Raw genomic sequence first — 72089 nt, forward strand, 5'->3', positions numbered from 1 at the left:
CAGCCCTGCAGCTGTGGTGCTGCTTCTGCGAGCGCTGCCAGGAGCTCTGCGCCAGCTCTACAGACAAATCGCTTGCAGTCGGTGACAGAAGAGCCACCGCCTCCCCCCAGGCCCTGTGCAGTCCGAGTCAGATTCAGCTCATGGATATACGGCTGGTGCTGGTCCCCAGCCGCTGCTTCACACCACCGCGGCTCGGTAATCTCTGCAGTGAAGCAATTAGATGGGATAGCTACTCTATCGTTTTAGCAAAGAAAAACATTTTGAATAGTGAAACTGAGAAAGTGCAGACATGTGGATGGTTTATAAGCTGCGTTTCAATGGTTATCTGACTGGGTTTCTTGCTCTCAGGATAGCATTCTGTTCTCAGTTTGGACTAAAGCGATTTCACAGGCTCTGAATGATAGGACAAAGTGTCGTTTGTTTTCTCTGCCTCCCACTCAGCCTTTGCCTCAGAGGTATAATCACAGAAAGACAGAGGACCTGAGCATCTCTGCAGTTGCAGATTGACAATGTTGAAACATAGTCTTGGCCCTTTCAAATGCCATCTGTCTAATGAGAGCAAGGTCTTTTTTCCCCTCACAAGAACTCAATAGATTTTATTGTGCAAGGAGGGARAAATATAAAAATATGTAGGACTTAATTCAGGGAAAGTGGACATGACAGAAGAATATAGTAAGATGAATGTGGAGCTCCTATACACTCTTCAGTAAAACAAGAATAAGAGAATAAGCAGTGAAGCTGAAATGAAATAAAGTTTAAAGCTAATAAAAAGAAACACTTTTTTTCCACAACACGTACAATTAACCTGCCAAGTCAATATCACAATACATCATTAAGGCCAAGCACTTAGTATTCAGAAAAAGATCAGACAAATGTAGCCCAGTTCTCTTTTCTATCTAAGGTGAACTTGGACGCCGAGGCAGACACAGTGGTAACACACTGCTCCCTGATTTAGAGATGCCAGGCTCCAAAGCGAGTTAGAAATGTGCCTGAGCAGGTATAATTTAAATCAATAGTGCACTRTCTCTCTGATGGCAGCCACAAACTGCTTCAGGTCAGGAAGAAACTTCTCCTACAGCAAATCATTCAATGAGCGGGTGCAAGGAGCCTTGCAGGGTGTCCTCCTAGACATGGCACTGAGGGAAGTCTCAGAAGATTTGGGATCTCTGTCCAGTTCTGCTTCGTGGAAGCTGGGTGACATCCAAAATGTCACTTCAGCTCTCTGTCCTATGTTTTTTCCATCTGTGACTAGAGGTAAAAATACTGATCTCTGCAACAAAGTGCCTTGAGATCTACTTGTGAAATGTGAGGGGTGTTCTTGCATCTTCCGTGATGGGCTGTGGTGCCGACCACTTTCAGAAAGAGTCTATGGATGAACAGGCCTTCTCTCCTTGAGTATGGCAATTGCCACATATGCACAAAAAAACAGGTGTTTGACTTTTGTCCTTTGTAAGCCATAAGGCTTCGACTTTTTAATGTTCTTTTAATTTCCTTTTTTAACCCACTCAAAACTAGCAAGTTATTCAATGCCATAAAATTCAGTTCCAACTCAAAACTTCTCCACATATTCAGGTACACTCGTACTCAGGGATGCAGGATTCAGTTTCAAAAAAAACCCTAGTCCTCATTCTATCAGATATCAGACATTACTACAAAATCCTCAGGCAATTAAACAATACATTAAAAACCTATGTAATATTGAGTTGAGAGGCCAAATATCTGATCCTGCTTTAATATTATCCAAATAATTCATTGTAGTGATGTGCTAAGTCTTTTTAATGACATGTAGAAATAACTTATGCCCATGAAACGTGTCTCCAGAAGGACTTAGATAGATCAAATATTTCAACAATTTATCACTGAAAGATTTATTTTTCTGTAAGGCTAAACACATTTCTATGTTATGATATCAGAGGATTAAAGAAGGTCTTTCATACTGATCTAAATTAAGCTAAGTAGAAAAAAAACCCTGAGGAATTATTTTTTGTAATCTGTCTTACATTTATGTGTTCTTTGTTAAATATTTCCTGAAACTCAACTCTGTCAATGAAGGAAGTGTTCCTATGTCAGGTTTGCTGATGGGTTATTTRCTATCTATGTTTCCAACAGGAATTTAGCACCCTTTTGAGGGGAAGATGCAATTCTTCAAAAGTAAGAAAGACTTGCCTCAACTGTCCACAGTGGCATGGACTTCTCAAGTGAACAGTGACAGACGGCAGTAGGACTACCTGCCTGCTTGTTTGCAAGGACAAAGCTGAGTGCCTCTCCCTTCTACCCTCTATTTTCTCTATATTTTTCAATCTACTTTCTGCCATTCTAGTAACCACTTCAACAAGTAATACATAAAGCCTCAATGAACTGAAACAATGCTCAAGCTTTGTCAGGTTATTTGGTACTATACTAATCTATTTTATTTGTCTTTCAAGGTCCATGCATTTAATGGAACTTGCTTCAGATCACTGTTTTAATTTTTTCCCCATAAAGTCAGCTGTGCCACATTACAGTTTTCACAGCCAGCAGCCCTCAGAGCAGTAGTGTTTTGTGTGCGAACACCAGGATGTAGGAWAGGACAGAACATATATCAGGAAAAAACCTGTAGCGTAGCAGAGTTGTTCTCAGTGAGAATGAATTTTCTGGATACACAGGTCACTTATCTCACCACAGACTTCCCAAGACACTTTATTCTTGTGCACAATTCTTCTATATATCTAAATTAAAAGACCATCTGCATGGAAAAAAAATTGAGTATACTATATAAAGTATATAATTCTGCATTCATCTTACTTAAATTGAAACAGGTTTTTAAAAAGCCCACCATAAGCTATCTCWTTACCAGCATACCCACCAGCCTCTCTGCCGTCCTTAAACTTGCTTCTCTTCCAAGCATGGTTAGAACAACTGTAACAAGGCGCTGACTGCTCATCTGAAGCTAAAGATGACAGGCAGCAGTGGGAGAGGACAAATAATCTGTGCTCAAAGACTTCACATTCACAGTGTAATAAATTGGACACTACCTATGGCTGACTCAGCACAGAAAACACTGTTACTCTAAATCTTGCAATCTTGAGACAGACAAATCACGTTGAGCCTAATCTAAAGTCAATGAAATGATTTCACCTGACCTTACTGGGCGAGTCTACTGACCTCATGGGGAGTTTTGCACAAGCAACAAACTTTGGCTTCTATACTGACATTCTATTGCAGTAAATTGGCCAAATATTTTTGCTATTCTTCTCCCAGTGCTATCTGTTTTCCCAGTGCAATTATTAAGAACAGTTTTACTGTTTAAGAGAAGCACCCAAAAGCCTCCACAGGTTGACAACATCCAGTTATTTGTATCACACAGAGAAGTAGAACTGAGCTAAAAAATAAAAATATTTGACTAAGAGATGTAAAACAAAATGTCTCCAATATTAGAATTAAACAAGGATATATCCTGAAAAACAGTGGCCTTGATTTTTAAACACAATATAACACATTTGGGGCCTGATTACAGAAGGCAACGCAGAGTGCAGAGAAATGAGATTTCCAAAACCAAACGTTACATTCAATATACTTTTCCATGGTTTAAAAAGAAGAGAAACTTTAGTTACATCACATGCTCTTTGATTTTATGACAAACACAACTAATGCCYTGAAGGTAAAGAAGAGCATTAGAGCATAGTATAGAAATATGGTCAGCACAGAAAGCTTAGCATAGGGAAAAGGCAAAAGAGCAATAACAATTTCCTTTCCTACAGAATAATTCAAAACAAGTAGCAGAGCTGCTTTAAACTGGGCAAAAATATGATAAAATTAAACATCTGAGGTGAAATAATAGAAAGAAATTATACACAGGTGTGAACAATTAGCATATCACAGCTTCAGAGGGCAGTACAGACACTGTTAACCCTTCCAACACCTCTGCGCTGTTATTCCAATTCAAGACAAAAATGACCATTATATGCTTACTGGACTTTCTGCATAGCAGGTGAAATACCTCATTATTGTCTGTTAATTGTTTTAAGATCCTTGTTGTATGAAATGGCCAGATATAATTGTTAGTCCAGATACAGAAACAGGAACAAAGAGATGTCATTAAAGACAACCAAGGTAATCTAAGTTGGATTACTACAGCATCAGTAATTCTTGAGCTATTTTCCATCATCTAYGTTGACCATTCTCTTAGGGAACTGTATTATCAATGACCATGAAAAGCCCATTAAAACATACATAAACAGACAAACTCTAGCATTATATGAGCTAGGCCACAGATCCTACAGCAAATCTACTGTAAGTGGTGTTTTCAACAACTATRAGAAAATATTCACATGGGAAAAGAGTTTTGCTAGGCAGAGATTTGGGGAGCTCCTTCATGTTACAGTATATTTTCATTTACTTGCACCTTTAAACCAACAACAGGAGAACTCTTCCCTTTCTAGCTAGATGGTGGATATCCTAATAGCTTCTGCTGKTTTTTTGGTTTGTTTTATACTGTCTCTCCATTAGATTATAGACTCTTCCAGGAAGGGAATGCATCTTCCAGTGACTTGTGAAATGACTCTTCTCACAATATATTCCATAAATACTGCTTTTGTCCACACTGTGCCAGAGCCTTGGGAGACACCAGAATCCTGGTTCACAAAGGGCCACACCACATGTTTTTAGGTAGGAAGCGAATTTAGGTGATTATGCAATATTTTGCCCTGCCTAGGCTGAACAGCCATGCCTAGAAAGTATGGTATGACTTGAACATAACTCACTCCCTAGTAGAGTCATTTTTCTGCCGTTTGACATGGACAGGTTAGCTGTTTTGTTTCAATAATCTTTCAGTGAGACAGAAGGGGAGTCAGAGAAGAGGGGTGCCAGAACATCATCCGACCATGTCGAAAATGTGGCTATAGTTTTTCGTTTTTGAGTACAGAGATATCTATTTGGAGGGTTTCACAATTGAGATTAAAAAGAACAAATTGAATTGTGCTGCTCTATTCCATTCCACATTGAACTTTATCTCCACATTTTCCTTTCAAGTGATTAGTTACTGCCACACATAGCAGGTAGGCTGAAATCCGTTTTCATCCCTGCTTAGCGTCTCCCTACAAGGCTTCCTTCCAAGATGATTGAAGACAAGAGTTCAGAAACAACAGACGTTGGCAGCCTGCCAGTCACTTGCACCCACACAGATGCAAAGTTAAAAATATATCAATTCACGCCTCATACAAGTGGGTAGGTAGGATAGAGAGGGCTGATAGAACAGATTGAGAGGGAGAAGTGTATATTCACAAAGGGCAGTACACATGTATCTGTCAAGCAAAAGGCCGCAAAGAAAGAACAGGAGCTTCTGGTAAGGCTGCGCTGTGGACAAAATGCCTTAGTTAAAATATGCATTTGCTGGGGTTATTTACACTTAGAAATTTATACCTGGGACTGGGATCTTCATACCTCCTTCCCTTCCTCTACTAAAGGCACAGCACCTACTACCAGAGAGCACTGTGGGCATACTAGCAAGGATATGACAAAAATACTGCTGGTAGGAGAAGCCTTGGTTTCCAATGGATCTTCCAGGGTTAGATTGGACTAAAGGATCAGTGTGACAGGTCTGTTATCTGTGGTCACCTGCATCTCTGCTGGGCTTAACTGAGTAGATTTTTGTCTTTTCTTTCACTGTAGCTGAGCTGTCTCAAAGGTGGCGTGTTGCCCTTACACAATTCAAGTTGAATCCAAGTCACAGACAATCTGTCCCAAAGGYACAAGTAAAAACCACCAAGGACCATACCTTAATTTCAGAGAGGTTTGGGGAAGAGGGGTGCRTGTGTGTGTGTGTGTTTGTTTTTAGTTTTGTGGTTAATTTTTACTCCAGATCCCTTTCTGTCAGTGCTGCCTGGGACTTAAGTTCTCCATGAGCACTTGGGAGTAAATTTCTCCATGAACACTTGGCTCCTGTCCGAAGAATGCTCCTTCTCGAGAACTACTGACAACTTGGGCTCAGTTGGGCTCATGCTATAAGGAAGAGATCTCCCCATCACTCTCTTAAGCCATGTCTTAAGTCTCATTTTAAAATGCTTTTATTCCAAGCAAACACAGGGAGCTACCCTTTTTCACAGTTTAAAGTCATGTAATGTCAAGRTTCTCATCTAAGCTAATAGCAATGCTCAGAATTGTGTAGTAAACCCATTAYCAAAGATAGGCCATGGAAACTAATTGTGTAATTAACTGTGTCAGACCCATGCTGCCTTCCTGAATGTATCCTATTAAATCCCCCTGAATCTTCTACTAAATCACCCTGAGTCTTCTCAGGTTACTCTCAGCTACTATGATTTGCTAACCCTGGGGCTTCTCAGCAGATCCCAGGTTAGTGAAGCTGAGGGCGTGCAAGCTGAGTGCTCGCAGGGTACGAGCTGTACAAACAGCCACAGGAAGCCTGGGTTGAATTTTGCGTTGTCTTAAGATCTGTTTTTGTAATAGCAAAGCCAAGCCCCAGAGAAAGTGTGAGTTTTGAGGCAGGCAACTGCAAGGACTGGACAGGGCCAAGGTTAACAAAAGGATATGTCTATAATGTTAATAAATTAGTTTCTGGTTTCTGGCAGGAAGGGGGTAAGTTACAAAGTGATGAACTTCTCCACAAATGTGATTTCTATTAACATTAAAGCAGTCATGGGCATATACTGAGGGGAAAAGTGGTCTCCAGAGTTTGCTACTTTAACCATCAGTTATGAGGCCCAATTGCTGGAAGAAAATAAATGATATAGCAGCAGCAACTCCAAAGGCATACAGAGGACAGCAGAAGAAAAATATTAAATAAGAACAGTCACTATGGAAACAGTTGGATTTTTAGTATTTTAATACCTGGATGATTCAGAAAAGTGGCCATAAGACATGGAGCCTTTTGCATTTAGAAGGGATGTCAGTTCAAATCTTGCTGCAACTAACAGCAATTCAGAGTTATTCCTAATAATGGCCTATGTAAAATGATTTCACAGCTCCAGCTCATTTTCCAAGAATTAGTGTCTAGCTAGATGGTATCTCTACCATGCAAATACCTTAGTTAAAAGGCTCAGCAGAAGGGCTGAAAACCTGATCCATCAGRGAGGCAGCAGCTTTCTCCCTGCTTTCACAGCAATTCTTCCCCAACAAGACTGGGACTTGAGGAAATTGTTTTTCTGCTGCTGCTGCAAAGAAAATGCCCATGCTGTGAACATCAAGAAGATTTCAGTCTCCAGGCCTTACAGCTATGTTTTTGACCACCAAATTAAAAATTAAAGAAAAGCATACATTGTGTTTCAGCAAGGAGGAAGAATGAAATGAATAAATTTCAGAAGAGAAAAAAGATCTGAAACTAAGTCTAACATATTTCTTAGTTCACATAGTTTAAATACACTGGTATCTCTGTAAAAGACAAAGACAYTGCTGTAGAAATGATTTAAACTCCTTTTCATTCACAGTTCTGGTAATTTTGTCAAAGAGCTAAACTGCACAAGATTTATTTAGTTTTTAATAGTGGAGATGTACAATGAAGGACTAATTGAATAGTTATCTAGGAAAATGTCTTTTTGATGTATTTTCAGTCCCACAAAAGTGAAATTCTTTCTAATGTTCTTTTAAGGTGCCCTACTTGCTTGTACAGAGAATGAGAGGAAACCTAACACTCCTTCCTCTGTTTTTTTCCCTTTAATGCCTACACACAAGACACAATGCAAATCCGGACTGCCGCCTTGGTAGTCTCGCTACCAACTGCTACTGGATCCTGTAGAACATAAAGCAGATGGAGCATATTACCAACAACTTGCCTTGCCAGCTAGTCAGTCAATTGAAACCATCCATGATCTACACTTACAAGATGACAGCCATATTTTCTAGAAGGAGAAAGTTAAACTGGGCAGCATCAAAGCTTATTGGTACACACAGYGCAGAAAAGCATAGGTGAGAGAAAACCAAAGATAACCCAGCCAGCTTCCTGTTCTGCACAAGTAGGAGTCACTGAAAGGTGCTCTGTGTGCTGTTATAAAAAGTCACTGCTGACAACAAGCAGTAAAACAGTTCCGCTTCAGCCATCTAAATTACCAGATTACTTAACAACGATGTGAATATTTTCAGGGCAATAGCCCTGATTTCTTCACCGTACTCGTGAGGTATTATGGCTTTAATGATGGCTTGAAACCAATTCAAGCAAATGACAAAAAGTAGGAACTGTACCGTACAGTATGATAACCTCAGCCCTGGAATGATCAGTCACTTTCCAAGAACTGTATCACAAACAGAAGTTCTTGTGGAGAGAGAGGTGCACTGAGACAGAAGCTGTGAACGTAGGATGGCCCATATATCCGAGTTATGGACAAGGCTACCAGAGCAAGGCCCATAGGAATGGGATGAACCTCCCAGGTCCTTCACTGCTAGCAAAGCTGCAGCACTAGGAGGAAAGGTCTAAATTCTCTCTTGCTTATAGTCAGTGGAAGATGTTGCATTAGCAGAAGTTAAGGTTTGGTTTATGAGTTTATGAGTAGGACCTCAGCAAGCAGAACTGGTCCCTCTTTGGAAGTCTGTTGCATGGAGAACCAGAAGAAGCAACACACTAACCATCACACAGCATTAGCCAAAAAGGTAAAAGAGAGCTCCAGCACCAAATTCACTCACAATTATGAACTAGCACAGATAATTTGGTCCTTGTCTAGTCTTGGCCATAAACATTTATTTTCAATAGATAGAATATAGAGCCACATTTCGTTTAATGATACTGCTGGATCTGATACATAAAAGCTCTACCAGTTGCAGCAACTGTCCCAGTTTTACAAGACACACAGCAGTACTTGCTGACAATGGGAAGGCAGGTTCACATCCTTATGTCTTGATTAAATAACAGTCATGTTATTTTGCTCTGYTGCTCACCATGCATCAGAGACATCTGTTATTACAAAGAAAACTTATGTTTACGCAAAGGCCCAAAAATGACTTGAAGGGGAAAAGGGGTATGTGTGCAAGATTTCTAATCTCATTGTATTTAATTTATTGAAAGGCAAAACTCCCTTTTCAGTTAAATAAATTTCATTTAAAAGCACATGCACAAACACAAAATAGTGTTTCAATTTTTAAAAATGCATGTAATGAACTGAAGACTGACTAATGCTGGTATTTTAAAATTATGCTTGTAAATAACAAAAAAGATCCATCAGCAGCAAAACATATTTGCAAAAAAATGCAAAAAAAAAGAAAAAAAAAGAAAATTAGCATTTTCAAATTGTTCATTAGCCCAGACACGTAACAAATATTTCTCTGCCTTGGCCTCCATTTTCTTTTTAGGCTCAAAGCAAGTTTTACAAATGGGTTGTGTTCAACAAAATGCATCACTTTTGTAAAACCCTGACATGATTCAAATGCCAGCTTTCCTCCTTAAAGTTCTTTTAATCTGCTCTCCAGGTCTTTATTTATGCTCTCCCTTGGCTCTTAGCACAAAGCAAAACTTCCTGTCATGTCCTGTCTGGGACACAAAATACAAAATTCATCCTTCTCACAAACCATGCATTAACTTAGCCATTAAAAATATTTATGAAAAAGTTCTRTGAATTCCTTGCCTTTGTGCATCAGTCAAATTTCAAACCCACTGCATTTCTGTGGGTGTACAAGCAATTTAAATTTCAGCAATTTTCTTTTAGTCAGTATTATCTTTTACTTCTAAGTGGGAAACTCAACTACAAATGATGATGGGCAAATTTCAAAGGCTTTAGAGCTTGAGTTTGGTTTGGATGTTAGTTCATATGCTGTTAAGCACTGCTGCAGAGGGAACGTTGTCCATTGCACAAGGCCATTTTTTTCTAAGCCATTGATAACTGTAGAAATACAAGACCTGCTGCAGTGTCTCTGCCCTTGTGGAAGGGCTCAAGGTCTGTGGAAGCCCCTGGTGGTTTGAAGCCCAGCCAGTCTACACTAGCCTGGAGAATGACATCTGGCTGCYGCAGACCATTACAGAAAACTGTGGTTCTCATTTTGGACTTTGATACACACTTCAAGAGGCTAGAGTGACGGGGTCCCTCCCCGCCATTTGATTCACTAGGCCACAGTACTGACTCATCTGAAAGTGGGTTTATCTACAGGGTGACACCCACATTACCTGATTAAGAATGCCACGGGCCAGCAGAAGATTATCATGATTCAATGAGGAATAAATGTAATCAGGAAACACACTGCTGTAAAACCTTAAGGGATCTGACATAAGCTCCAGCTTTGTGGTGTTGCGAGTATGATGATCTTAACAAGTTTGCAAATACTCCTTTAAATAAATTGAAATGGACACAGGTACTCACAACTAGCCACTAATGAAAATATAATAGAATGACCATACAAACTACTAGATAATGAAATTAAGYTTTAATATTAAAATGAGAAGAATGCCTTAGCAAATAATTAATTTTTTTTTATGATGCCTCTGGTGAAGCACAGCTCTTTCTCAGATGCTACCTGAGGCGGTCATGGTAAGCGATCTGAGGCTGGTCCACCACTTACAGTTAACCCTATGCCAAAGGAATTCCCTTTTGTAGCTAAATTTTCAGCTTCAGTATAATATCATGTCACCAGTCCCAACTCACCAGGTATACTTTCTGGATGGGGCAGATACATCCCAYTACTACATGATGGTCTGCAAAGAAAGATCTTGAACCCCTGTGTACCATACTCCAATAAGGCATCAGTAAGATATATTGGCTCATTTAATTCATATGATCCAGACTTTGGTTTCTTTCAAAAGATAAAAATTAAAATAAATGAGCTGACTGACTGAGAAGGCGAGCACGTGAGCAAGTGTACCCACTAGAAAAAAAATCATTAAGTTTATTCTAACTATTACAAATGGTGAGATACTGAAACAGCCCACATAAATCCCCTTCAGATGAACAAATCTGGAATGCATGCAAGAGAATTAAAAGCTTTTTATTCCTCTTTCTTTCAGGAAATGCCACAATCCTGTTGTTAAAGAGCTTCAATGCTTAGGAGAAAACTCTCCTCAGGGTTTAGAGAAGGAAAATTAAAAAAAAAAATCCTTTCAGTTAATTCACAGATTGCCAGTCTGCATACAAGTTGCAGAATACAAGGGCACCTTACTGTCCTGTTCACCAGACCTGGCATGTCTCAGCCTTCTGATGAATTTTGATTTCTTTTATAAATTATCAAGAAGAAATCCATTAACCAAAATAAGAACAGAAAGAATCTGAAATGCCTCTACTCTCTTAAAGTGTCTTAGTGAAAGCTTTTAAGATGCTTGACACAGCTGTATACACAAACTCTTCTTCATTTAGGAAAAAAGTGGTGGAACAAACTACAGGGATAGAATTATGGTCCTGAAGAAATAAGTTGTAAAGGGAGATAAGCAGAAAGAGCAAGACTCACATTTTGGTGACAGACAGTGACTTTTAACAGCTTGAATCTTGACATAAGCACCTCAGCTAAATGTTTGCCACTGATGATGCTTCAAAGGAATTACCTGTCTTCACCAGACTAATGATCAGAGTTGGAGAGAAAGGAAGATAAAACTTGCTTTTAGAGAAGTCCCCTTTATTGACATATTGTTGATATAGTATCAGCTGAAGACTGAAAATATGTGTGAGGTCTGAATGCTGTCCTAGCTTAAGTGGAAATCTGACTACACAAAGACAGTAGTCCAAAGCTTTCCATCATGGTGTAACACACTGGGAATGTTTTCCAGGTTGGCATGCTGTGAGTTTCTTTAGTTTTMTTGTGGCAAACATTTCAGGGAGAAAACTTACAGTTTTACACTTTGTGTAGGGGTTACTGTGCCTGGACAACTAGGATTAGATTTAGACCTAACATAAAAACGTCAACTAAAGTCACTGCAAGTAGGAGCCCTTACACTAGTACCGAATTGCCTTCTGGATAAACAGGGAGCAGGGGAGCCTATAATACGTTGGGATCTCATTTACTGTCACTGCCAAAGCTTAAGTGCCCAACCTGTCCTGTGCCTGATGTCAGGAGTGGGCTAGGTGGGTCACACTGAACATTCTGTTCAGCAAACCAAAGACAAGTGGTCTTCTGGCAGCCTCCCGGGGCAGCTTTATAATCGCTTAYAGTTGCTTTCTTCATATTGCTGTTTTACTTGATGCCATAATTATTTTCTCATTTTTAAAATCACTATTAATTTTAATTAAGCTCATCTACACTCATTAATTTGGCTAATCTATCTTCACTTTTAAACAYGCGTGCATGCACACACACACAGATCTTCATTCTGATGCAGTTCTGGTGTGGAAAGCACCTTGTTCTATGCAGAGAGTCAGAAACACCCACATATGTAATGAAGTTAAAGGGCTTATAATTGCAGCTGATTGGGGATTTTTTAATTAATCTTTTCCTATCTGAATAAGCCAATTAGTTGAGATTGAAACTTTTCAGAGACGTGCATCCTGTTTAATAAAATTTTCATCAGAAATTTTCTCTGGTGAAAACTAGAGAATAATCAGTAGCTAATGCAAATCAAAAATTAGAAGTTAAATCTCATCTACAACACAGGAGATAAAGAACATGCTGCACTTCATTATGAGAGAGCTGAATCCACAGTTCCCAGTCTAGTGAGTCCCAAACCATGAAGCTGCTTGAGTGATCTCATTTTCATTAGATGCTCTAGATTTCATTCTCCACCAGGGTATATATTTCAAATCTCTGAAATTTTCATGCAGCTGAAGGCTTGTTCTGAGTTGTCCCTTCCATTTTCTCTCATAGCTGTAGTTTTATGAAGGGCTAAAAAAGAAAGGAGATAAAATGCAAAAAATRTATTTTTTCCACTGAGAGTTCCTTAGCTCACAGATTATAAGTGATGCTTCAGTGTTCAATGGGGCCATAAATTTTGCAAGGAAGTTCTAACCTTGCCTGTGTCCTGCGTATAAAAACAAACATTCTTGTTTAACTAGCAGCATGATCAATACCAATTAACCACTTCACAAGCTGCTGAATCAGGGAAAATTGTTCATGGACTACATCAACCCACTGTTTACTCTTCCACTTTGCTACTTTAGCTTCTTCCCTGAAGCCACATCAATTATTTTATGCTTGTGCCATCCCTGCCTGACTTCTTCTATTTACAGTATTCTGCACAGGGACAAGGAGTTGCCAAGGTTGACCATATTCACGGTATGTTATCATCCAATTCCTAACAGTTGCTAGTACCAGATGTTTCAGAAGATGATAAAAGACCCTACAGGAAGCAGATGTGAGACAATCTGCTCTGCCTAACTCATATGCAGAACTGTATCCAGTCCACAAAGCTCATTTATGTCCTCAAAGCTTGAAAAAATGAGACTTATTTTCAGTATTGGCATTTATATATATGAAGCCTAGCCAGTCATAACCTATGAGTAAATCCTCCCATTTTTTCCCTTTTCTCCTAGCTATTTCAGATGTCCACTCCAGACCTGGGGTTTGCTTTATCTACAAACATCTTTCTAGATATTCAGAAGAATATGTAAGGGTCAAAAAAGGTTTAAGAAGTTTTAAAGTGTTCCATTTACCTATGTACCTACCTTTAGCAAAGATAAGGGGTTACCAAAAATGGAAGTGATTGCTTTATTTAGTAAAGCAAGATGGAGACAAATCAGCATGACTGTTAGATTATTACAGGGGTAATATCTGAAGTCTTGGACTAACAGGTCATCTTCAGGCCTTATATTCTGTGTGAATCATCAGTGAAGCTGCATGAAATAGATATTTTCATAACTGTTACGGTTTAATATCATCCATGCTTCACTTACTATGGCCTCTACTCACCATGGACCTAAAATAATTCTCTAGAAATTGCTGCAATTAGAATTCAACATCACCTATTCTCTTAGGGTAGGGAGGAAATATGTGAATTGCATCTGAATAGCCTGAGGACTATAGGACTCTCATATTCATGTATTCAATTTTATGAACATCTCCAGAGGATAATAAGGCAAAATAGAATTTACTTATTTTTACAGCATGTTCTGGGTCTTCTATATTTTCAAGCTCATCATAGGCTGTTTTTTCTTTTTTTCCTACCATCATTTGGAACAGATCCAAGATTGCTTGAAGGTGAGTTCCAGCACAAACATTTGGTTGAGAGACAATTTAGATGTCTTTTGGTGATATAGAAAATGCCCTTGTATCTGTGCATCTCTTGAATTATGTTAGAGATGTTGGTACAATAGTATCCCCAAGGTTTAAAATGATTACCCACTTACACAGACTCACAAACACAGAAAAAGAAGAATACGGCAGTCAGCCTTTTCTGGCCCCAAAATCCATCTCTGTGTTACAGATTTACATTTATGTGCAGAGACCCTCAGAACTGGCCAAGAAGGGAGGAATGAGCAGTGGGTGCATCAGGAACMTGGGGGGAAATGTCAGCATTTCAACCTAAGAGCATATTCTGTTGTCATGGCAACATGATGTAAAGTATTTTCTTAAAGAAAAAGATTACAATTTAAATGGAAGAGAAAAACATGGTTAATAGAGCAAATTTAGATGATGTGTTTTATAAGGTTATGACATGCATTAAAATACAACATCTCTTACCCTAAACAGATTTAAAAAATCATATACAGAGAGTATCCTCACTTCACAGAGTTGACATTCTTTAAAAACTCACCTGTTATTAGTAATGAAGTTTAGAAACTAGGCTTTTTTACATTAGAATTAATTTCACATAGTTTCTACTAGATATTCAGAAAGCATGATGATTTTGTTCCCTCACTCTATAAACCATTAATACAAATTATCTTGATATTTTATACAACACCAAGAATCTGTTAAGTGCTATAGAAACACTTAATGCGCCACTGGCCTCCAACCCTGTAACCGCCGTGGTCAAAGGACAGAGAACAGGAGTATCATTATCCCATTTCAAAGCAGGAGCACAGGCACAGGGCATGTGAAGCCAGAGGCCCGGAAAATCCCATGAAAAGCTTCAAACAGTGTTGGGAATTACACCAAGATTTTCTGTAGCACAGTTCGGTAGGATGCAAGGCTATCCTCATCTGTTCAAGCAAAGAAAGAGATCTGTGACTATCTTCCTTCAAACGTACTGGGCTTAGTTTTTACTGAGGCTTACAATTATGAAAGCTTTTAGCATTTAGTCTTGCCTAAAATGTTAATATTTTTGTCACTGTTTGAAAGTGTGACCCATGCCTTGGGGTATGCACTGGAACAGAATAACATTGACAGAAATACTGAGGCAGCCCTTSTTCACTGGCCATTAAAATGACTAGATTACATCTCCCACAGTGGCACGAAGGAATGTATTTTTATGTCAGTTTAAGTGACCTTGTGTCACTTAGATGGAACAGGACAATTCCTCCCCACCCGATGTACAGTAAAGACAGACCTTAAAAAAAAAGAGAGAGAGAGAGAGAGAAAAGCAGCAAAAATCTTGAAAAATGGCTCAAGCTGCCTTTCGTACCCCCCACATCAATATAGTCAACTATACACACAAAGCTAAAATGTTTGATTTAAGAACTAATGAATTAGAAAACTTGGATTTGAAATTTTATTTGACAGCACYCAAACAGGATGGTTCTCCAAGAATAAATAGAGAAATATGCCCCTAACCTGCCTGCTGCCTCTACAGAAAAAAGATCTCAGCAACTGTAGATTCATCTTGCCTCCAGCCGAGCACTGGAAGTCTGTGCCCTGCCATTTGGTAAGAGGATGATTTATTCTGGTAGCTGCTGGGAGGCAGCACAGAACAGAGCCCCGTTAAGGCAGACGCTGCTCAGGCGCAGAGGAAAAGCCCAGGCCTGCCCCTAGGAGCCTGCAGTCCGAACAGGCGGCGAGGACGAGCCAGAGGAAGGCAACGCCGCAGCACAAAAGCAGGCTCTTGGCTTGGAAACGTTATGCTAGTCCAGCCATGTTCTTCCTGTTGTTTTTATTATTTACACCCTTTCTGCTGGATGTCATTAAAAGGGAACCTTGAGAGGCAGCAACACCAAGGAAAGACGGGGAAAACTGAAGGGAAAGTAAGGTTCACATTGGAAAAACGCAGAGAACAGTTTGAGACCACTGCTGCTTGCCAAGCTCTGGGACATGCTGAGTACAGCCTGCTTGCAATGACTTTACCTTAGCATCTGAGGGAGCTCAGGATCTTACAGGATCAAACCTCAATGTTTTATACAAGCTGCAGCATTTATATCTGAATCTGAACTCCCCTAGAGGAGGAAGAGGGCTGAATTCGGCTCTATTTAAAATGGGCAAGGGCGATTTACTGGAAATGTTCATTCTGAGTACATACYACAGCAATTTTGATATAAAAGATTACTTGTCTTGTTAAAAGCTTACAAGCTATTTGTCATCTTAATGCTCTGTTCCCTACAACGTCAGGTTCGAGAAAGCTGTGAGCTTCCACATAATGAAAAAATTCAGTTTGTGCTAATAAGAGTATTTCAGATAGAGAATAACAGCTTTGCAGGCCCTTCTAGAAGATGATTGTGGTCTCCCAGCTTGGTCCAAAGGTATGTTAGTGAGCTCTGTATTACACAAGAAATGAAAAAAGTGCGAGACTGGGACTCAGGCAAGTCACCTTTCTGGCTCCACCGAACCATACCCTTGCTGTGGCATGACCAACTGCTGTTCACACCGTGGCCTGAGAAGAAACACAGAGCTTAGGAGGTCTTCCTAAATGGACAGCATAGAAAATTTGCAGTGGGGCTGCCTGTCTGTCATATGTGGCCACCAAAACTTCTTCTAGAGCCGTCAATTTGGAAACTTTCATGTGTGATGCGTTCAGTTAAGGGCCAGAACAGCACCAAATGATTAGTTCCACTGTCATTAATGAGCCTTCTCTAACAGTTTTTAACAGGAAGAATGTTCTGTGCCACGCGTCTGCACCATAATAGGGAAAACCAAAGCTCATTTCTTACTTTCTACTGGTCACCCGTATGCCCTTAACTTGGTTGCAATTTTGTTCTTCAATTCTTTTGGCACTACAAAGGGCAGTATTTCCTTTCTCCTACCCTTTCTCTACCTTATAGTCTGAGGATTAAAAACACTGTCACATGGAAATGTTGCGTAATACATGTTTGTACAGCACGAGCACCAAGGGACTCCTGGGGTCAGGTGTTGTCTCTTAAAAGCTACTGGAAAACAATAACAACCATATGAAACATATCTCCACATACTACTGAGGTTAACAAAGTGATTTGAAGAAATCCCAGCAAATTCTTAGTTGTTGATCCACTCCCTGTGTGAATTCGGAATCTCAGCCAGTTCCTAGGATGAGCAAAAGGAGTCTGAACACTTCTTTCTCTTCTGAGTATTGCAGAGACAACAGAATTGAGGGAACATTGTTGGGTTCTACCACTGTTTGTGACCCAGAGACAAGATTGCAGAGCAAAAACCTGCTCCTGCATCTGGTATATACACTAATAACCCTTCCGAAAGAGTAGTTCATTAGCTGAATTGATTCCCGTGCCATTATTGCAATGGTCTTATTGCAGGTCACCCTCTCTAGATCACACTGAATACAGCTTGGCTTTCAGATGCAAGTCTGGGGTTAGATTAAACTGGCAGTTAGAAAAACACATCTTTGTCCTTGTAAATTCAGCCAATTTAATCAGGATTTGCCAAGAAACAACCCCATGATACCATTTTAGAAAGGGAAATAAAAAAGAAAACACAGATTCCCTGTTCTATTTGCTAGAGATTTGAACTTTTACAAGCAGAACTATGAGACAAAGACAGAACATATAATAGACTCGAAAGTATCTTATCTCTATGGTCACACCTGTGGCTTTGTTGACACATGGCTACATTACAAGAGATTATCAAGGTTCAAGCTAATCTTCACATCTTTGTAGCATCAAGTGAATGTTAAAGTCAGCATAGCAGGCACAGAAGATCTTATTTGCTCTGTTAACTGCATCAGTAACATCTTTTCAACATCTCTCTGAAACACAGCTTGTGAGAAGGAAGAATGCCCATCGGAATAACAAGTAAAGCAGCACAGGGATACTTTGCTAGAAATACAGAGAGAAAACTTGAGTTATGCCAGTGAGACCAATGGAAATGCAGAGGAAGGCATGAATAAGAACTCTGGGATTTGACCCTAAATCAGCTTACACAGCTTTCAACAAATTGAGTTTCTACAATCTGGTGGAAGCTCTAATTATGTTGTCATAAAAATCTCAGCATTGTTGAAATCTTATTTCTGAAGGTTCCCAAAGAGGCATCTATAAAGGATTTTCTTTTTCATTTTGTTCTGATAACAGACAATGTATGAGGTGTCAGATTAGAGAGAGTAATGCGGGACATGCTGCCTCCATCACCTCTGTGACAGCGAAACCAATAAACARTCAGGTGGCTTATATGAAGTCATATTAAGGGCCAAAGTCTCAAGCTCTGGCTCTTTATTTAGACAAAGGTCCCACAGAGGAGGACAATTAAAGGACATATTTCCTACAGTGGTATAAAAAACTCCTCTCTCCAAAGACGAAACATGGCTTTAAATGCTTTTGTTCATGAGATGATATGAACAGAGTGTATAAAGGCAACTGTCACAGAGAAACATCAGAATTTCTTCCATTTTGTGCACCAGACATGCACAAAACTTCAGGGAGACAGTAAAAAACTTCTGGGAGAGGGGGAAAATTTTCACCAGTTTACTGAGAACAGATGTTCTGTAGAAATAGTTGAGCTTTAGCAAATWTTTGCCAAAGCACAGGGAATTTTCTATCAGAAACCTACCAATTTCCTGCCAGCTCACTTGATGCCTTTTGGCAAATCTGGCCTTCACAGATCTAACGCTAGGGAGAGTCCACGAGCACAGACTGTACCTGAATATGGACTTCAGATTCTCAGTCCGCGGTTTCAAGGCAACCGGGTGTGTTGAGGTTTCCAGGCAAGAACTCGGGGTCCTGCAAGGAGGCCCAGAAGGCAAAATGGGAAAGCCCCTGGGAGTTGGGGCAGTTGGTGGCTCTGCTTCATTTATGAAACAATTAAAAAATATAAAAGTTACATTTCCATTTCAAACATCATAAAGTGCTTGACTTTCCAATGAAATGGAAATTCTGGCTTGAACAGATCTGTTGAAATCCTGATGGCATAACAACTCAGGTCTGTAACATTTAAACTGCAGGGAAATCTTTGTTGGTAGTATTATCCACTGGGGCATCAAAAGGGAGCATATTTAGAGCAGCCCAGGGGAGAAGTATGAAAACATACAGAAGAGGTAACATAGTTTCTCATAGGGGCTGCACAAGCCTTCAGAAAGGTGGCAGTACAGACATCATCTTCAGTAAGGAAAGCATTCTCTTCCAAGACTTGCCTTAGCATACAAAAAATATTAATATTCAAATGAAATCTCTTTTATGATTTTCTCACATCACTTTTTTTTTTGTTGTTTTAAACATGCATTTTTGGCCTGATCTACCCAAGAAAGACTCCTTTAAAATWAGAACCAAACAGACTTGGCATTTCATTTAAGATGTGTTTTAATGAAATGATACTAGACAGAAGAATTGTCTGCTATGGAGAAGATAATCAGTATTCACTGCCAGTTGAAAGGTGTCAGCTAGACTGACATGTTGACAACACTGTATTTCCACACTCTAATTTTAATTCCAAAGCACAGATAGGCCATGTGAAACCATATTTCTCAGGCTGAATTCTCACTCAAAACTGGCCATATTGGGTCAGACCAAATTTCTCTTTTGCCCAGCATCTTCAGATGCCTAACAAAGCGCATCGGAGTTTACCAGGCAGATGCTTTCTGGTACACCTGAGCCAGACACTATCGCAGCAGGCTYTGTTAGAGCCCAACTTGGGTGCAAAGTACACGTGTAATTTGGGCTTGTATTGCTAATGCAAACATGAACTCTTCACACACACACACACTGGGAGCAGAGCCGAACTGTTCTCGCTGAAGCTTACAGTACATAGTCAGTATTTAGTAAGACAAGTCTATATAAATAAGCACCACATGTCATCCATTCACAAGTTCACAACACACATTGATAACATTTCATGTTTGCATAGTAGTGTCTGTATTCTGGACAACRTACAAGGGACGCTGAAAGTACCACAAGGGCAGGTTGGGGAGCACGCAGGACTTAATAGTTTTAAAGGAAAAGAAAAATCAAGTATCACATTTTGTTTTTGATCAAGATGTTACACACATCATTTATCTACCTGTACTAAAATATTTCACAAAGACAAAATCAGCAAGAGAAAGAATAGCATGTAACCAGCCAAGAAGCGTGCCCAGGATAAGCCCTCCACCTCAGTCGCACGCAGATGGGAGCTAGGGGAAGAACAACTTATGGAGAAGAAAAATGAACAGAGAAAGAATAAGCAAGAAGCACATTTCAAGGATATGCTATATTATGGGGACAGCAGCGTTCAATCACTAATTGCAGAAGCCCCAGTTCATTTCTACCAAGCAACGCCTGTGCCTCCTGGCAGCCCTGCCTCCTGCCACGTCCGCCCTGCTGCTCTCAGGTCCGTCTGCTCCTGGGGAAGGGACGAGAGCCCCCTCGGGTACTTCCCAGCCGCATCCACCACYGCAGGCCCGCAAGGCTGGCAGCGGGACCGAGTGCTTTGCAAGGGCTGCTAGGACAAGAAGTGCTAGCGAGAGGCTTCCTTCAGCACTGGCATTGCTACCCCAGCCTCCTCCCTCCTGCATAACCTGACACCTGGGCCTGCCACGTGCTTGCGTTTGTACATGCTGATGCGCTCGCTCTCCAACAAGAATCCTGCTCATCTTTTAAATTTACTATTTTGCAATCTGCCAACACTTTATTTTTGGTAATAGCCCCTCACCTATTGCAGTAAGACAAGTGTACTCAATGCCTAGATACCGTTTAAATAGCAGTCCTAGCAACAAGCCTCGCTTGCCAGGAACGCAGAGCAGCTCCACCTGCTTGCCATCCCCCCTGTATTTAAATGGCAGGCTAACGAGGGTCCCGCACCCAGCGGCCAYGTGGCAGGGTGGGAGGCAGATGCAGAAAGAGCTCCTGTGCTCCTGGGGTATGCACCAAGGCGGGAGAACCTCCCTCCCYCCCCCCCAAGGCCTTATTCAGCCTCCTTCCTCTTCAAGGGCTTGATTTCTCTTTGCTCTCTCAGAGGGCTGGAAATAGGCCCCCCGCCTGTGTATCTCCTAACAAACGATTTTACACTGTTTGTTATAGTTCCATTCGAAACAAACCTGAAACTACCCCATATGTTTGACTCGTCACCTGCAATTTGTTTCATTTGACAAGACTGCTGCTCCCAGGCAGCCTCATTACCTACAGTGAGGATCAATGCAATATCCCACTTACCTGTGATAAGCTGCATGTTCAGGCCATAACAAAGCCCATTTTATATGGGGTATCTCAACTTTGGCTATATATCTAACAGGCACAGACTTCTCATAAAATTAAAGTAGCCTTTATACTTCAACAATAAACTTAACGTACAATTGTATACACGCAACATGGTCATAGAGTTCGTTTCATTTATGGATTGTGCTTTCAGCTTCCTATTCTGTTTGTGACAGCAGGTGCTTACCTATGCCCTGGCTTCGTCCAGCGTAGGTAGCTCTAGCTGGATTATCAGCTAGAACACAGAGCAATTTTCACCCCCTGTAGGGATAAAATTCTGTCAACCATACTCTTGCAAAAGGCCTTTACTTTCTAGAAAACATCCTTAACTCCAGGCAGAGAGCAATTGATTGAAGTCCTGGAACAAAAGTCTCCACATCTTAAGGAAATTATATATAATAAATTCATCTCTTCTCTAAATCCTACTGCTTTGTTGAAGTACTGTCTCACAATAGGTTCCCATGGTTGTTAATATACATTCTTCAGTGCTCAGTACTAGACGTACTCATAAGAAGGGAAATTACATGAGAAAAGATTCAAATTGGCACCTTTTTTCCTTAGGAAAGCTATTTTGGGTGTGAAATTAAAAAACCAACAGAAAACATGAAAAACAGGTAAATGCTACAAGTGATGATTTCACAGAGAATGTACTGTTTACTATTCAAGGAGGTAGAGTGAAAAATAACACTTAAAAATGAAAATACTGCTTTCCTTATTTATTTTACTCCATTCAGTTAAAAGTGTTGCTACCTGGCCTCCAACTAGAGGTAAGCATTATTCTGAAACTTTTAATTAAAAAGAAGTGAAAATCACATTTCCTATTTTCTAATATTATAAGTTTTCCCTTCCAATATTTCTCTTTTTATAGAAACCTCCCTGCTTCAAGTTTTACATTGCTCAATTTTTCAACAAAGACGTCAGTGGAAAGTTTTACACCCCCTTGCAAAGGTGGACCCGGAGGAGGCAAGGGGCTGAGAGTTGGCTACATCTCCAAACTCTGTTCATTCTGGCAGATTTTAATCCTGGTGGGACTGGACCGAAAAACACAAACTTTTAAGCAGAATAGGACAGCAAATGGACCTCAGAAGAAAGGCTGAATTCACCAAGGCCTTAGCACTGGTACTATCCCCTACCCTTGATAGCAGGCACCATACCTGCCAGCACCACCCATCAGCCTTTGCTCCAAGAATGTAGTAGCTCTTTCCTATCACAAAAACAAACAAACTACTTACAGATTAAAAATACACCAATAGTTTGTTATGGCTTATTTAGGCATCCACATAGCAAAGCAACTTGGAAAACACGTTACTATTGTCTGGCAGTTAAGAAAAGAAGTTTTTACCAGCTCACCGAATTATCTGGGAATGTGAGGTCAGACCTCTCGAATATCAGCATTGTTCTCCCCCCTCCTTTAACAAAGTCACAATGTAAAAAGGACTAATTAGTGTGTTATGAAAAAGCACAAATCCAAAGTTGATATTTGATGTATTTCTSTACTGGAACCTGAAATTAATTTCTTTGTGCTGAAGTTTAGATAGGTGTATTGAAAAAACAGACGACTTGATTAACCTGCCTGCTTGTGAGTTCTTTATGGGTCACCAGCAATATTGTTTTTGTTATTTTGACTGACATTTCACTTTCTCTTAAGTGCATTGTAATTTTGCTCTAAGGAAAAATTAACTATACAGAATGTTTTATTTAAAATCTTCAAAGTATTTTGTAATTCTTTCCCCTTCTCAACACATCTCTTGTTCTTCAAGCCTTTTTATAACATGGAAATTAAAAACAGTAAAGATATAAGAGCATTCATAATGCATCGTTTAGGTAATATGTTTAATTAATGTGAACAAATTCATCATTTTATTCTGGTTATCCAGACAGTTTAAACAACATAAGATTTTCATAAAGCATGAAATTGGTGTGTCACAGCCTACAGAGCTCTGTCGCAAACTTACTTTGGATGCTTTCTGACTTTGGAAGTTAGATTACGTGTTTATTTTCACATGTGTGTGCAGGTTTATATACACACTTAGTAGGAAGATTATCAAAGTCATTACCGATATCACAAGACCATATACAAATTACCTGGACAGAAATGACAAATTTTACTTTAAAAGGAAAATAGCATTACCTGAGTTTCTAATATGAAGAAAGTACAGTTAAATTGAACAATTTCTTATCTCATTCCATCCCAATAACTTGTCCTGGTCTTCTGAAATATTCATGAAAGAATAATTATTGTCATTTATGGTCAAAATAAAATGCTGCTAATGGCACATGATTTTATAACAGTTACTAATTTTTTCCCTTAGCAATTGCCCATTTATTTGACTTGCGCTTGACTTCAGCTTATTATTACCCTCAGTGTTTTCAGAAGGGCGCATTTAAGGAGAAAAATATGTCATTAGGACCAAAATTGATCATAGGAACACTGACTTTTAAAATAAACAGAGAAAAACATTTTTGTCTGAAAATGCATTATCTAATACTATGCCTAAACAGCCTGAGATCATGTTTATCCAAATCACCACTGGGTACGAAGTCACATTTATTAAACAGGTTTCACAGGGAGCTCACGATAATCCTGCCCTGACTCTCTCCACAGCTGGATTCCCAAGCAGCCGGACAGCAGGGAAGTATCTTTTGTAGAGATTATCTGTCAGCAGCAAAATGATGTTTAACTCACAGCAAGACATTCAGAAGTGCCAGTGCACTGACTGCAGCCAACATCAATGTATGACATCTTCCCTTTCCCTTTTCCCAGCGATTTCATTCTTTTCACTCTAACACTTTAATGATGGTCCAATTCTACCCCTCCTGGGAAGAGGCACCAGTTACCCACGAAGGCTTTGATCAGCTGCCTGCGCCATTCACCCAAATGCAATTATAGCAATGGGACCAAGACAAAAAAGAAAGTAAAGTAAACAAGAGATGATATCCTTCTGCCTTTAAGCTTTTTTTGTTTGAATTAAAACAAAACATCCCCTCTCGTTAAAGAAAAAGTTCTACTTGAAATTGTATTTCCCTTGGGTGCTGCTGGGCTCATCTGCCCTGAGATTCTCATGCCTTGAAACTTTTGAAGATTCCTTTGCATCACAAATAGGGAAAATACAATATTATTAGCAACTTGATCTCACTAAGCTTTTTCAGTAACTTGCTCTAAATATGGTGTTGGTGCAAATGTTTTTCACTYTTAAATGAACTGGGAAATGTAAACCCTCCCCAAAGTTTTCCTCACAAAAATGCATTTGTGCATTAATTCCCACAAAAAATAGTGTGTAGTTAAGGGTGACTACATCAGAAAAACCCTGTATTAGATACATTATTATAAAACAAGACAAATATTTTCCTTTCAGTGTTTTTAGGTTCAGTACTTTCTTACATTAGAAACAAAACTCTGTCCTACATCAAAAAGAGAGATCATCCTCATACTCTTCTCCAGAGTAAGAGCCTACAGCTAACCTGGAGCCATGAAGGATGCATGGACTGTCATGAAATCCAGCCCTGAGATCCCATATCCTTGGGAGAAACGTAGAGCCGGCCACTTTCAAAGGAAGCCCAGGATTCCTCCTGTGTAGGGTAAGCCTGGAAGGGAGAACCTGGCTTTCTAAACAACTAGGCCATATAGTAACACCACAATCCTTTCTTTTACTTCTTCTATAGAATGAGCAGTCAGACAACAGAGGGTTTTCTTCAGAGTATTCTCCACAGCATGACTTTGATTTATATTTCTAAGGTAACATATATGCTCCTCACTTGCGGTAAGTGATTTCAGCAGGGCTGACTTCATTATCATTGCCTGACAACTCGGTAAGACATGGCATGTAACAAAAAATGTCAATTTTCAATGACATGCAGGTTCGCTCCAGCATCCCTTCCTAATTTTTAATGCATCCTACCCTTGAGCACAGCTACTTGCTATTACAGGTGAGGCTGTACAAGCATATGGTGAGCRGAGGCCCAGTGAGCTGGAACTTCCTGTTTCAGCTGATATTCTGCAGAGCTGTTTGGCTGCGGGAGCTCAGCAATATATTTTGACAGGCTTGACTATGCAGCTATAGATCTAGTTTGCTTCCCGCTCAGATACTGTTCATGCTTCAGTTATCATGCACAAAATTAGCGATAAGCAATATTAAACAGAGCACTCTGTACTGCAGTTCTGCCCAAGAGGACTGATAACAGATCCCAGTCTCTTTATGCTTTTTGCTTTTACAGGAAGCTGAATGACTACTTCCCTGCAAAGCAGAAGCAGATAATATTCTAAACTTTATGTTAATGCCGTGTCTGTCACATCCCTCTTGCACCTTCACTGGGAGCTTTCAAAGTCTTGGTGGAAATACTAAAATGGAAAACCTTTCTGCTAGTGCTTTTTTTCAACGGAGAGGCTATCACACAGAAATAAGCAGCAAGGATATTTTAGCAGCTTGCCATGCATAAAAAATGCATGATCTTCAGAACGCTGCCACTCATAGCAATTAGCATGTGTTTATACGTCTGGGAGTAACTGCATTCTTACCTGGTTATTACAGGCTAGATAAATAACCTTTCAGCCTAACGTGCTACAAGCCTACAAATTTCTTAACATAACGCATGCTCATTCCATTAAGAACAGTAAGAATCTCATATAGTTATTCCTTCTTTTATGGTAAAGGGGATTTAGAATAGCCCTCTGGAGCCTACATCCTTGTCCACCAGGCTGTCAGAAGGAAATTTCTTAGGAAAAAAACCTTAATAAGCTATATCCCATACTGTTGGAGTATGTTATTTTCAGTCTAGGTGTTCTTTCCCCTTCAACTTTAATTCACATGATCTTACGTTTTCTTTAAAATGTCTTACAGGTTATAATTGTCCCCAAACTCTCCAGTGGGCTGCTGGTGCCACCATATGACCGTTGTCACACATGTCCTTTGTCTGTAAACCTGCTGCCCTTTCACTCCTTCCAGATGATTCGAACACTTACTCATAAAACACTTAATCAAAGCAGTATATCCAAAGTCCTGCAACAAAAAGTGGAACCCTTGTCTCTTTGAGCAACAATACCAGCCATACAAAATAATTGTAAGGTTCACCRAGAACCACAGAAGGAGACATAAGTCTTCCTCTTGAGCATTGTCCTTCCACCTTGCATCTTTGACTCCTTCGTATATTTTGCCTTTATGGCAAATATTTCAAAGCTTCAAATATTTTCTGCCCTCATTCCTTAATAGTTAACWTTCTAGTTCTGGACTCACCGAGACTAAAACTTTTTGGTTGGAAAGATTTGCTTTCAGCTTTAAAATTACTAGACATTTCAGAGAAAAAGGAGAGGAAAATTAAAAGCATGTTCAAATAAGAAACTGAAAATAGCAACCACAGGAGAATGATACTATTTGCATCATTATGTTAACAGGTATATTTTTTAAAAATGAGGAAAGTACCTGATTAAGATCACTGATGTGAAAGAATGTTTTTGTTACCTACCCCTGTACCTACAGCATGATCTAGGAAACCATTTCTCATAATGCCAAAGGAGTTCATTTTGCAAACCCTTATCCTCACCAAAATGATCGCATTAAATGGCAGCATTTCCAATGGTTGCTTTGCATTAGAGCGCACCCACCCAGCTGCAGATGAACAGAGAACAACCATCAGTTTTGTGTACACCTCCATCTATTGAGCAAAATACAAACTGTTGAATTCATTAGAGACCTAGAACAAGAGCCTCAGCAGATACCAGTCTGACTTACCACAAATGAAGATCTAGTTCCTCGTATGAAATCAAAACTACCCAAATCATTCAAGTGCCCTCTTTGAGAAAGTCTTGTAAAAAACATGCTGAGACATCTGACTGACAAACTACATTAATTTAACCTAAATGTTTTATTTAGTCTTAATGATTGGCTGGAAACCTCAGACGATATTTGTCATGAAGAGAACAGCATACTCACATGAACGCCAGCTGACTGCATGGTTGGTTGTCCTGCCTCAGAAACCCACATCAGTTCCCCTGAACAGCACTGAATTCCTGTACAAGGAGAAATGGACAAAATATTCATATGTTGGATGTATCTACTTCAACTTTCTTTTTCTTGATAAGTCTTCTTAGTGCTTTAGGCAAGACATTGATCTAGGTGAGCTACAATACTTTAAAGATAAAAGTCAATAGTATAAAGCAAACCACCAGTCAAATCTGTCACAAAAGCTTAACAGAACAGCCTATGAAAACTTTATTAGAARGGTAAATATCCTCTCTGCTTTATTCTTTGGCCACCTTGTGAACATCCTCTCATTTCCATCTGGATTGGCACAGCTCCTCCAGTGAGGCAATTGCACAGTCACTTATTCAAAACCCTTCTGTATCTTCACCATGCAAGAATGGCAAGAAACTACAGCACCCAGCTCTGGGACATGCAATCCTGTAGAGTCCTCTGGGGTTTCTTAAAAAGATGTTAATGGAAGCCAACAGGAACAACTTTGATTGTCCTGCACTGTTTCAAAGATGTGGCAACCAAACCACAGAGACCATGAACCTGAAAGGTAGCTGGCAAATCTACAAGAGCAGTAGAATTTGTTAAGATTCATAAGAAAGATTTATATGTCATATGACTGGTTGTATTTCAGAAGCTGTCATTTCTGGGAATACCAGTTGGAGATGATATTATTTATTACTRCCTTTACAGAGCCCCAAATGTATTACATTATACAGGCAGACATTAAAGCCAGCAGTGAAAACAAAGAATGGAAGTATGAGGGAAGGGATAAGTCACATGTATAGAATTAAGGTGCTGCTTAGACTTGATTTGAATGCACATTGCCTAGGTTTGATTTCRAAGGTTTAGGTTTACTTCCATCTCAGCTCACAAGTTAATTTTGTTCATGAGTTTCTACATGCTATTCTTGGTAACAATATATATATAGATATTTGGATAAGAATCATGCTATCCTGAAGCAATTACTAACTAAATTTACAGTTAACTTGTTATAAAACAGATTTTGGAGTTGTTCTCGAGGGCCTTCCAGGAACTCTGCTACCCAGAATTCCCTTGTGTAGGTACAACCTGTTGCTCAGAGCCTCTCAAGACCACCTGAGGTTTCTTTCTACCTCAAAGAAACCATCAAATACATTACTGAACRTACCATAGCAGAAATAATACATTACTTTGATACCACAATACTTAATGCTACTCAAATATAGGATTATACACACATTAAAATAATCAATCTTGAAAAGGCACTAAAAAATCCAAAATATACTAGATTACCACATACAGGTGATCTAAAGTGATTATAAATTAACAACCATCAGAAAGGTRAAATTCCAAGGTTCTGACCTGGCAATTTAAGAGTTTAAAAACTCTTCTGCAAAACACTGGGAGAACACAGACTGTCTCCAGTGTCACCACCTTATCTTGTGTCTGCCAGGTACCAGTACACGGGTTAACTCAATAAACACACAGAAAATTTCAAAGGGAATTTCTTCTCTGCAGTCCTTGTTTTGTTTCTCTAATCATTCAGCTTTTTTGTAAGCTGTCACAACTCCATAAAAAAACGCTTCTTTCTCAGTTTATAGYGGACTTCTAAAACCAAGAAAACCTTCCTGAACTAGAGCTCTCTGATACAGCTCACCATGAACTTTTTAGCTTCTGCTTATCTCAGCAGTCCCACCTGCTGGCATGTTCTACAGGTTTCGTTTCTGCCCCAAGTCCTGAACATGCCAGTTCCTCATGGAGGTGTAACGAGGCAGCACAAAAGGGGGACTTCCCTATGGATTTCTATTAGGAAAGTTGCAGCTAGAAAGCAGTAATTATGAGCTTTTCACTGTTATTTGGGAGAGCAGGGGGGGCAAGGGGACGTGCAGGAGGAGCATCTCAGTCTCTCCTAACTTTGCCTACACTCTCATCACTGTGTTCCCCCTGCCACCCTCCTCCCCGCCCCACCGCGCACACAGATCTGGTTTGCAACTGCCTTCTCCTATTGCAACTGAAGCGAGCAGGAAATAAAGCTATTACCGCTAGCAAGAGTGAAAAACTTTGATTTTGATGTAGTTTTCACACAAAGGCAAGCCAGCTGAGAACTGAATACAGTGTTTGCATAGGACTTTATCATGTATATGTTTAAAACCAGCATCTGTATTACAATAAAARTGGCAAAGACCTAATAATGATGTTCCACTCCTTGTACCTTGAGATTTAAAATATACAACAAACCCCAAGTTTCGCTCACAGGCTTGTGCTCTGCGTTCCTCAGAGAGGCAAGAAGCTCATCCASTTTGCTTTCATGATAACCAAGATGYGTTTTTCTTACTATAACAGCTTTCTAATTCAGGCATAATTTTGGCCTGTTTGTAGCAGAACTTCCTATGCGAGCAAGGCATTCACACTCAGGTTTTCAAACACCATAAGGATCCAGTAGCATGTAATCCACCAATTTTAGCAGATGATGAGGTGTTTACTATCCATACTGTGAATAAGCCTTACACGTCAATGGAACATTGACCTATACCCTGGAAGCATAAATGGGTTCAGCCACAGTAGYGTTATAGCTAGACTGGTCCAAGGTAAAATCAAGGCAAGGTCTGGAGAGAGAGCTAATTACTTTTATTAGACCAGCTGATATGACTGAGAGGGGAAGAAAAAAAAGCTTTCGGGTACATAAGGTATTCTTTAGGCCTCTTCCTTAGAGACTCACGGTTCCAAAATCTAAAAGGCAGCTTGTGTGAACCTTCTTTTCTAACCTTAACAGTTAGCTAATTTCAATACATGGCCTCTCTCTACAAACCCTGCTTTACAAGTTGCTTTCAGCTTTAAAAGTGTGAGCTGTCTTTTCTAAAGTGCCAAAATATTTAATGAGACAGCCTATTATTTTGTGTGCTGCCTAACAGATTATGCTAAACTAACCGGATTGTCTCTTCTGGTAAAATTCATTGGCTAAGATGCCTTGATATCCTGTAGCCCGTGTGCTGAAAATGGTAAGCCAACAATTACGGTGCTGCATGGCTACTGCTGACTTTACTGCTGTAAATACCTAACCAGCACACAGGGCAGAGAGCGGGGCACTAGGGCAAGGAAGGGCAACACACTCGGGCTTTATTTGGCTCTGTAATAATAATAGTTATGATCAATGGTGATGATGATGTAAAAATGGCATGTAGATTTCTTATGAATGAATAAAAATCTGTAGCCATTAAACTGATTAAATAGCATACCCATTTTGTTAGATAGTCTTTGTTAGTCACCACAGAAAATGGAATCTCACAGCTCCAAAATCTGAAACATGTGCGTTTCTGGTTACATCAACATGCTTTGAAATATCTTTAATTGAAAGTAACTGACGGAATATAATGCCGCATTTATCTTGGTGCAGGTGACACAAGGCATATAGCAGAATGTTTTAACAAATGTTTTATTTAAAGACAGACTTGAAAAGTCTGTGGGAGTAATTGCCAGTTTGTCAGCTGAATCACTTCATCCTTTGGAAGAGTTTTTTGTCATTATATTAGATGATTCCTGATGTCAGTACAGGCCAATTTACAGGATAAATGCACCTCAGTGTCACTGCGCTCCATTAATGAATATTAAAATATTATTTTGGGGCTTGTTTTACTAAATTGTTATTGTTCATATATTGATGGGCATGCTATCAAATGACATATGCATTGAAAACCTGTATTTGTATGATAAAAAGAAGAGCCAAGATCTCTTTTTCCAATTCTCCTTTCTTTCCCATACATAAAAAATGTAGTCTATTCATATTAGATTCTTGGTATGAGAAAATACTTATAYGTAGTGTGCTGAAATCTTAATCCTGCATGAAAATTGCTGTTTAACTTAATGGGATTGTCTGACTGGAACAGCAAACAGAACTGGACCCTCTGTGCTCTGGATGCAGCATTTACATAATAGATACTAGACTAGTACGTAATCAAAAAGCAGGTTACATAAACAATATTTCTAATCATTGTAAATCAATCCAGAACTCTCTGATATTTATAAAATACTTGCACTCCCTTGAAAAAGACATTCTGCTTACATTTAAAAGACTGACATACATTAATCTTCAAAATGTGCAATAACTGTCCATTTTTGAACACAAGAACGAAATAATCTCAAGAATGCTGTTAGAGTTCTTTCATTTAACTGAGCAAAACTGTAAAGAGTTTACAGTATCAATTAAAATACTAGGAACTTCATTGCCCTGTCAAACTATTTTAATCTGTATACATCTGGACTATTCATGTATCTGTTTGCAAGAAGAAAATGTGCGAGAGACTGACTTGCACAGATTTCTGTAGGAGATACTGTATCTTGTATTTTCTGTAGGAGGGGAGCAGTAGGGAGATGAGCAAGAAATATATGAATCATCTTACAACTAGAATCTATATATGACTTCCTCYTCATAGGAAATAAAATTACCTGACAATTTAACCAGTAGTGTGGGTTTCTGACAACTTTGCATAAAGTTTGTTTGAAGAACCCTCATATTTTTAAGCCTCAATAAGAACATTTTTTTCTAAATATATTCTAAATATTGATCTGAACAAAATCTGGAAAATTAAAAATGACAAATAAAAAAGTAAGAATTTGCCTTTGCAATGAATTAAGTTAGAACTATAGTTTGAAACAACTAAAACTTCAGTGAAGTTCCCATCCGGTTCTGATTTATAGTCTGGTTGCTGTTTCTACAGTCAGCACCTGTGATTGTAATTTTTTTTTAAACCTTCCTACCTGCTTTTAAGCTCATGTGATCTGATTTTTAAAAGTCCCTAAATGAATCTTTGCTTCCCCATGCTCTTTGGGTAGTGTCTGCTAAACTCATGAATGAAAAGCTTTTCCCTCTCCACATTTCAAAGGATTAGGGAAAAGTAATAAAAGCTCGGATGGAAGCTCTGCCTGGACTCTTGCCCCCGTGCTTTGACGCCAGCCCCGCGAGGATCGGCTATTTCCCACTTCAGAGCTGCTGGCGAAGCCCGCAGGAGCGGACAGAGGGGCTGCGCAGCACCCGCGGGCACGGTTAGCTTTGCAAACGAGGGTGATGCTGTGCCCTTTGGAGTTTGCTCTCTATCGGGCAGGCCCCCAAACTTGTGGGACCATGCTACCGCTTCCCCTTTCATACCCAGGCAGGCACCAGGCTAGCTCGGGAGCTTCCCAGCATCCAGGGCACAGCTTTACTGGAAGAGATTTCAGTTTCTGAAAGTTACAGAATTATTTCCAATATTGTATATTTATTTTATTTTTGTCTTTGTTACCTCAGTTTTATGCAGTTTTCAATATATAAAGAACAGAGAAGTCCTACAGAAAGATTAAGCGTGCAAGCAGCCCTATCTGGGCAGCCAAACGAGCACTAGTTCGGCTCTCAGTGCTGAAATGGAGTCAAGGCCAGTTTCTCTCATACACTTTATAATAGCTTCTGTCCAATGATTTTTAGATGTTTTTCATTTTCAGTGAATTAATTCAACACGACTCAATGCTTACATTAGACAGAAATATTGTTTCCATTTGATGGGGAAGTTGAATTTTTCTACCTGGAAAGAGACCAAACCCTGTTTACAAATGTGCTAAATGCCTCTTCCAAAGCGTATCAAGCATTTTTTTATATCCCCTTGAATCAGGAGCTGTGTGACCGATGCTTCTGATCAAAAAACATTTTTGAGAATGTCCAGATATCCACTTCTTCCTTGGGTTAACAGGAAGAATGCTAACAAGCTCTGTTAGCCTTTCCTCTGAATTTTTTAGCCATTTCCTCTGCACATTTCTTTGTTTTAAAATTATGCCAACAACAGCAAAATCATTACATATTCTTCCAGTTCTGGTTCCAGTTGCAAATGTCAAATGAATATTGATTTTCTTGTTATAAGTGGGAATGCTTTAACAGACACAGCAATAGTAATTTATGGTAAAGAGCAAATAAGCTTGGAGTTGGGAAACAAAGAGCTAATGCTGCTCTCATTGTTAGCACTGCTGGCAACGAGAGCTGAAAAAGGGCTGAGCAGGCAAGCGATTCACACGGTTCTTCTTTTACCCATGGGTACGTGGGTTGCAATCACTTGGGTTGCAATTTAAGTAAAATCTTTTTGGAGAGTTCTTGCACCTCAAAAATACTCTGAAATGATGCGTGAGAGGCAGCCTCTATCTAGCAGATGAAGAATGAGAACTGCAAGTAGGTTGCAGATCATGTGAATGCTTTTGCTTTGACTGATTATCGCCCTCCTAACACAAATAAAGACATTCAAAATAGACTTTTAACTGAAGGTTCACAGGTTCTGCATGTTATTTTTCATCTATCTTGTTTTCTCTTAGTCCTGTCTCAGAGTCAAAATAAGGCTTAAAATATGTAGGATAGTTTTAAGGTCCCAGAAATGTCAAGTATATCAGAATTTCAGCTTTCATTAAAAAAAAAAAGTTTTGATTCCATTCCATTTACGGGAGAACATCTGAATTCTAGCAAAACTTTATCCCAGTTTTGTATGCAAACACCCCCCCACAAATACTTTGTTTTTCCAAAAGCATTAGAAAGAATTCCTTAAGGAAATTCCCATTTAATCAAATCTACCCTTGTGTTTTCCACTCAGTGAGGACAACCAATGAAATTAAAAGGTAACACATCTGAAACCAGTCTTTTTTAATATAAATCTATAATTCACATCCCACAATACCAGGCAAAGAGCATATGATGAATCAGAAAAGAATTACACAATTACAGGAATAAGACTTCTGCAGTCATGTTATCTATGAGGAAAATCAAGAGTTTTCTCCAAAGGCCCCTCCATACGACTTTGACATTTCAAACCCTTCCCTCTTCAGGYCTTTCTCTAGCCTTCTTTTCTCATCCTTTTACATGCAGGTAATATTACTTGAATATTACAGTAAAATTGAGGCTGTTATCAGATCACAGGAGAAGCAATCCCTTCTCTATGGCATAGTACTGCTCCTTAATCAAAGGAGCCGCAGGGAAGCAGGAAGGGGTTTAGGCGACTCTCCTCCCCAAAGCGTTGCCTCGTTGATCAGGACCCTTGCGTTCTGTTTCCAACCCTGCTGCTGCTGTCATAGACCACTTTGAGCAAGTGTAAAATTAGTAATGATTGTGTGTCTCTCTCTCAACAGGTGTTGTAAGACTCTGTTAAATAAACCACATAAAACATGTGCTTACAGTTTAGCAGAACTTTCTCCATTCTCCTATCAGTCTAATAAACTTAAAATATTAGATTCAACTGTAATTGAATTTAAAAAAATTTTGATAATGGGCAAATTAGCTTCATCTGGAATTAAAAGATATTTAGATAAATTATTCAACCTGAACATCATTATTTCRGCAATGTAAGAGATACCTCAGGTGTAATGTCCTTGGGTGGCCCCAGCTGAGAATCCTGTTGAGTCCACCTGAGGGACATCTGCCTCATCTCTTTCAGATGTTGCACTCAATACTCTACCAATCAAATTCAACAAACCACCAACCAGAAGCATCCCAAAACACGTACTTGTATTTTCTCCCAGCCAATGACAACATTTGAAGAAACCGCAGGAAGGTTTACACCAGTGTTGCAGGCACTACAGCTCCTCCRTGTACTAGGCCTCAACAGACTTTCAGGCACCTCCTGGGGGATGCGTATTCCTCTGTACCATCCGGTCAGGGCTTCAGGGAAGAACTAAAYGCAGACTTATCTAGGTCCTTTGGGGAGTACATAACATGAAAAATCAGAAAGCTTATGCTGAGAGTATAGGGAAAAACTGTAATGTGGTGGGAAAGATAAGGATACAGATGCTTGAAAATATTGTAACTTTACTGATTTAAAAGGGAATCATCATTGCTGTTAATGGCAAAACATCAACACGCCAAATGAAATATATGAACTGTCCCCTAGCATTACAAAACAGAATCCACCTTTAGTCACCTCAAGTAGCCTGATTTTCAGAGTAACTGTGCAACTTTACTTCCCATTCATTTCAGTTAGACTTACAGGTACTGCATCATCCAAATAGAGAAATGAGTTACATAATAATTATTATCACTCTTCTTATAAAGACCTAGACTGATGTTTGAAGTTGAACAGGTAAAATATAAGTAGYATCTATCCATAGCTTCATTTAAAAAAAGCTGTCTACCCTCTGCAAATTAGTCTCCCAATACTTATCTACTTCACTTCACAAATACTTTGAGGTACTAGAATGGAAGGCACACTACTATTATTAAAATGTTAGAATAACTAGCAGTGAAAATTTACTGACCTTGTATAAAGTGATGCATGCATGACTGAATCTTTGTCAAGCACTGAAACAACGTGGGAAAGTGCTGCACCACTGAACCAACCAGAAAAGGAGTTACACTTTTGTTAAACATGGCCCTTCCGTGCTGATATATTTTACCTTTAAAGGATACTGTCTTTTGACTTTATGGCACAGCTCCCTGCATCAGCATAGTTTATTGTTGTTTTAACAGAGCAACAGAACTCAGGCTTCTGTATTCATTTATTCCTTATCAGCACAGTTTGGGGCTACATCAGAGCTATAGAGAGAATCTTCTTGTGACATGGATCCTGTGTGTTCAGCTAAATAAACAGTGTTTGGGGTTTAACATCTGTTTTATTTTGCTCAGACTATATGGCAAATACAGGGAGCAAGCAAAACCAGAAAAAGCTCTCTCCTTATTCATCTGTCATTGGTCTGTACAACACAAGTGCATCAGTACACAAAGTGCCAAATTCGGTCATATATATCCCTGTTTGTATTATGTTCTTTTATACTGCTTATTCAAATACAAAATGGAATACTGCTAGAATCTTATGCAATGAAACTATTTTAAAGATTTCAGTAGTCACGAAGAACTGCCCCTACTGCAGGAGCCAAAAAGCATCAATAAGTTCAACAGAGCCAGGGTGGGAGTTTGATGAGATGATAAATTTCCAGGGAGCACAGTAACATTTTCCTAAGCAAAGGCACATACCCATAGATTTACTGTCCTTGCTACTCACGGCAAAGAGAATCCCTGGGATTTCATTGAATCTAGTTGTCTGAGGATGCAATTGTAGGACCAAGCCCTAGCGCTTTAGAAGGTCACTGCATTACTATTCTGCATCTGATAACAGCCAKGACAGCCAACGGCAGGCTTAGCAAGCAATTGGAAGCAAATGAGAAGTCTTTATCATCTACTGCCTATTCTCTATGTACTGGCAGATAAATTGAACCCAGATGTTCCTAACAAAAATCTCTAGTCGGGGATTTAGCTGTTGCTGTCCTGTGAAAGTAAAAAGCGTTCAAATATTTAGTCATCTCTGACAGTAGGAACACTGGTATTTTTGCAATTTATTTGGAAAAAAAAATTACCTTTCTAGTAACAAATGAAATTGCAATTACTAGTCATTTTAAGGGACCAACTGTTCCTACCTGCAGAAAGACCACATATTGCCCTTTCCAAGTTAGAGCGGAAGGTGAGATGTAAGAATTTAAAGTGTAATCTTGCAGATGTCAAAACAATGCTTCACAGTTCAAATCCTCTTGAAATCTATAGACACCATCAGCCTCAAAGTCCATCCAGAATCTCAGAAATAAACACCTTCTCTATGTTCCCACCAGAGAAGACATTTCCTCTCAAAAGCACCAAGTCTGGTTAAGAGAAAATGAAGCAAAATACACAAATGAAGCCTGGCTCATTCTTTCCCATGTGCTAGTTCAACAGTTGATGATCAAAGAGGGTCACTTTCCACTTGAGCTTTTTTCTTGGGTAGAAAAAAACACAGCTGTTATAAAGAATGGCTTTCAAAAGCCTAGCAAACTGACCAACAGTCACTGCTAGCCTCTGAAATTCTGAGTAAGCTTTCCTTGAATCACATTTTCATTATCAACATTTTAACAAAAGTTGCATTAAAAATGGAAAAAGTGGTCATTTCAAGAAGAACAGGCTTCAGAATCTCAAGGCTAATCTAAAAGAGCAGCACTGGAGTTGAGGCAGYGATGCCCAAATCTGAGGCACAGAGGGCAGAACGAGAAGCAAGGGTACACTTACATCCTTAAAGGGCGTTAGCTCTCTCTCTAGCTACTGCAAATGCATACGATGCCGGTCAAACTCCAGTCCAAGCTTGTCACTATCTCTTTGTCTCATGGACTCTTTAATCTGAATTTATGCTAGAGTACTGCTGCTAGCACAGAAGATAGTAATGACGTAGTTAATGTATATGGAAAACTGAATTCAGGCAAAGAAGGGAGTTCTACTGTTCTGTCTGCTTCCAGTTTATCACATTATCAAGCTATTAAAAGGCTGCCCTAAGCAGTGGAAGCTAATTCTAATTTAATCAGTAGAAACACTATTGCTTGATTTCTTTAGCTTGCATCACCTATGTGAAAAAAATAAGACAAAATAAGTACAAATAAAAGAGAAAAATGCAACTATGTAGAGGAGGGTCAACAATGAGCTGAGAAGAGAACGAAGAGGAAGAAATGTGGGGTACTATAAAAGAGTTTAGTAAAGAACAAAAGCAGCCACAACAAACGCTTGAAGCATGCCCTGGGTTGAAAGCAGCAAAGTTCTTTTATTTATTTTGAGGCAAGACTTGAGTGGAAGAGAGATACTATTGAGCAAAGACACTATTTCTAGTGCCCTGCAAAGAAGCTAAGATTCTAGCTATTCTTTCTGAAAAAACACTCATATTAAAAACCAAAACCTGCCTAACCCGAACACAGATTTCTCCTCCTGCCTTGAACAAACTACAAGATTGAAGTTTTGGTCAATCAAAAGTTGGTCAGAGACGGCAAAAAGGGAAGCAGTATCTCTAGCGATTATAATGGAGGAACCTCACCTTGGTGCTGCAGTTGAACTGCTGGCTCGGAGACAGGAAATTCTGTGAAAAATGTATTTCTAGATAGATGCTCAAAATCTGGAAGGAGGCATTTTAAATACTTTGTGAGGAGAAAGCAATAAACTGATGCCACTGTCCATTTGAATCTTAGGAAAGTGTCACTAAATGGAGGAAACTGTAATCACTATAATTAAGAGAAAGCTTAATTAACACATTTGGTGAATAATAAGGCATACTAGCAATTACAGCCTAATGCACAAGACAGCTCCTCACACGAGGACAGCCACTGCTCATTGCTTCATCAACGGCCAAACGGCACACAGGGAAAAGCTACCAAAACGTTATAGGCGAATGACAGCTTTTCTCCCGACATTATTATTTGCAGTAAGGCAGGACCCCAGCATCCTGCTGTGGAGCAAGACCCCGCTGTGATAGGTCTGAACAAAATGATACCCCCAAAATGACTACCTCCCCCATGAGAGTCAAGCGCTGCCCCCACCTAGAGCTATGCAGGACTGCTAACAAGTAGCAATTGGCTGTGACCAGATGTAAATTCAGGGTCCAAGATATAGCCCATAAAATGCAATCTCAAATCACATATATACACAACATCCACATTGTCTTCAGAGGCAGCTCTCCATGTAGCTGCCTATTACACTGATGAGGCACAGTGTGCAACTTTTTGTCTCCGCAGGAGYTGAGACTAATTACATCAATATTCTACATTAATATGGTTTATGATGGAAGGAGACTAATGGATTAAAAGGGACAATATGCTCTTCTAGGAACTAGTTACTGGGAATTAGTGCCTTATTTTCAGTGCAGTCGCAATACTATTTCATTTTGAGAAGATGCTGGGATTAATGATGGAAAGGCAAAGATAATTCTCTCCTTTGGTGAAAGGTGAAGGATGCACATTCCCTGCCAATTAGCAAACACAGCAACAAGGTTGAAAGAGGCTGAAGCATAGATTGCTAGAAGATCAGCTGAAACAGGGAAGAATACTTTTAATTCTGGAATTTTGGTTGCAGAAAATTGGCTCCAAAAAAATCATACTGTAAGTCAGTGACTGACTAGAATATAACCCAATCTTTTATTTCTCAGGTATTGCCAAATGGAGAAAAGGTTATTATCATGCTAAAAACTTTAAATCAGTTTTCTATCTCTCTGATAGCAGAAGTATCCATATAAGATTTTTTAGTTAATGAATCTTTTAAAGACAGATACAAAAAAAAAACAACAACCAAAGCTGCAGTCACAGTTAGAACAAAAATTTCATTCTGTGTTTTCCCACCCACCAGAAATATCCTGAACTGAATCCTTTCACTTGCTCTCCCCCTGGCCCTACATGATGACATGATATAAGACATGGAACACTTTTGATAAACAAATTAACAGACACATAAAATTTAAAAGTCTCGTTTCACTGCAAATCAGAATAAGACCTACATTTGACCTGTCCAGAGTCCCCTTCGCTTATGGCCTTGAGAAAACATTAATGACCAGCATCAAGAAATCAGTCAGTGTATTATGCATTTAAGTATTTGACAGTACAGGAAAATGAGTGTCAAAGGGGCAAATTCACAAAGTTCATCTACACGCTACCAAAACCTTGTCTCAAGCAGTGATTCAACCTCACCAATGAAAGACTGTCCAGTTTCTGCCACTCAATTCTACTTATTGCCTAGCAATGGAATAAAACCACACACATTTAGGAAAGGTTACATTTAATATCTTGGTATATGGCCAACTAGTCAGAAAGTATTAACTCATTTGCTTATGAATACTTGTCTGCTCTGAGCTCTATTTTAAACTTGTCTGCATTAGGGTATATTTTTAGTTCTGTTTTATTTCTGCAGAGAATGTAAGAAGCAGAACATTTTATCTCCTGTTCATAAAGGAGATATAAATCATCCCATTCTAAAAAGGTGGAGCAATTTTTGCTCAAATTCTTTTGCAATCACTATAGTCTAAAACAGAGGCCTGAGCCTGCCTGTAAGCTGGCTCTCCCTATCCAATTCCAAGCATTGTAAGTGTTGAGCAATTTGCTTGCACCAAGAAAAAGAAGTTACTTTTTTTGCTACTGAAATTATTACTGTACTGTATAGAATGGGAGCATTAAAGAAAACACACACACACACAAAAAAGGGCAGGAGCTGCATTATGCTGAAATATCCCACTTGCGAAGGCAGATCAGCTAGACCTGCTCACAGTCCAGCCTGCTGCACCAGATCGCATGCTTCTGCTCACACCCACGTTACTGCAACCACCCGAGTAACACCATGACATTACTCAGAGGCTTCAYGGTGCAACTCCTTGCTGAGTATGAAGTTTGAGACTGACCAATAAATAACAATCACGGTAATTTCACAAGAGAAATTTATTCTCCACAGAGTGTGACTGGAATAACTAGAAAGGCTTGCAAAGCAAACTTCATTGTCAACATAATCCGGCTTTCAGAAATGCACAGTGCATTCAAAATTAGGCTAGTCGATGCTTTGACTTATTGCCATCACCAACAGAACGTCGTTTCGCAGCAGCTACAGCCTACATCATAAATAAATTCTGTAATTTACATTTTTTTACTTCGATATTGATTGTGCTTAAACATGCTAATTATCAGAATAATGATTTTTTTCACAGAAAAGACGACAGTATCACAATTTGTGAGTAGAAAATACTTTGAAAAGATAGCAGTAAGGATGCACAATTTTTTAAAAAAATAACTGGAGTCACGGGCTCCCTTTATATAATTATAAAATCATTGTTGGTATGACTGATTTAATTTGAATAGCATTCCCTGGGGAAATATAGTGTGCTATCAACTTGAAATGATTATGATTATTTGGCCTCCAGCAGCAGTGGGATAAAGTCAGCAGCAGGGCTGGATGGCAGTATGCCCACAGCTACACCTAATGAAACGAAACACATCTGCGGCTCTGACAGGAGGAAATATCGGGGAACGAGCTAATCTCACAGCAACTCATTGCACGTCTGATGCCAGCGAGTCTCCAAGCACCCAGGCTATGCCCCAAGGTCCTTACTCAGCTTTTACTCAGAATTGAGGGAATTTTGATTACAGACAGAGTAAAAAAACCAAAGGTGCAGTTGTTATGTCAAAAATATTAATATATGGTGGAGGCTATCTCACTGTCCTGTTTGATTTGTAAGGAGATGCTGAGAGTTCTTCAGCGAGCCTGGATTGTAGGAGCATGAGGTTACCCTGAGCAAATTATTTCTTTCTACTTACAGAGATGGGCAAATATGAAAACTGATATTTTTATGATAGGTTAAATGGAGTGGAACTTCATCAAGCTGGCAATAACKGCTTTAGTTTGAGCTGCTCTATTAAGTTCAGCTAATTTCATACCCTGCAACATTTGTATGGGAAGCCTTCACAGTATCTTGCTTTGACACATAAAATAGGTGAATGGCTCCAGCACACGGAGAGCTGATTCTTGGAGAACTTCCGCTCCAGCAGACAAACCTGCCCTGGCGATGCAGAATATAGCTTTTTAAATTGCACGACAGGCTGGACAATGGTGCTCCGCGGCACCCACCCAACAGCCCAACAGGCAGACCTCCCCCTTTGTCGGAGCTGCAGGCGCGCTGCCACGGCAGATCAAAGCAGATGCTTACAAGGAAAGAGAGCCAGTACCTAGCCAAATGATGGTTTGAGACAAAAGAGCAGCCCATTCGAGCACATACAGTGAAGGAAGAAGCTTGATAGAAAGAGGAAAAAAAAAATCCCCAAATGTGCTGTGCAGGAAGAACAGGCTTTGCCATCCCTCTCCTTGGAGACCAAGCTCCATTTTGCATTCACAGTTCATCTGGCCTCCAAGAGTCAAAAGCTGCCTGCCCAGCRACTCTGAACTACCTCGGCCCTTGCACTTGGCTAACGGCAGCAGGCTGGAGGGTAGCGTGGCTTCCCCGTTGACCACTATCTCTACAAATGCCAGTTCCCCAGAGGAAAAATTAATCCCAGAAAAAGGAAATGGCTTGCTTTCCATGCAAGAGCAGAAGGGTTCTGAATGCAGTAAGCAGTTTTGCCTGCCTCCACAGAAAGCAGAAGAGGTCTGTGCAAAAATAATCCCCTCCCCCACAGGAGAGGTATACATAGTCTAAGGATGACTTAATCTTTCCTAGGGACTTTAACACAGGGCATAAAATGATGCATTGAACTTGTGCTGGACCTGTACAGAAGCCAGTTTCCCTGGGGCTCTTGGGAAGCATTGAGGCCTGAGACATTACAGCTCATTGTGCAGCTTTTTCCTTTTCTGCAATCTGGATCCCAGTTCTCCCCCTCCTGGAACGAGGTGCCACTAGGAGACACAATGCAGAACACACAATAGAATTGGGATGGGTAAAGCAATCCAAATAAAATGAGATATCTGCCTGGAGTGTGAACAAAAGCCAAGAAATGAAAAAGATAAAAAAGGGAAAAAGTTCTAAATAATCAAAAAAAAGTCATTTTGATTCTTTGTAATGGCACCAAAACCAAGAAAAGCAGTTTTCACAGTATTATTCTGGCTGGAGAGGAGACAAGAACTAGGTAATATTAATAATCATTTTTTTTAACTTGACAGAGTCCCATAAATGTTTCCGAGAACACACAAAAACACCGAATAAAATATACCATCTGTCCTCAATCTGCAGAAGCTGGTGCCAGCAGGATAAAAACAGAGCACCAGTTCAGGCAAAGGTGGGTGTGCTACTCCTTGGCAAGGAAAACTACYGCAAGAAGGACTCGCAAAAGAATATTTTATTGAAGGTAATGAGAAGTACGAAGCAGCAAGTACTTCCTCCAGGAAAAGGGAATCATGAAAAAAATCTCTGAAGGCAGAAGCTGGTTAGGGTCTAAGCAGGGAGGACAGGGCTGAGGCTCACAGGCAGGGCAGGAATCTGAGCTGAAACCAAGGTGCCAGTACGGCCCATTTGCCTGCCCAACTGGCACTTGATCAAAGACTTGGCTACTTTGCTAGTTGCCCGGTCTTTCTGCAATTTAGCTTCCCTGTCTGGGAAGTGCAAATAAGGATTTCCTAGATGGTTTTGGAATCGCTCTGAGATGAAAGCTCCTTTATCAACTTTCAGGCTCCAACCAGCGTTACGAATGTTCCCAGTGCCTTCAGCTCAGAGCAGAGGAGGTGGCTACCAGCCTTCCTGCTTGGGACAGGACTTGCACTACCTCGCGCTGCAGCAGGCAAGGAGCACTCGCCCCGTCAGCAGCCACAGCACCGCCGAGAGGCAGCAAGCCAGTGCTAGCAGCCAAGGAAAAGCCTGCCATCCATGGAGATTTGGGCAAGCATTATCACCAAATCACACCCTGGAAGGAAGATGATCTTTGGAATAAAATTACCAGCAACTTCCAACAGACTGACAAATGTTATTCCCAAAGCACCTTTCAGCTGCAGTCCTGCCTGTGCATTGACAGCTATACGAGGATTTCCTGGACTAGGCCATTCCTGGAAGAGCGCGAGGGCATACGTGGCAAGCCTTACGTACTAGAACAAAAGTGGCAGTGACAACACGAGAGCGAGTGAAGTAGGCCTGCCAAAACTAGACTAAATGGCCCTATCCTCAACTCATTTTTGAAGTTTTACCACTGTCAAATTAATTCTCCAGCATTCTCAGATGAAGGCTATATTCTAAAGCTGTGTAGGTGTTCTCCTTTTTTTTCAAGCTAATATATTATTGCTTGCCAGTCAGTTATCTGGTCATCAGCTAGCTTGAAAAAATCCAGTAGAATATACTGTAGCAAATAATTATAAAGGAAAAATATTTTTGAAGAAATCACTTCTCGAGACTGAAAGAAGTGAACCTGCCACCTACCAAAACAATGCTGGATTTAGTATTGGCCGAATTCTACCTTCATTAAAATTACTTGCATTTTGAGTTGAACCAGCATCTAGCACTTCTGAAATATCTCATTCCAAATTTTGATTACCCCAGCAGCTATTTTGCTCAGCAATGGTCAATATTCTGGGCCAAAAGGGAGGTTAACTTCAGCAGATCTTTGTGACGTAGGGCTTAATTTTATGCGTATGCCAGGTTTACCTGAAAGAGCTCCTAGACACAATTAAAATAATGCAAATAATATGCAGATGCTGATAGTGATGCAGAAGGTCAAGAATGAAGGAACAGAATGAATTGTGTCCCTGAGCAAAACAAGATCTCCTATGAGGCAGCAACTTTTTATAGTAACTCATCAATTACATAATTTAGGAGCATTTCACATATTATATACCATCAATAATTAAGCTGAAGTCTTTTATTAATAACTATCTAGCCCACATATACATTTAGGCAATATACCATTTTAATGAATCAATTCCTCAGAATTTCCATGGGAAAGTTCTTATCTACAGTTAATATAAATATGCATAACATATCATTAGATCTATCAAAGTGGAAACTGCAGTCCCAGTGCAACTCACTAAAGTGTAACATTTTAAATCTCTCGGCCTTGGGTTGCCCATTGCGTCTATGCAGTATTTGCACCAGCCTCAGGTATTGGCATGCTCCCTACGACATGGATCCCTTTGCAGTATCAAGGCCATAAACACTGTTCACACATGCACAAATGCATCACAYAGGCACTTTGCAATACAAGCACAAGGAAAGAACATGACATAGGTACTTCAGAAACAACCAGAACTCCTTGAAATGTGGGAGAAAAACCCCACATCCTTTATTCTTCAGAGAAATGTTGCTAATATATTTTCTTGACTAGCCAAATTGGCATGTTTTGGCTATGGCTGTTTGCATCAATCCCATAGGCTAAAAGATATAAAATAAGCTACTGGTTCTCTACAGCCCCCCTTCTGAATAGGGTATACCAAGGATGCTCCTAAGTCGTAATGCTTCTGYCTAGAAAAACACCATGCCGCGTTCAGTCTGGCCTGCGAGTACCCAGGTGACTTTGCTCAACCCAAACATTCCTCTTTGCCCTGTGAATCAGAAGTTCAAAGGGCTTCTGGAGCATGCACCCTCTCCCCTCTTTGCTTCAGAGGCATTGTGGAAGATTTTCTTGTTGAAACACTAGCTCTTGCTGTTTAGATTTGAATCATAACCCCTAATGTTATATTAGATTGATTTATTTATTTTGATGTAGTACCATTTCTTCTAGACTTTGTTTCCAAAAATCCATCTCAAAGGAATTCCTTTTATATGAGGTACTGCTGCTAGGGAGGAAAAACACTGTTGCGATCTTTCTTATTATAAACTGTTTCAACTAAAAATTTAAAGACATATTTTTAAATGCTTATACACTTGGGGAAAAAAAGCCTGTCTAAAATATAAAATCCTTTTAAGCAGCTCAGCTTTTCAGAGCGTGCTACAAATTCATGAAGAAAGAAATACAGAAGGACTGTAAAATTTCATGCCTGACCCTTGCATGTTATCTTTGGGAATCCAGTCTGAATAGGATAGGCATAAAAGGAAAATAGAAGCTTGCATAGCTCCAATACAGTATTATATTTGGGAAATTCTCCTGGAATGAAGCAAACACAGAACAATAAGACATGTCTCTCATATAGCATTTGACATGTATCCATATAAATACAAGTTAATCATTTCAGATGTTGTCTTATATCCTGCAGGATGCAATCTGGGATTAAAAATAAATTCAGCAATACATATATCCTGATCAAAAACATTCACATGCACAGCTAGATACAGACATCGCAACTTGAAAGGATAATTAAGATTTAGCATCTCTATTTATAGAACAAAAGTGAAGCAGATTCATTGTCTTTAAATGTGAAGGCTGGAGTGAGCAGGGGGTGATATTAGTTGCTAGCGGAAGAAGATATAATTCATTACAAAGATGTGTTCTTTTTCAGTATAGAATAATATGTGAGATACAAGAAAAATGAAATGATAAAAAGAAACAACAGAAGCTACAATATAGGAAGTCAAGAAGAAAAATATGTTGTAAGCCACTGGGACACACATTTTTGCTAAAGTAGTAAATGAAAAGGACTGCAGAGAAAAAAGCTCTATGAGATGCAAGACAAAATAACAAGAAGCCTGGTGATACAAGTGTTTTTGCTTTAAATTAATTATTTGCAATACAAATATGATCCAATTTTTCACTGCAAAACAATCCATTAGCTACCATTATTTCAGAACTATTAAATTAAGGAAGTCTGTAATGCTCAAGGAAGTCCACTTTTTACTGTTGATAATTAAGGATTTTTAAATGAACACATAGCTATTCTGAAAGAGAGCTGGAAAGAAATTTAATTCTCAATATTCTTAAATCCCTTATTATAATATTAATAATAATCAGATAAAGTAAAGTTAAATGATTCAATGACTCAATTTACACTTCAAAACATTAAAATTGTAGAGCAGAGCTTTCTGGATCTGATATCAGGATTAGCTCTTTGAAACATCCCTGGAGAAAACTTCTAGGCAATTTCTTGTTTTTTGTACTAGGCTACCTTCATATCCAATTTTCTATAGTACAGTCAAGAAAAGATGTGGAAAAAGTATTTAAAAATATTTCAGAAGGGATAAATCAGACTGCTTTCTACTGATTTACAATGAGCTGCAGAGTGCCACTGAAAACTCTCTATTGCAACTTGTTCACAGGGTTTTAACCACACTGCACTACTTTGAATTATTCTTTCAAGAAGATGGCTGCTGGGCTTAGCCAGTGCTAAGCACGAGGTTTCTCTACTCTCTTTGACGATTCATGGCTTCAGTCAAGAGAAGTTTCCTTTTCTTCTTCAATATGAGTAGTATTAAAGAGCATAGAAGTCTAATTTGGATTTGTTGTCTCTTTTGTTCACAAACTTGATATAAAAATCAGCGATCTGTAGTTTAAAGCACTATCAAGGTAACTGATGTATTCTTTTATGAGATACTAATAAGGATGGTTTTAATATGAACTTTCAGTTGGGAAAGCAAGAAGGGCAGAGCAAGCTATCATTGATTGCTTAATACTTGCTTACAGAGGACAGTAGCCTTCAGGTTAGACGTAATTTAGAGAAAGCACAGTCTATGCGGCTATAATGTGATGCATCAACAGCACTTTTGCCCTTTAGATACAAAATGCAAAAAAAAGCACTGAAACTCACTGTTAATATTCTTCGCCTTAGTGAGCTGACCTTGCGCATACCGGTGACACAGTTCATACATGGAATCAAAGATGCATGGAAACTGAATCCGTCAGTGCTGCTGGAAGCAGGTAGCTTTTGCTGACTCCAAACTACAAATACTGACAAGAAACAGCAGCGGGAAATTTGTTCCAGCCTTTCATCTAACCATGAAGCAACTGTGTTTAAGAACATGATGATAAGGTAAAAGTAAAATAAGAAGTATTGTATTAAATGTAAACCAACCAGAAAACGAGAGATACACAGGATAAAAATATGCAGAATGTGGGGGTCTCAAAGTTTTTTGAAATCTTCTTTTGGAGATATTATACTGGTATGGTAACCTGGTTCTTCACATTTCTTCAATGGTTTTTCAGGCTACCATTTTACAGCATACAAAGTTTTATCATCATAACACAATACCATAAACCCTGTTACTTCCTGTACAATGAGACTGCATTGCAGAATGAATGAAAAATATCGTTTCTCTTCTTCCAGCAAGTTAAAACTGAAAACAGTTTTAGATTATAAATACTCAATTTTTTTGCCATTGTCCAAGGGAATTCTTGAGCTCAGCCAYGGCCATTTAAATGGCAATACACTAGACTGGAAGTCTGAATGCTGAAACTGATGTTTTTCCTGCTTTTCCCTTTTCAGTACCTTCCTTATCTCAACAGGAGATACAATGCTAAATTATTCAGCCAGGCTCTCCCCTTCCACTGAAACAGACCCATTGATCAGAAATTTCTTTTTTATAGGACCAACGTGTGTCTAAGTTTCCATCAATGTTTTCGGGCTGCACATATTTAGCCAACAGTGTGAATCTGGCATTCCCACGCCACAAAGGGTCACCAGCTATCTGCATACTGATTATACCCTCGCTGACTACCATCTTCTCTGGAAATGCTTCTTTCTCTCACCCCCGCAGTTATTATTTACAATACTTTTTGTCTATGCCCAATACTTTGTTTTCTGTACCACAAGGTTTYAGTCAATCTGGATTTTAACTGTTAATATCTCATACATCCTATTTGCAAAAACATACAAACAACAAATAAAACCCTCCTGAAACTGCAACTTTCAGATCCCTCAACCTTCCTAAAATGCAATGACACAAAGTGAAAAACTAAGGAGACTTTTCCAGTCAGTAAATGGGCATACAGCTCCATTTGCAAATACAGAATTTAAGCAAAGAGGAGTGCAAGTAGTCCATGACTGGAAGAGAAATTCTTTGAATTTCAGCAATTTCAGATACTGAAATACTTAGAAGACACCACATTCATAAAATAGTGGCTTAACTGGATCCCAAAATACCATCAATAATGGTTATTACTATTAACAAACTGCTGTATCTGATGCTTTTCAATTTCAGGTGAATCAAAAAAACCCACTCTTTACAGTTACTTAATTTTCAAACTATTGCTGGCTATCTAAATTATCAGACAAGACGACACACTGCAACTGCATGGCTGGTTCAAGAAGAGGAAGGATAATTGAATTCATATTTTGTGCCATCTTTGCTGATATTTAAGTATAATCAGGCTTATGCGCTGTGGGCTATGAAGTACGAAAGTCATGACTCTTAAGACAGTTATAGACCAAAAAGCAAGACTTCTTTCATAATGAAAGTAGAAAAGGTGAGTGAGGATATGAAGTAGAAGAATACGAAGACAGTGAGGAAATAAATAAGAGAGTTTGGTAGTCAAAGGTTACCATCTTATTCACTTATGCATTATTGTCTTAGGAAAGGCTGTCAAACTCGTGACTACCTACTGCAGGAAGCTCTGGACCTCAAGAAAAAGGCAAGCGGAGTGATGAAATACTGGCCAAATGGGTGAATATTCTTTAGAAATAGAGTTCCTCTTAAATAATTGAACTCAGGCTTAGGAGTGGAGGCCCACATCATCCATAGTTTTACTATCAGCTACTAGCAAATGGCTAGTTGCAGACCCCAAAATATGATGACTATTTCTGCAGGCAAGAGCAAAGCAAAACTGTACTCAGAGCAAAAAAAAAATGCTGATCATTAATATATTCTGCAAGAAAATCAGGAATTTCACCTAGCTGTCATTAGCCCAAAGACAAATTTTGTTCATGTATCCGTCAGTAACCTAGAAGAAAGTATGATGTGGCAGGCTGATGAAGGAAGCTGGTGAGCAGACTCATAAGAAAAATAGATGTATAGGTAGAGAACAGAAAGTGTTAGGAATAACTGCAAGTAAGAGTCATGGATGAAGCCCAGAGGATAGAACCCTGACAAGGAGATGCAGCAGGGCCACCACTGAGCGATGGACCTCTAAAAAAATATTTGAAACATAACTGAACTATCCATTTCTGTTCTAAGTAGTTAGATAGGCCCTTCCCTGTATTATTGAATCACGAAGTTGCACTTGACACAAGTAATTCCAATACACGTAAATTATAGATACAGAGTAAAAGTCAAATGGCATTTATTCTAATAATATGAAAGTCAGACAATATACAGGTCTGCAAAACAAAGCCAGAGTAATTTGCAGTGGTCACCTTATCACAGGGAAGGATACCATAGAAATTCACACGAAATAGCTGCATGTAATCCGAACAGGAACTTCAGGATCTTAGTGAACCAGAAAGGTTAGAGAAACTGAGAAATCAATGCTCCCATCAGCATAGCGGGGATTTACACGTTTAACTCCTATTAATGCTAATGGGATTTATGTCCATCACTACCCCATACATCAAGGAAAGAATTAGTAGCTAGGTCTATCTTGTTTAGAGAAGGAGGGGATTAGCTGTATATTTCTGCCTCCCCATGCAAGGCTCACAGCTTGGGAAATTATTTACTGTGCAGCAGCTTTAAGGTACGGAGATTACTACTTCAGAAAGAGTCCATGGGAAATTTCATAGGGCAAATGTCGATCTTGGAAGCCTGTGGTATCCTTGGGAAGAATACACATTTCCACAGACAACAGAAAGAGGAAATCCTCATTTCTCAGAAGCATGAGGCAGTAACCGGTACCACAGTGAATGATTAAGAGCAGCAGACGAGTTAACGCAGCACTGTAAATAGTTCATGCACTTGCATGCTAACATGGTCACGCAAGTGAAGAGGGCATCTAGCAGGCCACTAAGCAAGCATGACTCAACAGACTAGGTAAGCACAGCTGCATGAATTATACTTAAGCAGATGTTCAAAGACTAATTAGCTCCCCTTTGAGCTGCTAGGTTAGCACAGAGGGGATTTAAAACTGCTTTGAATTCCCTCAACACGCGGGAAGGAGGCTAGCTCCCGGAAAAGGGGATCTGGGTGAAGCAGGAACACATTCCCCGTTAGCAATGCTAGACTGATGTAGCTTGCAGTCGCCTAGAGGAACACTGCACTGTTTAAAACAACCTTTGCTTTAGAGAACAAGAGCATGTTACGGTCAATGAACTAGCACAGGCGTTATCCTGCATAAAATTTGCACATTGAGGTTCTTTACATTAAGGCAGATGTACAATTACAGCACATCACTACTCCTGATACTTCCAGCTGCTTAGTGAAACAGTGTTTTCTTGTCCCCTGAGAAAATGTTGGCTTCTTTACACAAATCACAACTTAAAACATTATTTGGCATTTTCCAGGAAATGTTCCTTGCACTTTAGAAAGGTTCGAGCAGGGACATCATTCCATTCTTTGGCAGAGGGAGAAATACCTGCTCTGCTCTTGCTCAGGTATCAATCCCCTCTCGTACGAGCAGAGGCTGAGAGAGCTGGGACTGTTCAGCCTGGAGAAGGCTCGGGGGATCTCACCGATGTTTACAAACATCTGAAGGGACGGCGTAAAGAAGATGGGGCCAGACTCTTTTCAGCCATGCCCACCGACAGGACGAGAGGCAACAGGCACAAACTGAAACACAGGAAATTCCACTTGAACACAAGAAAACACTTTTTCACTGTGAGGGTGGTTGAGCGCTGGAACAGGTTGCCCGGGGGGTTGTGGAGTCTCCATCCTTGCAGATATTCAAAACCTGACTGGACACAGTCCTGGGCAGCCTGCTCTAGGTGACCCTGTTTGAGCAGGGCACTGAACCACATGATCTCTAGAGGCCTCCACCAACCCCAACTGTTCTGTGATTCTGTGATCCATAACTGCCAAAATCTGCACTTCCACCTAAAAATTTGGCCAAGCAACTAATTCAGCTAGGAAACAAAGTCAGAAACATGCTTCCAGTCCTGCCAAGAGGACAGCAAGTATATTTCAAGCCAAAAGCGTTTTACTTGATGGGTTCTCTAATTGTTTGCCATCTGTATCAATTAACACTACAATGTATTTTACCCACCTTTTGAGAAAGTATTGATTACATTATTGTGGTTACTGCTTTGTACAAATGCAATTAAACTAAATTAAAGTAAGCAGGCTCCCCATCTAACTATGTACTAGCCATATTTTTTCCCTCTCCCTTTTTCCTTTTAATAAAACAAGCAAGCTACTTGTTGCAAATACACCTTAGTATACACTAAGGAAATCCATATTAAGACTAGAGAAGAGCTATAAATTCACACCTCTGTTTACTGTACAGCAGCTTCTCTGTAAGGACAGCCCTGCGGCAACGTTGGGCAGCTCCATCCTGTGGGAGTCGTCTCAGGGGCTTTACCTGAATCAGTCGGGCAGAAGAAGGAAGCATATGGGATACGGCCCAGCGATACAGTGGAAAGCTTTCATCGGGCATCACTGGAATTTTTTTTGTTAGCTAAGATTCCCGGATGGTACAGAAAGGAGGGGACAAAGGCACAGGGTGGCAGGAGCTTTGTCATTTCTGCCAGTCTCTGAACAAGAGCCAGAAATGTGCCCTGTTTCTGGAATTGTTCCCATCCTGCAGAAAAACCTACATTCAGCTTGTGAAAACTAGATCAAGGCATACCTTCAAATACTCTGTTTTGCACAACATAGCTGCTACTACATAAGAGTTGAAAGGCCCAAATATGGAGGCCCATTCCCAGCTATCCCTACTCTGTATCTGTGCCAAATCCTCTTCTCTCTTTACACGTCCAAGCACGTATACAATGGAATAGAGAAGATAATTCAGAATATGTAGATGTAGAAATTCATATAGTCCTGGACTAACATTTTTACACATGTTCTTAATCTATTTGCAAACCTAATAAATGCACTTACTAAAAAATAGAAACAATAGAAAGACAAAAGAGAAAAGATGCTGTTCCCAGCTTCAAAGTCTTCTTTTTCCCTCAGGTTCCCCTCGATATTCAAACAGAGCTCCTGCTTCACTTAAACCTCCATGCACAAACCGCAAACCACCTCTTYGTGTTTTGCTGAGCACGGTTCAGGAATATTAACAGCTGTTCTTTGTTGGGATTAGTGTGTGATGTACAAAGGCATTGATAACCATTTAATACAAGACATTAAAACAGGCACCTGAACTCTGCAAAGGTTTGAAATACAAGCTTCAATCCAGAAACAGAAACGGAGTCTATATTTAACAGCTTGAAAGAAGAGTCAAGATTCAAAAGACAGCTGAGCAATGAGCCACTGAGATTCTGGATCCCAGGTCTGCAGCACAAACCACTTTTCATTAACAAAGTGAATGCAGGTAAGGAAGAAAATCTATTGTGAATGTTCTGTTACTTGACTGTATGTAGATCTTCTTTAGCTAAATGGTTCCACTGAAAACAATGGAGTTCCTCCAGTTTGCAAAAGTCAAAGCGCAAACATTAAGAATAGCTCAGACTGTATGTATTATTTCAGAGAAATGAAAGGTAGCACAGATGAGCTGAAATGCTGCCTATACATATAAATTCTCGAAGCAGAAATAAGTTCTTCCTGATTTTCTGATCTTCCAGAAATTAAGACAGTTTCTAGTATGCTGCAGGACACTAACTCTACAAGATGCAAACAACTGGAAGGAGCAGTAGTTACTGATTTGTCTGCAGCTCTTAACACCCCATTGCTGGAAAAATGGTTGAGAAATAAAATATAATGAAGAATTTTAACATCAGTTAAGTGCTAACAGCTGTAAGACCTCCCCAAAAGTGCCACCCCTTCCAAAGAAAATATGTATAGACAGATTTAGCTTGTATAAATCATGTGACAATATACTCTGGAATGTGGATAAAGGATTTTTACTGTACACACTACTGTCTTGCATTTTAGTGAAGCAACTATTTGTATTCTATTACAGCAAATGCATTTAAAAAAATCTACATTTATTCCACAACTTTGTAATACTAAAATTTGGTGGAATTATTTCAACCTTTGTATAATAACCTAATTAGTTTAGTGCAGATTTGGAACTCAGAGTTTCAATTAAGATTTGCATTTTCAGGTCCTTAATTTCTGCTAACYGAACTGCATGACTATAGTTAATACCTTTTCCTTCCTCCAGTATACATTTTAGCATCCCTAACATTTCTGTATCAATTACTAAATCCAAATTAAATGTTTATTGGAGTCATTTACTTTTCAGCATTCCTAACCATGGCTATGGCCTGTGACTCACAAGGTAAGCTTTGAAGGTTTTTTATGCTACAGTGACTACTAAATAGATGTAAAGGTTTGAAAATGAATGAACACTTTAAAAGAAACTGTTTAGATACAACTTAATTTTACCTATCAGTATTGGAACAATTCTGATACAGAAACGTATACTGAAGATAAATGGCACTGATGCTGCTGTCAACTGAAAATGCCTAACCTGCAGGAGAAAATGTGATTCTAATGAGTTTCATATTTAAAAGCCCACCTTAAAAGTACAGAAAATTAATGGAAGAGAACAGTGAAAACTGGTAGTTTTATATAATACAGACCCTGACAGTAGTATGATCAGTTTAGGTCAGGAAGTATGTACAAACTTGATCCTTTAAAATTATTTATCCCTTTACTGGGTCTACATGATGTTTTAAATCAGTCTCCAGTATCTAAGAACTCCTTTTCCATATAGGAGATGATGAAGGGTTAAAAAGAGCTTCAGTGCAGTGCAAGGCAAGGCAAAGGTGTCTAAGTTTTTTAGCTCCATTATTATACATCCTGCATTACAGAGATGTGTATAGATTGCAATAACATAAGGTAAAGAACAAATACTTCTTACCTCATATGGACAAGCCGTACACAAATCCCACCAAAATGCTCAAGTAACTCATTCATTCTTATCATGCTTTTTTTTGTTTGTTTGTTTTGTTTTTTTTTTTACTAGTAGAATCATTTTTACCATGAGTTTGGAACTCACTCTGCTAAGTGGTAATGCCTTCTGGAATTTGTGGACTATAGGAATTTCACATTTCTCAGCAGAGTTTAGTAAAAGAATCATAGTTTGATGACAACAGCATTTACTACTTCATTTCTAACATCTCAAGTTCCTGTGCCTCATGGCCTACTTAATGCAACAATTCCCAGAATGATTGACATCAGCCACCAATACGAACAGGGTGAGATGCAGTGAACATGACAGTGGAAAAATGTCTCTTTGCTAAGCTATAATTTTGAAGGTTAACCTCCAATTTCAGAAAAACATCTTCCAATAACAGAGCCATTACTGTAGGTACACTGTTTAATAGCTGAAACGTTCTACATTAAGGAATTGCCCCATAACTGACAGCAACATTCAGATTCGCATTAACAGCATATGCAACATATAGTCTGTATCTCCTTGTTCTAAATTTCCAAAAATCTGAATACTTTAATATGATCCCATGCAAATTTTTAAGGTTTTAAACACTGCAATATTAATTTCCCAGACAAAACATGGGGCAAACGTACTGACACATCCTGCAGCCCGCACTTTCAGCACCAAGCCAGCAACCTCTGCTTTCAGATTTAGTTTCACATGGCTAGTACAGATGAGATTTTTCTAGGGATCATTTAGCAAGTGCTACATATATGCAGCTGGTAGCATTAAGTTGAGGAGAAGGCCTGGATGAAAGTTTTAGGAGAACACCGAAATGGAAGGCTTCCTCAACCGTGGTGATTTCCTGCAATTCGACATGAAGCCATCGCCGGAGGAATGAAGAATTGGCAAGAGTATGATAAAGATAATCGAAAAAGCGTTATGGAAGTTACTCATCTAGAAGAAGGAAGAGTTTTGACCACTGAACTCTGAGCCACCTTTACAGATGATGGTTTAATTTTCTAAAGCCTTCTCACTGTTTTGAATCAGGTTCTGTATACTGGGTCAAATAACAGTCACGTGCCTTCACATAACATTTTCAAAGCCAAAAGATTTGACCTTCCCCAGAAGTGATAATTAAAAAAAAGAAAAAGAAAAGAAAAAAGACTTTGACCAACACTGAAACAAGAGAAATTATACATTTAAAATGCATTTCAGAGTCTCAAATGCAGTCAATGGAACTGCATCTAGGATTATTCTAAAACCTCAGTTCCTCAGAATCTGAAGGTGTTTTTCCCCATACAATTACCAAGAACTAAATAGTGGATGTGGGGAGCACATTTCATTGGGCTTACAGGAACCAAGCATAATGTAAATACATTGACTGGTTAAGATACTTTTCTACATTGACTGTACCTGTGATGGTTACTGTAATGATAATATCCCATCAACAAAATATACCGTTTTGCATTTTTCAGGATGAGGGGAGAAAGGGTTTCATGTCTTAGTGAGCTTGGTAATATTTTTCATAAGGCTTCCTTATCACAAATGCAAAAGAAGTTTCTTTATTGATTATGGTGGTCTGGCAAATCCAGGAGAGCATGCAAAGGAAATGAATCATGAGAGTAATTCTAACAGTGCCTAAAAAAGCTGTTTTGGTGCTAAGAAGCATGCAAACAGACAATTGCAAAGACACTGCTATAGAAACAACCAGAGACCATTAGAGAATTAGCTATACATATTCACATGGGTCTCTTGACTGTAAAAGAAAGTTAAACAATGTCGTATTTCAAGATTAACCCCAAAGTGATACAACTTTGTATGATTAAAAGGCTTTTACGTACACCAACAATAAATTAGCTCCTCTTTCAATTGAGAACAATTAAGGACTTGATTGAAAAAGGCATATTTTATGTGGTCACTGATGCCTAAAATGTATCATAATTTTCCAAAAGTTTTCCGTTATTACACAGTTAAAATGTGAATAAGCCACTGTCTGGTTATTTTTAAGATAGCAAGGAAACAGTACTAGAGAGGTTTGAAAAATATAAAGCAAACACCATATGGTGTAAGCTTTGACACTCTGAAGGAATTTTGCAAAAAAATTTGTACTGTTAACTTTGGGAGACACTACTCTCTTCAAATAAACAAATGAGGATGAACATTTGCTTCCTCTTCATAGTCTAATGCATTATCTATCTTTTCTCACTTTGCAAGTCGTCATTTGATCTTTAGTGTTGCGTTACAAAATTTTCCGATCTCTCTTCTTCATGTATCAGAAAAGTTTCAGAACTACAGCAGAAACAATTCTGTCGGTCCTGAACACATGGAAACACTGAGCCATGTTTCCACAAGATATTTACACATACAGCCTGCACGAAGATTTTGAGCTATTGGAAGTTACTTTCATGCTTTAAGGACATTTACCATTTTCTAGATTTTAAAGAAAGGCAAAAAGCAGATGACATAAAATGCTTACCCTCTGAACGGTCAAGGACTGCTTGTGCATGTTTCATAGTGTGCTAAAAACAGCATCAAAACTTTTTTTACAATAGCTTCTTAAAAACAGAGAAATCCAATCTTGCACAGATGAAGTTAATGCTGTAAGACATTCACCAACAACTTAGCTAGAATAAGGAACTGAAGATCAATTGTTCAGTCATAAATGTAATTTTTATCTAAAAGCACATCATAGTAAAACAGAAAAGACAGAAGGGTTTTCATCCACATGTTCTTAAATACCTGACTTCTTATACCGACTTCAGCAAACAAAATTATTATAACTTAACTTAGCTATTTTATGTGGGGGGAAAAAAACAATGTTGACCTTTCAGGAAATTATAAGGATTATTGAAGGTTGAAATGTGATAAAGGCCAGATATGGATTGTTATAGGAGAAATATGTTCTGAGAAATCCATTCGAATGTGCAAGCTTGCTTCAGAAGTTTTGCATTAGAAAATGCTCTAACGTTCTTCCTTCGAACTCTAGTTCTCTTGATTTAAAAAAAAAAATTGGCGAATTCTTACCTCAGCTTCAGCAATGATGGAGTATGCCCCTCAAGCAGACTTCTTTATATTGCAGAAACATGGTAAATACCAAGTCTGTTAGAGAGTTAAATAATCTCCACGTGTATGTCTGAAATTAAACTGATGGATTAAAATAGCTGAACTGTGGTATTGTATACTTGAGGACAGTAACAAACTTGAGCAAGAAATAAGTAAAATCTTAAGGGAAATAGCGTTCTAAACATGTTCTTAAAATAAGACATTGTTCTGCATCTGCCATTTTGTTGCCATGCAAGGAAGATAGTTTATCCCATTCTTTTCCATAGCCCCATATTACTAAGAAAACTTGATTCCCAGAAGGAAACCCCTGTGGAGCAAAAAGCAGTGTGCAGAGCTTCGTACAGACAACAAGATACACTAACAAAGGGTGATATACGCTATCAAGGGTGAGGAAGAGACCACACAGTTCAGGCACTAAGGGTTAAATGCAAATATCACTATAGATGTAGCCATAGATGATAGAACAGCAACATTTGGAATTACTTATCAGAGATCTAAAYGTCTATGCAAAAGCAACAGAGGTTTGGCCTTCAAGTTCAGGTAAGGCAGATACGCAAGCTCCACCAGCATCTCCTTTCCTACAACCAGCACGCAAACCCCGGAGATGAGCAAAGCAGCAAAACTAACAGGCCCAACTAGGCTCTGCCGTTCGGGCAGCGGGGACACACGCGGAGCACGTTTGTGAAGGAAAGTAGAAGAGCTTGAACATCTGTAATATTACTCTAAGCTACAGATAGCATTTTTCTGTTCAAGTGCTGGAGATTTGTGTTTTTGAAAAGATCAGGTGTTCTAGCTGAACTATAGCTCATGTCAAATCAAGCCAAAAATGCAGAGTGGGATCTCACACTGATGAAATCTGAATTGGTTTAAACTGCTGATAGGGTGCAAAAAGGAGGTGTTACCTGAAACAGGAGATACTCCAAATCTACCATGTTCTGTAAAGGTCATGTTTGTTCTATTTAAACTCCTAATGTGTTAGATCTATTTTGATGCATGACCCGATATAGCTGCTAAGTAGACATATCAGTAATTCTTGTTTCAACAAAACACAAAATGTATGCCTTTGTTTGTCTTCCTGGAATAAAAATGAGATGCAAATATTTTATCCAATTATCAAAACTTAAGGAGAACCATGACAAACTGTTCCTGTTTTGATAAAGAACGTTAGGTCATTAGGTGCCTAAAATCAGATGGAGAACAACAGGGATGAGAAGAAAGAACAAGCTGCTGAAATGCTAAGCTTAGCTGACTCAGGTTCCCTAGTAACAAAAGCAGCTACATTTATAAATATGCTGCAACCCCCACAACATGGATTATTTCCCATTGTTTAAAAAAATGGCTGCTTTAAAAATAAAGATAAAAAAAAGAATTTTTGCCAAGATAGACTAGGAAGCATTTTCTGCCACTTGTGCTCACACTGATTTATCCCAGGACTATTGACTCTGAGAAATGTACTGCTCAGTGCAAGTATAAAGGGAGCAGAATCTCCCTTCGAAATGAGACACCACCATTAAAATGAAGATACCCAGTTTCCACCATCACCTTTAGGTTCCTTTTAAACATTGTATTTCTAATAAAAATATTCTGCTTATTTAGTGCAGTACATAAAATGGCAATAAAGTCCAAGGTTGTGGATGTTTTTACATAATTTTAATTTATAATATAATAAAAATACACAATATGTGAAGTAGTGCTCAAAATAAACTTTTCTGCCTGACTTAAGGTAGGTATTAAGAACTATATTCACACTTGGATAACTCTATTTTTTTTTAACATTGGTATAAAATCGTTATCAACCTAAAATATACCAAAACATATATTTGTATAAAAAAGTCTACTTTTAATACACTATTCTTCCATATGCAAGTCATGTCAGTGATGGCAGCTGTTTGCATAAAGCTGTAACTCACTCTTAAGTCCTCAAATATACATAAACTTTATTGCTTGGTGGCTTAGATCCATATGCCAGAACCCCAGCTAACAAGAGATCTACATTTAGAGAGTATTTTTTAAAACTAACAATGCAAATGCTAGTTATCTACAAAAGTAATGACAGAAATTTAGGAAGCTCTTTTTAAAAAAAATTAATGATAGGCCTGTTTTGTAGAACCTGTAAAAARTATTCCCAAGTGTGGTGTTTAAACAGAAAACAAACAAACAAAATCCCCCCAAAACCAGAGAGTCTCACAGGTCAAACTTCTCCAAGTCCTGTTTCTTTCTAAAATTTTAGGACTGGCAACAAAAAACCAAGAATCACCAAAACAGCTCCAGGCAACTTCACTCCCACCTACACCATCTTTTCCTATGGAAAACAGAAGCATCTGCTCAGCGCTCTCCCTCCGCACCTCTTCCCCCAGCTCCCTCCGCGCACGTCTGCCCGCTCTCCTGATTCACGGAGCAACGTGATTCTGGCCCTGCTGCAGCAGTTCTCGCTACTCACCGGATGGTGCAGATTTTCTCACTTCTTCCATTTCTCCCCTTAATTCTGCTCTTTCTCCCAACTCAAATCCAACACCTGCCCATTCTCCAGCTCACCAGTCTGCATCATACACATCTATTTTGTCTTCATCCTTGCATATACTTTCCTGATGCTCCACACATTTTGTACTCTTTATTCCTTCCTCTCCTAGCATTGCAAGGAGACGAAGAGGAGCTGCTGGGCTCCTGCTGCTGCCTCTTCCCACTTCTCTTCCATTCACACCAGCACCAGCCTGCCCTTTCCACAGATTTTTCCTAAAAAGGTCTCTGGCTCTGAGAAGGGGGRTGCTATGTTCTTCCAGTTATACCTCTGATCAGCTCTTCTCCCCTCGCGGTGGAATGAATGCAGCAGCCAGGGCCAAAGCAAGCGAGCCAAGGAGGCACCGTGGGGTCTGGCTCCACCAAAGRTGGTGGGAGAGAAGGCAGGGAAAACAGTGCAGTGTTCCCCATTGTTACTCCTGTTCCTACTCATTATTACTGTCTAATTCTACCTTGCTTACTGTTGCTCTTAAGTACATTATAAAATAAGAAGTGGACTAAGTAACACGTAACATACTCCAAATCAGGTCCCTGGAACTTGGCTAGTCCCAAAGAGGTTTGGTTCCAGGAAGCTCTCAAATCTGAGTTTCCTCAGGGCTGTAACACACACTCGGCAAGCACAGCTAGAGGCTGACAAGGAAAGCCATAGAGCCCCGCTATTTTCCTTGTAACTTGCTTACTAAAGAAGAGCCTAGCACTTTACATTCCTTAATTCAAAATGACCATATTTAAAAAGCTCAAAATGGTTCTAAAATCTGTTGTATGAAGTTGAACGTGTGGAATTTGCATGTGGGAGCCCCAATCTTGTGCTCTTGCTTATGCACCTCCATTATAAAGCTAAGGTGTTAAGCAGCAAATCAAGGGTGTTCCAGCTACCCAGGCAGAGACGCTCTGGGCACAAGCAGAGCTAGCAGAGTTTGCCTGGGGGAGGAGAGCCCAGCACGAAGGGGGCAGGTTTGCATGACCAATGTTGACAGTGGGACATGGTGCAGCTGGAGGAAGCCCGAGGCTTTCCCTGCTTTGCGCTTAAAGACAAGAGAGTTGCTTGGGCACAGGGCAAAGAAACCACACACCCACGAGAAAGAAGCAGCCAAAGCCCAGCTCCAGGGGCAGGTGTAACCCAGCTTGCTGTGTCAAGCATTACATGTGCAGGTACGATCGCTGTGGGGCAATGGATGGTGCAGACAACTTGAGGAGGGAGACACCAACTTGAAGTTAGGGTTGCTGATTTGGAGGAACTCAAGGAGAGGGAAGGGGTAACTGAAAGCACCTTCAGGAAGACTGTTGAGCCATCTCATCTCCAAGCAAGCAGAAAGCCCACTCCTGATGAGGAAGGAGACAGGAAGATAGAGATGTTCACAGACAAGAGTTTCAGGAGCAATATACAGCTGGACTAATCCAGAATAACAACCCCAAATTTGTGGCAAAAAGACATCATGATGGTGAAGGGGATACCAGTGACTGGTCCTTCCCATCAGGAGTCTGTGGTGCATCCTTGTGTGTCARGGAAGCCACGGCCTGGGCTGCAAGGACAAAGCAGACTGCAGCGGAGGGAGATTGCTAYGAGGCAAATCAGCAGTTAGGCTTAGGGGATCCTAAGAAAAACTGAAATGCCTTAGTAGCATCTGCTGTCACAGCAAAGCCAGGTTTTATACTGTCTGCACTCATCCAACTTTTCTTTTTCCCTCCAAACACTGAATACTCATTCCAGTGAGCTAATTGGTGGTGGTACACACAGAAAAATTGCTACATTGTCATAAACAACTCGCAATTATTGCAGCAAAAACACAAAGACTGAGTGTGAACAGACCGAGAGAACATTGTAGACAGCTCAAAAGAAGTACCTGAGAAGCTGACACAAAACACGATAAGCTGGGACAAGCCATCATGATTTCTATATTCCATCAGACTCCTGAATGCTGGGATGATCAGAACCTTTCACTCAGTCTCAATTTTGGTTTATTAAATATTAGATCAATATTTTAATAAAATGCCACTGCTGCAGGAGCTAAAGTCGTCTTGCAAAATGCTCATTAAAACAATCATATTTCTGAGAAATCTCCTATTCCCGTTGAGTTATAAAAACACTGCTGGTATGAAGCAGCAGCTAAGTTTTGCATTATGATGTTTTCACACTTCATAACTTGGTGCTTTCTTCATCTCTCTGTTTTCTGTATGTGACTGACAATTATTTTAGCTATTACATGTACTGAGGATGAGAGCAGAAGGAATAGAAAAATTAAATGAGCTTCCCTGGAAAATGTTTTGCTAGCTCCCTTCCCCTCTCCTCCTTCCTCCTTTTCATAAATATTCTAGCAAAAGCACTCACCATCAGGGAACAAGCACTGAACTCTTAGGCCCAGACTGCGAGCCCTCTGCGTTGTCCAGCGGGAACTGGGCGCTACTGTGGGTAAGGGAGGCTCTCAGCAACAAAATTTATTATAGAGTTCTGAATTACTTGCATTTAACACATCATTTAATCAAACAAAGAAGGGCATGTAAACAGCAGCTAGTCAAAATATAAAATGCCCCTACCTTTCTAAACCAACACTTCTGAAATGGAAACTTGCAACCCAAAGCCTGCTGCTCACAGAACAGTGGCTGCCACCAGGAGGACGTGGTGACCACAGGCACAACCACGAGCTCTGCCAGAGACTGCAACAAGCCTCAGGCTGGCATGGCAGGTTGTACAGGTCATGCTCCACCTCATACCTTCTCTCGTGTGTCCTAATTGCTGCTAGACAGTATTTTTCTACTAACTTATGCTCAGCTGATTTGGCCAGAGAGTGGACGGTGAAGGTAAGTCCTACCCACTTTTTCCAAGGCCTTTACAAACTGGTAAATAGCTTGACTGATTCCTGACAGCCTAGATGCATGGTATGGCTACCGTGGGAGGGGATGTGAGCCAGACTCTGACTCACTCTTATTTGCAAGCATGGGTACATGCTAGTCTAAAACTACTTCACACCGAGCTATTTAGAAGAACAAGAAGGATGTTTAAGAAAAATGACATTTGAGAAAGTCACAATCTGTTTGCCAGTTTTTCTTCTTCCTCCATCTATCAATTATCGGCAAATGCCTTATTTACCGCCCATTCTTTGCCCTCTCTTTCTCATCTACGTGAGCTTTTCTTTTTCTTTCAGTCTTTAAAACATTTAAGGTGGCCTTTGATTTTTCAGTATAATAAATTATTCTTTAGATTGCTTTAATATGCACATCATTGTCAAAAGCAGTAGCTCCTTTGCTAAGGACTGCGGTACTGCCAGAAAAGCCTTAAATTTAGCTCAGTATATATATTTTCCCCACTTCCCACACACACAAAAGCTGCACATTCCAGTTGGAACTTCCCTTAAACTCTTTAATTACACAGGTTAGTCTGCCTCTTTCCTTTCCGATTACTTTTTAACTAAATTAAATGTCTGCCTCTTGCTGTCCTTTCTACATTAGCAGGCCCATTATTGATTTTTATTATCTTTCCAAAGAGAAGTTTTTGCAGCTGATTGCTATTTACACTGTAAGCGGTTCACTTATGCTGAGAATTCACGCTGCCACTGAGACTTCAAAAGATGGCTCTCTCATAGCTCAGCTCTACCCAGCTCTGAACTGGTTATTAGTGCCAACACTGCACGGCTTTGCAGAGGGAAACAAAGATGAATACACAAATGCCTTGGTTGCATAAAGAGCACAACGATGTTGCTCATTTATGAAGCACCCTGGTACCAAAATAGCTGCTCATGAAAGTTCATAATTTACCAGCTAGCTCCCTAAAGAGGTTTCTGATGGGTCTCCAGCCTGCAGTGATGTTTGCAGAAGCAAACATGTTGCTTCTCCTCCCTTCACTCACCATCACAGTGCAGGGAAAAAGCAGGGAAAAGAAAAGAGAGAATGAGGGAAACCAAAATAGAGAATGCTTTAGGTAATGTTCTACCTTCTGCCAGTCTTGAGGGGATAATGAAGGGGCTGAGGAACGGGCGTTTGAAGGCCAGAAGTTTCAGGGCAGTTGGTCACTTTGATGCATTGGCTGGAATTGGCTGTGAACAAGAACAGGCTCAACTCCTACTGGTTACTCCAAATTTTCTCTCTGTTGGGTCCATCTGAACAGCGAAGCTCTACACAGCAAGTTTCTTCAGTGATATCTGTGGTTTCCCAAACATTCTTACCTAAACGCTTCAGAGACCCGATTTCTTGTGTTTGATTATGCCACCTTCCACTCCTAGCAGAAGCATCAGAGCAGAAGAATTGGAGATTGAAGCAAGAATAAAAACAAAAAACTGAAGCAGCAACGCTGATTTGTTTTACCCTTACAGTGCGAGTCTGTGTTGCTTTCTTAGCTATATTTCTGAATCCCTGAAAGCACTGCATAAATGGTCAAAAGAAGATGAAAATGAAAACATAAATTGATGATTCAGAAACAACACTGGAGAGGAGCACATTTCAAGCAATACATGGTTTGTGCTGGATTGAGAAAATAACTACAATTGAAATAAACATAAAGCCTCCTGACAAGCCTACTAAAAACAGAGAATGAAAGACAAAAGGACAGGAAATTACAAATCTAACGAATAAGAACATACAGCATATTACACTAATTAGAATCTCTGCATTTGGCCCAGGTACGTATACAGTTAAAAATATATCCCACCAAAGAATCAAATGAATTGTTTGGCAATTTGAGCCTTCACAACCTACAAGATTTACATAAYGGCATGCAAACTCCTCCCTGTAAATATAGCAGTATCCTCAAAGGATGCAGACAAACCTATTTGCTCCTCTGTAAACCTGTGGAACCCCTTTTTGATCAGGTCTGCGGGGACCATCATGACAGTCACAGAAATGATTGCCACTGAATATGAAGATACTTGGTGTAGTTATAAACTAAGTAGCTGGGTAACGATTGTAGAGCAGGTGCAACGGCATTTGCCAAAACCCTACTACAACTCTCACAGTGGTGCCATGCCTCCAATGCAGCTGCTCGCAGCCTTCTGCTAGAAACGGGCAATATTTTGTAGTCCTAGCAATGCAAGGTCTGAACAAGAGCTGTCCATGAGAAACCCGCACCACATTGATCACAGTATAAACACAAAATGTCATGTTGCCTTTTCTGGAATATACAGGCTGTATAAATAAAAGTACCATCTCCCCCAGTCTCCCCCAATGTATGCCCCATAGGATGCGGTTCTAAATCCTAAGGAGCTAAAATACCAACTAATGTATCTTCTCCTTCCAGCAGAATGTCTAGAGTGAAATTTCAAAGCAATTTTTTACTACTCCCAAAGTCGCAAAAATTTGTCTCATCATGAGACTTCTGGCTTCACAGGCATCTGCACCTCTAGCTACATGCATGGATGTGTATTGCACTGGAACTGTAGCCTGGAATAAATGCCTCTGGCTGCATCCTTTCATTACAGCACGAGTCTTCCAGAAGTTATAAAATTTATTATAATTTCACAGCATCACGAAAATGTGTCTGATTAAAGAAAAAAATATTGCAGTCCATCAGCTTAATCTCTTTATTCCCTTCTGTGCCTTTACTTGTGCTTCTTTCCTTCATTTCCATGTACTCCCTGGGTTTTATGGGCCTGCTGGACCATTTTCCTCTTATGCTATTAACTGAAAATTAGAGTACATCTAACTCAGTGGAGTGTTGCCATGTACACCAGATGGCAATTCATACGTTTAAGTAACATAATGCAAAAGGTCAAAGGCATCACTCTTCACACACCGACCTCCATGCTAATGTTGATCTGACCTGGCTGGATTGGGACATATCCCCCAGGTGATCTTATGGTATCCTTTCCTTAGCTCTAGCAGCTGCCCCTCCATCCTTCCGAAGCAAGCCGAATGCCCCTATTCACACCGACACGTTTTCTCCCTCCACAAGGCCTCCTTCACCCCCATGCCAGGAGTTTATTAAAGCTTAGCAGCTAAGTAAGACAACAACTACAAAAAACTATTTTGGTCTGTTTTAAAAAACTCCTCAAACAATCATGAGCAGAAGGTGTTTCCTTGCCTATTTTGTAGCCATCACCCACACATGGTGTGTTGTACATACTACAGGCATAAGAGTGTTTAAAATCTCTATAGGCTTAGGAATGGGCTGCTCACCAAGCTCGTCAGGTTCCAGACACAGGGACAAGACTAAAAGGAAGTTATATGTTTTAAGCATGGTGGATGTATTCTAAAGTCACTGCTTTCACCTGAGATTTTGCTCAACAAACAACCTCACCTTCAAATTTTGAATCAGAAGCATTTTAAAGCTCTCTGAAATACCACAAATGATAGAGGTCACATTCCACAGGTGATTTTTTTCTCTTTCACCAAAAAAAGGCAGTGTTGCAGAATAAAATTGTTTACCATCTAGCCCTTACGATTTCATAGAACCTGATTCACAACACACTGTTAGTAACCTTTATTAAAATTGCATCAGTCATTTCCCTTCAAAAAAGATGATGTATGCAGTCTTTCATGCTACACCAAACACGGGAAGAGCAAGACAGCGATGGAGACACATTTGAATTTACATAAAGATTGCAAACTGTTGTGCCAAAGTAATTCGGAAGTGGTGTGCGCTGTGTGTGGGTATTTGATCTGATCACAGTTCTGCATATTAAGTGTAACATGTATAAAATCTATAATTGGAGCCTGTTTTCTGAAAAGAGAAATAGCTTCTTCCTGTTAAAACAGAAAATGATGTATTTTTGGACAGAGTGGTCTTTACATATAGACCAGTATATATTCAGACTTGATAGCAATTTCACTAAGAAATATTTAAATACCCATTCTATATTAAAAAGTTATACTTTTATAAATATACCTGATTCTCTTTCCTGAAGCAGAAGCACTGTATTTTACTGCTCACGTTAGGGCCACTAATATGTTACTTCATGCATGTCTGCACCAATCCACTTCTGGGCAAACACCCCAATCTTGGGGGAAGTTAAAGCTAGGTTCAGTTCTTAGCACTATACTTTTGCTACTCTATGTACTTAAAAGACATTACTGCATTTCAGATAGAAACATATGAATTACACATCCTYTCAGTCTGCTTTATTTTAGAGCGTGCAGTTCACAACTAATAGCCCATTTGGAGCATTTCACCATTTTGCCTACACCCAAAGCAGATCAAAAGTTTCCCAATTTGTTGCCTTTTTAGGAAATCTACAGATGAATGAGAATGTAAAAGCAGACCTCATCTCCTCACTCTAAAAGTTCAGACCCCAGGCACTGTGCTGTTCCAAACCTTAAACCTAACAGAACTCCAACAGAACTTCAAAAACATAAGATAAACAACCACAGCAATACATCCACAACATCCACAAATAGGAATAACAAGAGTTTGATGCTGTTCCTCTCCTCCGGCAGTCTAAGCAAGCAGGAAGCTGGCAGTCCCCAAACCCAAACCCTTCCACAGTCGCTGCAAAACAGTAATAGCCAAATGCAAGAAATAAATTAAACAAGATGATGCCCAGATAAGATTGCTGTAGACAAAAACCTATGACTTAGCAGAAAGTAGGCTACGGAAAAAGGCAAATAGGTAAAAATCAAAGTAGAAGACACCAGTCATCAACCTCTTCCTCTGAACTGAGGCAACTCCAGCAAGCACTGAGATGTTCTGTTTGCATTTTTTCTAAGTGTAACTGTAACCCAAAGCCCAAGCTAAATTGTGCATAAGCACAGAAAGCAAGCACTGTGCAGACAGAGGGAGCGACACACCAGAGTCTGATGCTGCACCGCATCTGCGCTCTTCCTAGGACTGACGAGGTGTTGCCAATGCTGCAAAAGGTGGAGCCTTGCTCCAAAGTGCCCCAGCCCTTGGCTCCTGCCCTGCTGCCAGGAGTGAACCACACGAGAGCCCAGGACCCTGCCAGCACGCATCAGACAGAGCGAGGGACCCGCATCTCGCAGTGCTGACCCTCAGCTCCTTGTTCTGCTGCAGGCCACCCGCCTCCAGAGTCTCCTCTTCCCCTAGTGCTACCCCAGTCCTGAGCCTGCAGCAGACCCTGTGGCAGGGGAGGGACTGCTCCGTGCCTCGCAGGAGGCAGGGCAGCTCCAGCAGTGCTGGCCTCCTGCTCCTTTCTCTGAAGCTTGCAGATGTCTACAGGCAGTCAAACGCTGCATTCCTCCTTCTCCTGACCATGACCCAGCCTAAACCAACCCTAGCCCTGCGGTGTGCTATTGCACACACAGGAGAAAGGAACCGGAGCCTAGGGAACGTGCAGACTCCTGCACACAGTCAGCCTTTGCAATTCCTACTTTGCTGCCCCTAGGCCTAACCCAAACCCTAGAGCACACATTACATAAGCAAGAGTCTACCACCTTCTGAAAATTCTTCCCTTCTGAAAAAATGACCGAGTACGTGATCCAAGGACTATTAACAGCTAAAGACACCAAAAGAAGGGGGACCAGGCGCACAGATCTCTGATGTTGTCTCACCAACTGCTTTGTTCTTGCAAATCACAGCACCCACTCAGCACCTGCCCGCCKGCTCCCTCACACCGACGCGGGCAACGGCTTTGAGCAAAGAGCCGCAGCCTGCTGCTCCTTGGAAGCCCGACAAGCAGCCTCTTCATTTCTTTGCGTGTCCTTTGAAACCGATGCTGTAAGAAAGGTGCCCTCATAGAAGTAAAGGGATTTTACTGCCTTTATTTTTCCAAGAGTATAAAATTCTAACTATAAAAGACTGCAGGGAACCGGCTGCTCCCCCTTGCACATTCATGCCGTGGCCTATCTTTTAAATAATTAGCTATTATATCTCTTGGAGTAACAAGACTGAATAAGACAGATGAATAAAAGCAAGCAGATGGGTGAGAAAGTTCATCTGCAAGAGTTTTAAAAAGTAGAACCATTTTTATATATATGCATGTGTGTATATATACATATGAGCATATATTATATATACATAAAATGGGTAAACTAACAGAATACACCTTAAATTTCAATGACAAAACTATTGACAAAATTTTACATTTGCGCTTGAATACTTTCCCCCCCCAGTTTTTTTTAAGTTAAATTTATATATAAACAAAAGGAAGCTGCTGAAACCCAGCAATCCCTCTTATCCATACTAGTTCACAAAGGCAATGCCTTGGTCTTAAAAAAATTAATTTCCTAGATTTTTCCAGTTTTCTGTCAGAGAGCTCAGCTAAAATATCCTTCCCAACCTTGTGCTCGGTTACTCTCTAATACAAGGTCTTCAGGCAGTGCCTGCTGAAGGAGGTTGAGCTAGAAGGCAAGAGAGGCTTCAGCTGATCAGCCTCATAGGACAACTTCCATCTGTATGAGCAGTCGCAGAAAAATACCCTTAAGACAGATGAACTCTTAAAGTTGGTTTGTTTCTAGGACTTCAAGCAAAGAGCACAGAAGCAACGATTGCGCCGAACACGTGATTTGCAGGCAACAGAACTGTAACAAATCCAAGCTACTGAAACTATCAAAGCCATTGGATTCAGGCACATCTTCAACAGAGAAGTATTAAAAATTGCAGAAAAAGCAATCAGTTTTTGTGCTTCTCAATTAAGCTGGTATTTGGATAGTGGCCTTTATTAGATTTTGCTTCCATCATTTATGAGAGTTAAAAAGGTCTTTGTTGGCATTGGGAGTATAATATATGAATCTCAGCAACTATTCACATTTGGTATCCTGTATATGCCATTCTAACTAATGGGAAAAGCACAAAAATCAATATATTTCAACTAAGATCTGAAACTGTCTAAATTGACCTATGACGTGAAACATAATACACATTTCTCATCATTTTATGAAATGAATCTTGGATTTTTCAGCTAACATACCTATTTCAGCTAACATACCTATTTTCTAACATTTAACTATTAAAATTGTGAGGAGCAATGAATGGATGAGCTATGTCCACCATAGGGCATTTTAATATCAGAGATAAATTTATACTATCCAGTAGAACTAAGCAAAACTGCTCCCAGAAACTTAATTATTGTTGTTTCACATGTATAACATTCAAATTCCTGGGATCTTACAGTTCATAGCCAAAAATCTCTGAACCATCACCCAAAGTTAGGGGGCACTTTTGAAAATACAAGTTTTAGCTGCATATTACCAAATTAAATAATATTATATATTATGAACCCTTTTCCATTCCATGCAACAGAGGACAGAGACCTTTCTAATACCTCATATCTAATAATAATACAATTGCTTTCTACTGTATCTGGATAGAACCAATATCCTGCACATCAATCCTTACATGGCTAAAACCAGTCCTTGGTGGCTTATGTTCAGAGGGCTCATACTGGCATGAATCTGGGACTGGCTGCTGCGTTCATCAATCTAACCAAAACTGAAGAATTCAGAGAGTTCATAGTACAGAARTTGGGTAGCTAGTACCTATATGCTATTGCCAGAACACTGCAACTCTGATACATAAATTGTGCCTTCCCCCGTCCATCCCCACTATAATCTTTATTCTGTGATCATCAAATAAGACAGACCTTTGGCTGCTTGCTCATGAATAACACATGTTTAAATCTCAGTTTTTCACGTAGGTTCCACATACTTCATACCTATTTCTAGTGCCTCATGAGAAGGCTATGCCACAAAACACCACCTGAATGTTTTTGGGGGTTAATAAAGAAGAAATATTAGGCTCTCATCACGTTTCTTTTGGTGCATAGTTTCCTTGAATTCTAGGTTAAACATCTTGGCAGTGATTTGCAATTCCAATCGATTACATGCAAGTCAACCTAGATTCAAGAAGTTACATTTGTGCATAACTGATTACAAGCTAGAGGCCTATATCCAGAAAACATCTGCCCTGGAACAACTCTGGATTCTTTTTTAAACTTTCTAAAAAAAAAGGTGTTGAAAAAATTAGCATGCCTAAATTGAGAAATCTTCCCTTTCAAACATTTTCTTAGAAAACATTTTTCATTTATCCACTAATTTTACCACCACAACAAAAAACCCTAGAACTGAAGCAAAGATGCCTGGAAATCAAATCATGCTGAAGAAGAAGAAAACAGTGCAGAAGAAAATAGTGTCCCAGATTCCACATTTCAGCACAATAGAACATACTAAAAACACTTGCCAAATTTTTGTATGCTAAAAATTAGAAGCCATAATTATAGGATTGTAAAGCTATTTGGAGGGCAGAAAAAAAGGTGAATATTCAGCTTGCTTAATATTTTAGTTCTTCAATAAACGTATCTATTTAAAGAACTTAATTGTGATGTTTCACTAAAGAAAAGCAGTTGACTGCTTTCTATAATTACAACCACAGAAGAATTTTGTGCCCCATTTCAAAGCCAAAGCTACATGAAGAGCAGTAAAGCCCCAAAGAAAAGCTTTTCTGCAAGTTCTTTCAAGGGCATGGGCCAAAGATTAGCATTTAGCTGAAGCTACTCGCACAGAGAATTTCATCTGAATATTACARGTCAATTCCTTGCTAATAAACATGCGCCTAACACCGCACTTCCTATAATCTACCTTCCTGCCCAGACTCAAACTGTCATTTTACATCTTTTGTCAATTCTTATAGAGCAGAAGAAAATTGAAATCCTTTGCTTCATTCTCAAAAAGCTTCTACTCTGTATTTCAGCCAAAATCCTTTTCTGTTATAATGTACCTCCTCAATAAACGTCGCTCCTCCGCACTCTACCTCACATCTCTGCCTCCTCCAGTTAAGACAATCTTGTGCTGGAAACTAAATTAAGAACTTTAAAAATGCAAATGAAGTAGACAGAAAATGATTTATTGCAGCCCCAAGAATTTAAACCAATAGAACAATACAGCACTTTTTGATCAAACCATAATGCCCCACAGGCAATTTTATTTAAATCATTGTGTTATCTAAAATAACATGAAGGGAAAAATAATTCAAAAGTATATTCTAGAAATATTTAAATTGGCTTTGTAGAGACACAAGGGTACTGGCTTTCTGCTGCATTAATGCTGATGGGCTGATATGCTATCTGTAGAAGCCATACAATTACAATACTGTGGAAGATTGCACGCAGGACTCATCGAGCAGGAGAACAGAATAAACATAAAACAGTCTTAGATGAGAGAGGTTTAAATAGTCAAGATACTTATATAGAGAGCAATTGTTGATGCTTGTAATCAAGACTTCTGAAGACTTAACATTAGTAATTAGATACTTTAAACCTAAATAATTGAACACATGCTGCCACATTATTGAATTTTCTTCATAAAATAGGCACAGATTTTTCTATTGGATTGAACAAAACTGTGTATCACACGATCACTGGTGATACCTGCAACCTTCTTAAACCGCAGGATGGAC

Source organism: Apteryx rowi, unplaced genomic scaffold (assembly GCF_003343035.1).
Source record: "Apteryx rowi isolate R43461 unplaced genomic scaffold, aptRow1 scaffold_82, whole genome shotgun sequence".
In the NCBI taxonomy this organism is placed as follows: domain Eukaryota; kingdom Metazoa; phylum Chordata; class Aves; order Apterygiformes; family Apterygidae; genus Apteryx; species Apteryx rowi.